Source organism: Ochotona curzoniae, unplaced genomic scaffold, assembly GCF_017591425.1.
Source record: "Ochotona curzoniae isolate NIBS_2020 unplaced genomic scaffold, NIBS_Ocur_1.0 contig_3255, whole genome shotgun sequence".
Lineage (NCBI taxonomy): Eukaryota > Metazoa > Chordata > Mammalia > Lagomorpha > Ochotonidae > Ochotona > Ochotona curzoniae.
Window position 1 is genome coordinate 5502419 of NW_024465777.1, and position 60395 is coordinate 5562813.

At 45.7% G+C, this 60395-nt stretch overlaps 2 protein-coding genes and 1 non-coding gene across 4 annotated transcripts in view; all 3 read left to right on the plus strand.

The window, feature by feature from the left end:
* The first annotated feature begins 8715 nt into the window (after window positions 1–8715).
* On the plus strand, window positions 8716–45755 carry STX12 (syntaxin 12). The gene is made up of 9 exons (XM_040979682.1): window positions 8716–8958; window positions 22243–22312; window positions 25558–25657; window positions 30617–30754; window positions 32862–32905; window positions 35044–35149; window positions 42274–42346; window positions 43019–43101; window positions 44246–45755. Exons 1-9 carry the CDS (start codon window positions 8841–8843, stop codon window positions 44339–44341), a joined length of 828 nt encoding a protein of 275 aa, XP_040835616.1. The 5' UTR covers window positions 8716–8840; the 3' UTR covers window positions 44342–45755.
* A 7733-nt stretch (window positions 45756–53488) lies between these two features.
* PPP1R8 (protein phosphatase 1 regulatory subunit 8) overlaps window positions 53489–60395 on the plus strand; it is an 18603-nt gene continuing 11696 nt past the window's right edge. The window contains exons 1-2 of one of the 2 annotated variants that reach the window (XM_040979686.1): window positions 53489–53599; window positions 55423–55483. In XM_040979686.1, coding sequence (XP_040835620.1) covers window positions 53544–53599; window positions 55423–55483 — 117 coding nt within the window. In that variant the 5' untranslated portion in view covers window positions 53489–53543. The remainder of the gene's footprint in view (window positions 53600–55422; window positions 55484–60395) is intronic. The other variant, XM_040979685.1, reaches the window with a different exon arrangement.
* On the plus strand, window positions 57768–57933 carry LOC121156172. Its single transcript, XR_005883814.1, has one exon.

Sequence of the window (60395 nt, forward strand, 5' to 3'; positions counted from 1 at the left end):
TCCAGGTCTCCCACACAGGGTCCTAAGGCTTTAGGCCGTCCTCGATTGTTTTCCCAGGCCACAAGCAAGGAGCTGGATGGGAAGTGGGATTAGAACCAGCGACCATATAGGATCCCAGCACATACAAGACAAGGACTTTAGCCACTAGGCCACCACGTCGGTCCCTAAATTTTTATTTTTAATATAGTTTACATATTTGAGAGGGATGCATGCCAGTGTGAGCCTCTGATTAGGTTGGAAAAATAAGAGGGAGATGGGTGGGACACATTTCAGTCTTTTTTTTTTTCCTCTTCTGTCCAGAGGAGAGGTGGGGAAGAGGGCAGCTCCTTGCCATCAAACTACATTAGCACCTGGGGATGGGGAGCAGTCCTTTGATGACACACTAGAGAACCTGGTGAAGGGAAGTGTATTCTGAAGGAAAATTAGATATACACGGAGAAGGAGAGACGGATCTTGAATTCATTGCTTCACTCCCCAAGTGGCCGCAATGGCTGGAGCTCAGCTGATCCAAAGGCAGGAGCTTCTTCTGGGTCTCCCACACAGGTGCCAGCCAAACGCCCAAGGCTTTGGGCTGTCCTCTACCGTCTTCCCAGGGCAAAGCAGGGAGCTGGATGGAAAGTACAACAGCTGGGATATGAATGGATGCTCATATTGAAACCTAGCACATGCAAGGCGAAGGATTTTAGCCATTAGGCTACCATGCTGGCCTGGAGTGATTTTGATAGTTCTGAGGTGTCCATTTCATTGCTCTAGGGTTGAGAAAAATCTTTCCAAGGTCAGTTGGTTGGGAAGGTCTGCTCTAGTACATCCACAGACTCAGAAACATGCTGCAAAGCTTGGCCAGAATTGTCCAGCCTGTTTTGCTTTCCATCCTCTGACGAAGCAAGTGGACATCCTGAGCTGGCCATCAGGTCCCTCATGTGCATCTGGACATGCTGTCCACTGTCAGCCACTGTGGAGGCTCAGCCTGGATACGTGCACTCCAAGGTTGGACCATACCTTCTATTTATCCGGTTTAAATGTTTGCTTTATGATAGACTTGGCATTTGCAGGTACAGCAATGACAAAAGCCACCAAGTGACTCCTCATGGACACCACAGCATAGCACCATCGCTCCTGGGCTTTGACAGTAATGATTATTATTCCAAGAAGAACAAAGGCTGTCTTCAAAAGGAGTGAGTGAAAGCTTTTGGAGGGGCTGGCTCAGAAGGAGGAGAGGAATATTTCTGAAACCACGATGTGCCTACTAGTAAGTTTTAACACTGACAACAGATGTCTCTCAAGCACTGTCAGTGTCACATCTTGGTCATTTTCGTCTGTAAACCCAAAGCCAGTGTGCTTTCTCTAAATCAATGGGAATTTAGTCTTGTAGACTATTTCTTCCCACCTTTTATTGTGTACATTATTTTGATTTATCCACTCAGCCTTGAAAACCACTATAGGGGAAGCGTATAAGCAGGAAAAGGTGTCATCCAGCCCCCCTCAGGAAGGTCTTAAAACACTCTAGCCCTCTAAGTCACTCAGAAGCCTTAGGCTCTATTCCTTGCAGTGTAGGACCACATGTTACCTGCAGTCCAGCTGTCCTCACCAGATGGCCAGCTGAAGGGCCAGGCAGAAGAGCCATTCTCAGGAAGGTCAAAACTCAAGCGTTCGGGCCTGGCACAATAGCGTAGCAGTTAAAGTCCTTGCCTTGAATGCGCCAGGATCCCATACGGGCACCAGTTCTAATTCTGGCGGTCCCCCTTCCTATCCAACCCCCTGCATGTGGACTGGGAAAGCAGTCGAGGACGGCCCAAAGCTTTGGGACTCTGCAACCACAGCAGACGCCTGGAAGAGGATCTGGGCTCCTGGCTTCGGATCAGCTCAGCCCTGGCCATTGCTGCCATTTGGGAAGTGAACTAGCAAATGGGATCTCTTTCTCCCTGTTTCTCTTTCTCTTTGTAAACCTATCTTTCCAATAAAAATGAAATAAATCTTAAAAAAAAACCTCAAGCATTCCTGGACACTGGCTGACTACTGCTACATGACATTACTTCCATAGCCTCATGCCTTAAAACAACCATTCTAACCTATATCCTGTTGATCAAGAACTTGGCAGGGCATTTGGGTGACGTGTGTTTCCCTAACACCTGGATCCTCACAGCTGGGAAAATTCAAAATCTGAGGGACACTGACTGAGGCTGGGTTCATCTAAGTGGCTCTGTACTATATCTAGTACACACACAGCTGGCATCACTAGAAATCTCATAGTGCTGACCAGAGCGCCTACGTGATCTCTCCAGGTGGCTTTTGGCCTCAAAGCTCCCTCATTGGTACCTGATGATTCCAAGCACAGCTGTTAAAAGCGGAAGTTACACTAGAAATTCTGACATGTCCTCATGATCACATAACCTCACCTCAGAAGACCAGACTCAAGAAGATCCCCTTTCTTGATAGACAAAGCAGAGCCTAGCATGGTGGCCTAGCTGCTGAAGTCCTCATCTTAAATGCACTGGGATCCCATATGGGTACCAGTTCTAATCCTGGCAGTCCGCTTACCATCCAGTTCCTGCTTGTGGCCTGGGAGGGCAATCAAGGACAGCCCAAAGCTTTGGGACCCTGCACCCATGAGGGAGACTTGGAACAGGCTACAGGCTCCTGGCATTGAATCACATCAGCTCAATCAGAGTGAATCATTGGATAGAAAATCTTCTCTGTATCTCCTCCTCTCTGTGCAGCTAAACTTAAAAAAAAAAAAAGACAAAAACAGAAGAGTATGTGGGGTAGGGGTCCATTGTAGTGGCCATTTTATTAAACACAGATTTGCCCCTGTTCTTGGTTTTAGTAAATTCCCATGATAATATATTTTTAAATATATATGTTAGGGCCCGGCGGCATGGCCTAGCGGCTAAAGTCCTTGTCTTGACACGCCTGGATCCCATATGGGCGCTGGTTCTGTGGTCCCTGCAGCTCCCCTTCCCATCCAGCTCCCTGCTTGTGGTCTGGGAAGGCAGTTGAGGACGGCCCAAAGCCTTGGGACCCTGCACCCGTGTGGGAGACCCGGAAGAAGTTCCTGGATCCTGGCTTTGGAACAGCATAGCATCTGCTGTTGCGGCCACTTAGGGAGTGAATCATTGGATGGAAGATCTTCCTCTCTGTCTCTTCTCCTCTCTGTATATCTGACTTTCCAAAAAATAATCAATCTTAAAAAATATATATATATGTTAAATAATGTATACATATATGTTTTACTTGAGAGAGTGCACACACTTCTATCCACTGGCTCACTCCCCAAATACCCACACTGATTCTGACTGGCTTAGGCTAGCATAAAAAATTTGGAAATTAATCTCTGTCTCCCATGTGGGTGGCAGGAACCCTACTACTTGAGTCATCACCACTGCCTCCCAGGGTCTACATTGACAGGAAGCTGGAGTTGGGAGCTACAGCTGGGAATTGAACACAGACACTATGGTGTGTGTTGCAGGCATCAAACTAGTATCTTCACCACTAGGACTAAATGACTATCATTTGTTTTAATGTGTGCTTATTTGTATTTACTTGAAAAGGAGACTGACAAATATCTTCTGGTTCACTCCCCAGAACCCACAACAGCCAGAACTAGTCTAAGCCAAAGCCAAGAGCACAGACCTCCATCTAGGTCTCCCTAATGAGTGGCAGGGACCTGAATATTTGAGCCATCATCTGCTTCCCAGGGTGTGCATTAGCAGGAAGCTGGATTGGAAGCGGAGGTGGGATTCAGTTCCAGGCACTCTGATACAGGATGTATGCAACTCAAGCAGTGGTTTAGCCTGAAGAACCACAATGCCTGCCCTCCCCACACCCATCCTTACTTTTATGATTTAATTTAATATGGTTTAATTTTTGCCAACCATGAACTTGATAAAAATGAAATAATGTAGGCTTTACTCATTTTGTGCCTGGCTTCTTTAGTTCCACATAATGTTTGGAGGAGGTCACTATTGTTGTTCACTCGGCTGTAGGTCATTTTTTTGTTTTTAAGATTTATTTATTTGAAAGAATTAGAGAGCAAAGTGGAGTGAGCTTTCATTGTCTGGTTCCAAATGGCTAGAATGCTGGAGCTGGCACAAGCCAAAGCAAGACTCCTGGAACTCCATCCAGGACTCCCATATGGGTGCAGCAGCCCAAGCAAGGGCCATCTTTCACTGCTTTCCCAGGCACGTTAGCAAGGAACTGGACTGGAAGTGAGGCAGCTGGGACTCGAACAGGAGCCCATGTGGGATGCCAGTATTGCTAGGGGCAGCTTAGCTCACTGTATCACAACCAGGACCCTCTGGTTGCTGAATTTTTGCACCCTATAATGTCAAAGTTTATTTCTAATTTGAAATTAGTAAAAACAAATACTGCTACGGTCTTCATCATGCAGTTTTACAATGTAGTTTCCAAACTGGAAAACATCCAAATGTCCACCAGAAGTAAACAGTCAAGCCTATGGAATTGTATAATAAAATAAAAACATAAAAAAATAAAAAAAGAATAGTCAAATTGAAGTACATTCATATAATGAACTACCACTTAGTAATACAAAAGATCAAATTACTAACGTACAACAGCATGAACACATCTCGAAAGCATTGTGTAATTGAAATAAGAATACATAAAGTGTGGGTCTAAGAATAGACAAAACTGACCTATAGTGATTAGAAAAATCAGAAAGTGATCTTCGGAAAATTGATGGGAAAGGGGCATACGTCAAGAGAGTTTTGTGAGGTGCTAATGAGAGCGTCCTACTCTTAGGTGGTAGCTACCAAGGTGTATAAAAGCACCAAAATCCATGGAGCTAATGGAGTTTAATCCATCCAATTAAAACTCAGTAACAATTTAGGAAAAGTACTGTTTAGTTCTAAAATTTGTGATCCTAAACTATGCATGTTTTATGGAAAACACGTGGGTGGATATGTGCTGGGAGTGTAGCTGGCTGTGGAATGCTGTCTCTGTACCTTGACAGCTGTGTGACACTGGGGGATTGGGGAATCCCCTGGAGTCCCTTGGGAACACCAGCTTCCTTCTCTGTACCAGTGAACTAATTCTGCTTTGATGGGTGCCAGCCTCAGAAGATGCTTTTCATCGGCTGACAGACCTTTGCTCTTAAAATCACAGATGTTTGGGCCCGAGGCAATAGTGTACTGGCTAAAGTCCTCACCTTGAACTTGCCAGGATTCCATATGGACATCAGTTCTTTTTTTTTTTAAAGATGTATTTTTATTATTTTTTTATTGGAAAGGCGGATATACAGAGAGGAGAGACAGACAGGAAGATCTTCCGTCTGATGATTCACTCCCCAAGTGAGCACAATGGCCAATGCTATGCCGATCTGAAGCCAGGAGCCTCTTCCAGGTCTCCCATGCGGGTGCAGGGTCCCAAAGCCTTGGGCCGTCCTTGACTGCTTTCCCGGGCCACAGGCAGGGAGTTGGAAGGGAAGCGGGGCTGCCGGGATAGAACCGGCGCCCATATGGGATCCAGGCGTGCAAGGCAAGGACCTTAACCACTGCGCCATCATGCCAGCCCTGGACATCAGTTCTAATCCCAGCAGCTCCACTTCCCATCCAGTTCCCTGCCTGTGGCCTGGGAAAGCAGTCGAGGACGGCCCAAGGCTTTGGGACCCTGCACCTGCGTGGGAGACCTGGAGGAGATTCCTGGCTCCTGGTTTCAGATTGGCTCAGCTCCAGCCATTGCGCTCACTTGGGGAGTGAATCATTGGGTGGAAGATCTTCCTCTCTGTCTCCCCTCCTCTCTGTGTATCTGCCTTTCCAATAAAAATAAATCTTTTAAAAAAATCACAGATGTTCAGAAAATGTCACCTTTGAGATGTCAGTGAAGATGGACTACTGTGAGTTATTGTGGCACATAGAGTGAGCTTGAGTTTCTAACCCAGATGCAGAGTTTCAGGGAAAGGGTTTCCAGCCACAACCTTCCCCACGTGTCCTCATGTGGTAGTTTACAAGTGAACAGACCCTGAGTCCTCTCCACAGACTGGGTCTCAGGATGACTGCTTTTACACACAACCCCTGAGGGGCTCCCACTGTTCCATTTGCATTTCATCTACACTTGTCTTGTCCCCAAATCCTACACTCTGACCATGTTTGGGGACAAGTCATTTTTTTTTTTTACCTTTGTTTTTTTTACCTTCACCTTTGTTTTTTTTTTTATTGCAAAGTCAGATATACAGAAAGGAGGAGAGACAGAGAGACTGCTTTCCCAGGCCTCAAGCAGGGAGTTGAATGAGAAGTGGAGCTGCTGGGATTAGAACCAGCACCCATATGGGATCCCAGCACATTCAAGGCAAGGACTTAAGCTGCTAGGCCACCGCGCCGGCCGGACACGTAATTTTTCTTAGCAGTAGCAGTTAAGTAAACTCAACTTGGTCATGCAACGAGTGGTCTTTATCAGATGAGTTTTATTTGGGGGATTACTGATAATATATGTAAAATGGTTTCACACTGCCCGGTACGTAATAGGTATTTATAAGAATTGATCATTTTTAATTGTTCATGTTAGTACAATAACTAGTTATTGACAATCTAGTATTTGCAATGCACAGATATACTATTCTGAAAGATTGCAGATAGAAAACCACTTCTAATTGACATAAAGAAAACAACAATATGCCTGGCGTGGTGGCCTAACGGCTGAAGTCCTCACCTTGAAAGCGCTGGGATCCCATATGGGTGCCAGTTCTAATCCTGGAGGCTCTGTGAACATCCAGGTCCCTGCTTGTGGCCTGGGAAAGCAGTCAAGGACGGCCCAAAGCCTTGGGACCCTGTACCCACATGGGAGACCTGGAGGAGGTTCCTGACTCCTGGCTTTGGGTTGGCTCAGCTCCAGCTGTTGCAGTCACTTGGGGAGCGAATCATCGGATGGAAGATCTTCCTCTCCGTTTCTCCTCCTCTCTATATGTGCCTGACTTTACAATAAAATACATAATAAATAAAAAGAAAACAACTGTATTTTCCATTTCTAGGAGAAAAGTATCTTCAATGAAATTCACCTTAAATAGTGTCAGATGTAAATGAAATATCCTGAACACTTTAATTAGTTAAAAAGGATAGTCTACATGATGTGTTGTAAGATTTAATACAAAATGATGGGCTTTAAGAAACAGATTTTTAGGGCTTGGTACAATGGCTTGATTGGCTAATCCTCTCCTTGCAAAGTGCCAGGATTCCATATAGGCTTCAGTTCGTAGTCTGGCTGCACCACTTCCTATCCAGCTCCCTGCTTGTGACCTGGGAAAGCAGAAAAGGATGGGCCAAAGCATTGGGGCCCTGCACATGCGTGAGACCTAGAAGATCCTGGGTTCAGATCAGCTCAGCTCTGGCCATTATGTTCATTTAAGAAATCAACCGTAAATGGAAAATCTTTCTGTCTCTCCTTCTCTCTGTAAATCTGTCTTTTCAATAAAAATATATAAATATTTATTTTTACAGGTTTTACTAATCCTAACAAGAGCCTTCAATGATTTTTTTTTCTACAGATAAAAAAAATGCAAAAAAAAAAATGCTCTCATGAATGCATGAATGAAAAACAGAAGTCTGTTCTGAAAAGTACCACGGCTGAGGGCGCATGTTCAGAGTCCCTCCCACACAGGCAAGCTGCCTGCTTCCTCCGCATTCCCCAGAGATTGCAAAGCGGGCGTGAGCAGGGTGAGGCTGGCTACACAGGAAGCCTGGCCACTTCCTCTGCAAGACTCATCATGGGATCTCCTCGCAGACCAAGATCCTCTCCATAGCTTTCCTTTCATCATACACTCACACAGTGCACTCTGCAGGGGAACATAATGACCTTCACTCCCAATTATCTAAGGAAATGATTTTTAAATTTTAGGAGTTAAAAATAAAAATGGACCACTGTCTGTGTGCTGCTATGGTGTAAGGGTAATGTCAACAGCCCACAGGGGAGCTGGTTCTTGTACTAGCTGCTCCACTTCCCTTCCAGCTCCCTGCTTGTGGCTTGGGAAAGCAGCAGAGATGGGACAAGTGTTTGGGCCCCTGCACTCAAGTGGGAAATCTGGAAGAACAGCCTTGCTTTGGCATGGCCGGGTGCTGACAGCTGTCCCTCTTTGGAGAGGCGGTGAACCAGCAGACAGAAGATTTTCTCTTTCTCTCTCCCTCTCTCTATTGTTCAAATAAATATACCTTTTTAAAAAAAGACAGTTATGTGTCTTAAAGACATGGATGGAGCACTGTCATACGCTGTGGCACAGCTTGTGAACAAGTAAGTTGCAATGAGGATTCATACATAGTATGTTTTCACCCAAATACTATTTATTATTTAGGAGAGGGGTGAACTGGAAACCATAAAGTCCTTCACAAATTCTACCAAAGTCTTAGGGGACGAAAGTAGAGTGAGGAATTTCGGGTTACACTTCGGTTACAAACCTGAGTTTGTTGGTTGTTGGATTTTCCCCTGGTTGGGCTTCTCAGAGGGGCTGAGATCATCTGGTACAAATTTTATGGGAATGAAAAATCCTTTTCTCCTGTCTCAATTTGCCACTCAAGCATCATCAACCTGAGTCCCCGCCTCCAATGATATGACGTCATCGTCCTGCCCCGCACCCATAAGCCCCAACGGTTGACGTCATTGCCCCGCCCCGCAGCCCTAGGCCTGGCGGACGCGGGCACCCCTCCCAGCTGCGCCTGCGCACTGTGGGGCGGGGCGTGACAGACGCGTGCGCAAGGCGTGGAGGCGGGGACGGTGCGCACGCAACCTCAGCCCCTTCCCCGCCCTTTCTCTTCCCGGTTTTCCAGCCTGCGGGTTCTTTCTGACGGCAGCCTCCGGTCGCGGCTCGGTGCTGGGCGAGCCGGTGTCAGCTCGGTGTCATGTCCTACGGACCTTTAGACATGTACCGGAACCCGGGGCCTTCAGGGCCCCCGGTCCGGGACTTCAACAGCATCATCCAGACGTGCAGCGGCAACATCCAGCGGATCAGCCAAGCCAGTGAGCCGGGGCTCGGAGCTGGGGGGCGGCGGCCGGGAGGGCGTCCTGGAGAAGGGCCTGGACTGAGGCCCTCCGGGACGCAGGCCGGGGCCACGCCGGAGCCCCGAAGGGCTTTCCAGTCCGGGGTGGGCGGTGGCGGCGGCTGCCACTCCGAGACTGTCAGGCCCCGGCTCCCCGAGGGTCCCGAGCCCCGGGGCTGAAGCTCGGGTTCCTCTCAGGAGTCCAGCCCGCTCGGGGTCGGGGTCGAAACTGGGGTCCTGGCCGCCCGAGGGTGCGATGGGGTGTGTGTCACCCCGACAGCGGCGAGCACCGTGACCTGCGCCCGAGTGGCCAGCCGAGTTTTTCCTGTCGTGGCCTCCCCCGCCGCCCACCTCGCCTTCTTCCGGGGGCCAGTTGAGGGCCGCGGTTGTTTACTGTTGGGGGCTTTAGGTTTTACGTTCGGCCCAGCCTTTGCCTCCTCGGAAATCAGCAACTTTGAATTCAGGGAAGTGGAGGGAGGGGTGCGTGTGTTGTTTGGGTGACTGTACACAGTTCTTCCTGTAATGACTGGGAACATCAGACCCCGTGACTGTTGTTGGAGAGGTGGGATGGTTGTGTGTTCGTAAAGACAATTCCCTGAGAACCTTCCCATCTACAGGATTGTGTCTTCCTCAGTGAGGAAGGAGGGTGTGTTTTGGGTGCTTGAAGCGGATGGAGCTTCCCTAGTTAGCTACTCTGGGACTAAGCTGATAAACACGGTAGCCTGCACCACCAGGGCAGAGTTGGTGGAACTCCTGACCTCCCTCCTCGCCTCTCGGGTCTGAGTGAGACTATGTAAATGAGTCTGATTCTGGCCGTTTTCCATCGTTGAAAATCAGCTCAGAGCTTTAGAGACCCTGGGGCGGCTGCAGCAATTTTCCCTGATCCCCACCCTGGGGGTTTATTATCGTATTTTTGTGAGAGTTTGGCTGCCCTCTGTTCGTAGGTAGAACTGGTTGTTCCTGGATTACAATTATGTTGTCTATTTTAAGGCATAATCGATCACTTTGATTTTTGGATGTAAATGGACATGGTTGAATTTGAGACTGAGAACATTGCTGATGGGAAGGCATTGAGACCAGGAATCTGGGTGATTGGAAGTGGCAAGAATATGTGATCTGTTAAATCCAGACTTGTATGCTCACTGTAATTGGAGGATGGATCAGCATTCTGGTCCAGATTGAGATTTTCTGCTGAGGCCAAATCTCATTTGAATGTGCACTTTTAAAGTATTCATTTAGCACATATTTGCTTGAGTGTCAGGCTGTGTAGTAAGTGTAGCAAGTGGTGTGGGTTCCTTGTTGAGCATGTGGAGTACATAAACAACTAAGAAATGTAAAGTGTGTTAGGGCTATGGCAGTACAGATCACAAGTAGGCGTTCGGGAGAGGGAGAAACCATTTAGAGAAGGCCTGTGGCATTTGAACTAGTTCTGCAAAGGTAGCGGAAAAGATTTCAGCTTTGTAGGCAAAGAGCATTTGGGGAGGGAGCGAATACTGTGCTGGTGGGCAAGCTGAAGGTGTCACAGAGGCTAGGTGGTTGACTCTAGAAGGTCGTGGAGGATAGTGTTGGAAAGGTGAGGTGGGCCTAGCTGTGAAAGGCGTTACGTGCTGAGCTAAGGGAGTTGGGTTTAATTCTTTAGGAGTGTGCCAATTACAGGGAAGAGAGACTGGAATCACACAGTCTTGGAGAAGGGCCTGACTGAGGCCCTCCCTGACGCAGGCCCGGACCACACAGGAGCCCGGGAGGGCTTTCCACTCCGGGGTCGGCGGTGGTGGCTGCCACACCGAGACTGTCAGGCTGAGTTGGGGACTGTGAAATGAAAAGGAAGGAGAAGCTAGGAGAATTTTCCATGGTGATAGAATTGGTAAGATTTAGTTGTTGGTTGGACATCGGGTTGAAGGGGAAATTTAGAGTCACTTCTCAATAATTTGAATAGCTAAATTTGAGTACATGTTGTATGTCAGGCAGGATAAAAAGTGATGTGCATTTATTATTTAATTTTGAAAGAGCTTGTGAAGTAATTGCCAGTATTAGTTCCATTTTAGGGATTGAGAAACTGACTGGTTGTTGCCCAGCCAACAAATGTCAATGCCAGATCTGTCTCTTATGATTAGAAATTTGCTTTTTTATAATTTTAAATTAATACTAAAGGCCTGTAGCAGTTAACACTTCCAGTATGTAAGTGACTTCAGCTTTCACTCTAGAGGGACATTGTGAGGGGGTGTGCCTCATCTGTGGATCGTTTCTGTATGTACACACACACACACACACACACACACACACACACACAGAGCAAGTAATAGTGAGTGCTCTGAAGAGAAAGAAAGAGTAAGAGGATAAGCAGGTGAGGAAGAGGGAGGGTAAGTTGATCAAAAAAGACCTCTCTGAGGAGGTGGCGCTGGAAGCTGGGGAAGGTATCCTAGGCAGAGGACAGGAGCGAAGTGTGTGCAGCAAGGTCCGGGAGGCCAGCAGGGCCGGCCTGCAGTTGGAGAAGGGATGAGAAGATCGGAGCGGTGTAACCAGGGATCGGGTCAGGTGGGCTCTTCAAGACTCAGGAGTGTATGTTCTGTTGCTGAATGAGTGAGGGAGGTTTTCAGTTTGGCAACCCTTCCTGCCTCTCTCACCCTGTACTGGGAGCCTGGGTAGTGTGAATTGGAATTCTTCCCTTGGGATTGCTTAGTGAGGAACTGGGAATTTGGAATTAGTAGGACCTACATTGTGTTTCCCAGTTATCAGGCTGGTACGGATCCCTGAAGCCTCTCCTGAGACATGGCTGGCTAGTGGAGCCAGTGTGCCCTCAGAATGTGGGCTTGTGGACAGCAGCTCAGACCTGTGCCCACTGAATGCTTGAGAGAATAGGTCATTTTTCCCCCTCAGTGGTCAAGCACAGACGTGGGTTTGGGAGCGCTGAGCATGGCCACCTGAAGGACACGTAGTACCCGGTGTGTGTTGTTCCAGGTACAGCCAAGGCTGACTGCCTGGTACACACATTTGTTACCAGTCTGGGGAGGGTGTGCAGAGGAGAAGCACTTGACTCCAGCTATTGTGGAATGAAGGGGCTGGGCAAGTGTTGCTGAGACAGAAACAGGGGGAAAAAAACCCCAATAGTCTCCTTGTTAACTCTGAAGAGATTAAAGAAAAGCAGTTCTGTTCTTCCTGTGGCTGATTTATTGATATTTACTGAGAATAAGAAACAGTTGAACCTCATGATAGTTTTATCATGAGATTCTGTGGGTGGTTCTTTCAGATGGATTTTCCTATTCGCCCTTTTTATGTTGTCATCCCCTAACACCTGTTATTCCAGCAATTTACTTGTGGTCGTGCCATTCTAGTTCTGGTTGATAACACTGTCAGCAGTGTGTCCAAAGTCTTGTTGTCATTGTGTTACTCATCTCCTTGAGAGCTTCTGCTGGCTCTCTGTTGTCTGCTGTGGCACATCTTAACATTCCACCTGCTTTCACTCTTTCTGATTTTAATCCCAATTAGCCATGTGTCCTGCTTCTCATTCTTTGCTAAGATAGGACATTTTTCTTTCTTTCTTTCTTTCTTTCTTTCTTTCTTTCTTTCTTTCTTTCTTTCTTTCTTGCTTGCTTGCTTGCTTGCTTTCTTTTCTTTTCTTTTCTTTTTTTATTTATTTGTTTATTGGAAAGTCAGATATACAGAGAGGAGGAGAGACAGAGAGGAAGATCTTCCGTCCGATGATTCACTCCCCAAGTGAGCGCAACAGCTGATGCTATGCCGATCTGAAGCCAGGATCCAGGAACTTCTTCCGGGTCTCCCACACGGGTGCAGGGTCCCAAAGCTTTGGGCTGTCCTCAACTTTCCCAGGCCACAAGCAGGGAGCTGGATGGGAAGTAGAGCTGCCGGGACCAGAACCAGCGCCCATATGGGATCCCAGTGTGTTCAAGGCGAGGACTTTAGCTGCTAGGCCACGGTGCCGGGCCCCAGGACATTTTTCTTAAAGTTCATGAACTCTGATTTTTTGCTTATTCTGTTTCTCCTTTCTTTAGCACCTGTCTTCTCCCTGCCTCACTGGCTGTCTAAATTATAGAAATCCTAAAGGCATCCGTAGATGCCAGCTCCAGGTCCATCTTCCTGCTAATACAGGGAGACAGTGGTGATGGTTCACTTGATTGGAGTCCTGCCACCCATGTGGGAGGCCTGGATTGAGTTCCTGATTACTGGTTTCAGCTGGTGCTAGCCTGACCTAGCCCTGGCTGTTGCATGATTTGGAGAGTGAACCAGTGATTAGGAACGCATGTTCTCTGCTCCGCATTGGGGACCTGTTCCACAATTTCAGATACTGGTGTGGTTAAGCTTCTGGGAGCGGCACTCTTTCCTCTTCCTCCAGAAACAGGAAGTATAGAAAGGAAGATTGGAAGCAGTTGTCTCATCCACTTTCTCCCATTCCTTGACCCTTCCTATCCTAATCAGTGGTTCACGTGGGTAAGCATCCTTCTCAACTGTGTAAATATCATCAAAAATAAATAAATCTATTATGCAGGAAAAAAATCAAAGGAGTGCATGTTCTCTGTCTTGCTTTCTCTTTGGGACATCATTTCCTGTCTTCCTAGGGACACTGTCAGGAAGCTAGAGCAGAAGCAGAGTAGCCAGAATTCAAACCAACACTGTAATGTGGAATGGCTGTTGTGCCCAGCAGCAGCCCCATTAAGCCCACTTTGAAAGATCAAGGACTCATGGGACAGCAGATCTGTGGCTGAGTGCTGCTCCGCTGTATGCTAGTAACCTTGAACAGGTTCTTTCTTTTTTTTTTTTTTTAAGTTTGCTTCTTCTTTTTATTAATATTATCATTTTGTGATACAGTCCATAAGCCCTGGGATTTCCAGTAAGGGGAAGGGGACTTCGGGGGGTGGGGTAAAGAAAATCCCAGGTTATTTCTTTTTTTAAATCTGTTACCCTATCTGAAGTATGGTTGGAATTGTTAAAAGGCAGTGTCATTTGAAAGTGTCTAGTATATTGCCTGACACATGATTGACATTCAGTAAATGATATTTGTTTATTAGCAAGGCTTAGGAGTCACACTGTCTGGCTTTTGATTTGAATTGTAGATCATCTTCTTACTAACTGTAAATGTATTGCTGTGCCTCTCTTTCTCAATTTACTCATCCATAAAATGGGCTTAATATTAATCCCTTGTGAGGATTAAATGAGATAATTTATGTAAGGTGAGGATTGCATGGGATAATTTATAGGATTGTGAGGATAAAATAAAATAATTTATGTGAAGTACTGAAAACAGTGCCTATTATATAGTAAATGCTTAAGAAATGTTAGGTACCATGTTTTTAAAAGTTTCTGAGCACTTTTTTCTTTAGCACTTGCTTATAATCTATATTATTTGATCAGTGATTTTTGGTCTTGTCACTCGCTAGACCTAGAGAGGTTACTATGAGTTTTTTGAGGGTGCTGGAATTATGCAGTCTGTATTTCTTAGTTGCAGTGCCTGGCACAGCAGTAGTAGATGTGTAGCTGGCATTTGTTATATACTTAATTGGTTTTGTTATTGCTGAGGGCATTTTTCTGGGTCTTGAGTTTGATAACAATAATGATTGCTATTCTTAAGTGAGTACCTTTATATGCCAGATATTGTTCTAAACTTAGCTGCATGTTACTTCATTTCATTCTCATAACAGCTGTATGAGGAGTCTCTTGTTATTCTCATTTTTTTAGGCAAGAAAACTGAGACCCAGAGGAATGGAGCCTTTCGCTCCAGGTCGCTCCCCTAGGAGGTGATGGAACCAGGACGCAAGCGTAGGCAGGTGTAACTCAGAGCCCATTCTGTTCATCAATATGTATTTGGTCACTGGCAGTGGTAAAGGGAGGAGTGTATCTTTGATGTCTAGCACTCATTCTGAGTGTAGAGTTTTCCTGAAACTACATTTTCATCAGAAGTGCAAGAATGTAAAATAAAATATGAACCCAATCATCAGTTTGAAACACTAATATACTGAATGAGAGTATCAGATTATGTCCAGTGAAGAGGGAAAGAAATTCCCACCTGAAATGGCAGTTGTTTTCAATGTGATTACACTTTGATTCATTTGGGGTTTCAAATTCTACTATCATTTAAAAGCACAGGAGGAGTGTGTTCAATTTAGAATAGTCCTGAATGTGGATGTTAGCTGTAATATATGACACATCAATTTTTTTAAGATTTATTTTTATTTTGACGTGAAAGGCAGAGTTACAGAGAGAAGGAGAAACAGAGAAGAGAAAGAAAGAGCAAGAGAGATCTTCCATCTGCTGGTTTACTCATCAAATAGCTGCAACAGCTGGAGCTGAGCCAATCCAATGTTTGGAGCTTCCTGCCTGTCTCCTTTAGAGGTGCAGGGGCCCAAAGACTTGGACCATCCTCCACTGCTTTCCTAGGCTATAAGCAGGGAACTGGATTGAAGTGGAGCAGCCAGGGCTAGAACCATATGGGATGCTGGTGCCACAGGTGGATGCTTACTATGCCACATTGCTGGCTCCAGTTATTTAATTTCCTTCATGCTTTTTTACATGTTTTAGCCAAGACTTGTTTTTTAAGATGACAGGTGAGGCATAGATGTTTGGCTTGGTGATTAAGAACCCACTTATGATGCTTGCATCCTATATCGCAGTGCTGGGGTTTCTATCCTGGCTTATCCTGATTCCTGCATTCCTGCTAACGCTCACTCTAGGAGGCAGCAGGTGAGGATTCAAGTGCTTGGGTCCCTACCAGTCACATGGGAGAGCTGGATTGGATTCCTGGCCAGTGCCCTCTGCAGCATAGGATCAGCCCAATTCCATTTGTGAAGTCACAGGTGGAGACTACAACTTCTTTTTTTAAAGAGGTTTTTTTTTAAAAAAAAAATTTTTTTTTTTATTGCAAAGTCAGATATACAGAGAGGAGGAGATCTTCTGTCCAGTGATTCACTCCCCAAGTGACTGCAACGGCTGGTTCTGCACTGAATCTGAAGCCAGGAGCCAGGAACCTCCTCCAGGTCTCCCACGCCAAGGCTTTGGGCTGCTTTCCCAGGCCACAAGCAGAGAGCTGGATGGGAAGTGGAGCTGTGCCGAGATTAGAACCAGCACCCATATGGGATCCTGGCACGTTCAAGGTGAGGACTTTAGCCGCTAGGCCACAACGCCCGGCCCAGGTGGAGACTTCTAAGCCAGACTTTTAGGGTGCAGAAAAAAACATCATTGCACACACCATCCCAGGTGGGACTACAGCTGTTTCGTTATTACTGAATTTTATGATTGAACAGTGGTGACTACCTGGAGACCATTTAGTGCTCACATAGTAGTAACGATTTAATAAGAAAAAATAAAGACCTCACCCAAATAGTAGGTATTCACTAAATGTTGGTTGTATCTGCATATAATCTACAAGTGGTGGGAAAGAAACCCAGCAAAATGGTGAGACTTGTGGAGCAGCATTCATCTGGTTAGTCAGTCTGGCTTAGGGTTCAGATCTCACCAGGCCTAGTTGCCCTGCACTCTCCTCTTCTACCTTAAAGAGAGTCCATGTAAAAGGGAGACGGATTCAATTAATCAGTAATTGCTTCTACCCACTTGGTGCCTGGCACCCTGCTGAGTAGTGAGTACAGAGGCTGTTTCCCCAAGTAGGAGGGAGTTGGGGAAGGGAGCAGGTTAGAGCAAGGACATCAGCCTATCTGGAACAGAGAGCTGTAAAGTTAGGGAGCTTTCAGATAAATAGGGTGGAGCAAACTGGGGAATCCAGGCCTGCCCTGGGTGACTACATTCTGTTTCCTTGATTGGCAGCCTTTTGAAAGAGGGTAATGTGGCAAGAATTCAGCTATTGGAATTAGCTGTGGGTTTGACCTCTGGTCAACCTAAACCCACCAATAGCTTGATATCTCATTAAAATTCACAGAGCTTAGGATTGTTTGCAAAGCTCCCCACCTTTTTGGCATCTCTCTTGTTCACTTTACCTCCCTTGTCTTTTTGCCATGGTTCCTCTTCACACCAAGCACTCTTGCACTGGTAACTTTGTGCTAGTTACTCTCCTCTGGAATGCGCCAGCCCCCGTGTGGCTGCATTGCCTGATCTTTCACATCTCTCCTGTCTTGTTGCCCTCCTCTGTCATTTTCAACCTTCGCCTGAGTTGATTTTTCCTTTATGCCACTTCTCATCACCTTATATATGCTTGTTATCTTTCTCCCCCTCTCCCCGCCCCCTTAGAATGTAAGCTTGAAAGCAGGTGTCTTGAAGGGCATAGAGCAGTGTAGAGGAACTGTTGTTGTGGCATATCAGGTTAAGCTGCTGCTTGCAGCACAGCATCCCATATGGGCACTGGTTCCTGTCCTGGCTGCTCCACTTTCAAAACAGTTCCGTGCTAATGTGTCTGGGAAAGCAACAGATGTTAACTCAAGTACTTGTGTCCCTGCATCCACATAGGAGACCCAGATGGACCTTCTGGCTCCCTGCTCAGGTCTGAGCCAGCCCTGGCCATTGTGGTTATTTGGACAATTAACCAGTAAATGGAAGAATGATCTCTCTTGGGCCTGGTGCTGTTGCCTAGAGGCTAAAGTCCTGTCCTTGAATGCACCGGGATCCCATATGGCCCCAGTTCTAATCCCAGCAGCTCCACTTCCATCTAGCTCCCTGCTTGTGGCCTGAGAAAGCAGTCGAAGATGGCCCAAAACCTTGAGACCCTGCACCCACGTGGGAGACCTGGAGGAGGTTCCTGGCTCCTGGCTTTGGATTGAGCACAGAACCAGCTGTTGCAGCCACTTGTGGAGTGAATCACTGGACAGAAGATCTCCTCGTCCCTGTCTCTCCTCTCTGTATATCTGACTTTGCAATAAAAAAAAAATAAATAAATCTTTAAAAAAAGATCTCTCTCTGTGTAACTTTGTCTTTGAAATAGATATATAACACAGACACAACACACACAACAGTATTAAGTAGATACTTTTGAATGAATGAATGAGTTGTAACTCTTGTGAATTTCAGCCTGGGCATATACATTATTGGGTGATAATGCTCTTTGAAGAATTCTTCGAGTCAAATAAGGTAATGTTTTACTAAATTCCTAGCTTAGTACCTGGTACATAGTCAATGCTTGGCTCGTGCTAACTCCTGCCCTCTTTTGTATATTATTGTTATTACTGTCAAGCTGATAGCTTTAGTAGCGTACTGATTCCCATTTGAGTTAGAAGGAAGGACATACTACTTGTTAGTGGAAAAAAAAATAGTAATTTATATCTTACAGAAAGAGCACTGTAATTATAATGCTGGTCCTAAGCTTATTGAAACATTAAGCTATAATCATCCTCACTAAATAGAGTAGGTACATTTTAGGGAAGTTTGTCAAAAGGCACAGTGTTAAGTGAATCTGGTGTTTCCATTGTAATATTGGAGTTGGACTAGGAAATGTGGCTTTCAAATAAGATCATAATCTGAGGTATTGTCAACCTATATATTCTTGACATTGAAAATTTTTGCATTTAGTACCCCTAGTTCACTGGTTTTTGGCTAGGGGAAAGTAACTTGTATATGTTACTAAAAATATACCAGATTGTTCAATTTCTGGTTAAGAATAGGGTCTTAGCAGGCCCGCCACAATGGCGCAGTGGTTAAGGTCCTCGCCTTGCACGCCCGGGAACCCAAATGGGCTCACTTGGGGAGTGAATCATCAGATGGAAGATCTTCCTCTCTGTCTCTCCTCTCTGTATATCCGCCTTTCCAATAAACAATAATAAAAAATAAATCTTTAAAAAAAAAAGAATAGGGTCTTAGCAACCATTGTTGCCTAATCATTGCTTCTTATCAGGCTTGGCAGCTATTAACAGTGTTGTAAGTATCTTGTGCTTTTTTTCTTTCTTTTTTTTTTTTTTTTTAAGATTTAAAGGTACAGTGGGAGAGGGAAAGAGATCTTCCATCCACTGGTTCACTCCCCAGGGCTGCCAGGGCTGATCCAGACAGAAGCCAGGAGCTGGGCGCTTCATCCGGGTCTGCCTCATGGGTGTTAGGGACCAGGCACTTTTGGCTTTTGCTGCTTTCCCAGGCATGTTATAAGGGAGTTGGAGTGGAAGTAGAGTAGCTTGAACTTGTGCCTATGAGGGATGCCAGCTCCAAGTAATTGGCTCCTAATGAACTTCAACTTGTATTTCCTCGCTCTATGTTATTTATTTTTAAAAAATTAGATATTCAGGGCCCGGCGTTGTGGCCTAGTGGTTAAAGTCCTTGCCTTGAACACGACAGGATCCCTTATGGGCGCCAATTCTAATCCCAGCAGCTCCACTTCCCATCCAACTCCCTGCTTGTGGCCTGGGAAGGCAGTCAAGGATGGCCCAATGCTTTGGGACCCTACACCTGCATGGGAGACCCAGAGGAAGTTTCCTGGCTCTTGGCTTCAGATTGGCACAGCACTGGCTGTTGCGGTCACTTGGGGAGTGAATCATCAGACAAAAGATCTTCCTCTCTATCCTCCTCTCTGTATCTTTAGAAGAAAAAAAAATTAGATATTAATGATTTATTTATCTGAAGGAGAGACACAGAGAGCTTCCATCTCCTAGTTCACTCTCCAAATGCCTACAGCAGCCAGAACTGGGCTAGACCTAAGGCAGGGCCCTGAAATTCCATCCTGGGTGACCACGTGCTGCTTCCTAGGGTACAGACTCGCCAGAAGCTGGATTGGGAAGCAGAGGAGCCAGTCCTGAAACCAGGCGCCCCACGCCCCAAGTTGTGCTTTGACCATTTCACTTAAAGGCATGTTTCCTTAGCTTGCTTTTTAAGTCCTGTTGGTTCCCACATTAGGGATAAGGTTGTATAACTGTGACCCCAGAATTTTAATTTTAAAGAGCACCATTACTATAAAGTGACTTTAGAACAATTAACTTTTTAAAAAAAAAGATTTATTTTTATTATTATTTTTTTTATTGGAAAGGCGGATATACAGAGAGGAGAGACAGAGAGGAAGATCTTCCATCCGATGATTCACTCCCCAAGTGAGCGCAACGGCCAATGCTATGCCGATCCGAAGCCAGGAGCCTCTTCTGTGTCTCCCACGCAGGTGCAGGGTCCCAAAGCTTTGGGCCATCCTCGACTGCCTTCCCGGGCCACAGGCAGGGAGCTGGAAGGGAAGCAGGGCTGCTGGGATTAGAACCGGCGCCCACATGGGATCCCGGGCGTGCAAGGCGAGGACCTTAACCACTGCGCCACCGCGCCGGGCCCTAGAACAATTAACTTTTTTTTTTTTAAGATTTATTTATTTTTATTGGAAAGTCAGATATACAGAGAGGAAGAGAGACAGAGAGGAAGGTCTTGCATCCGATGGTTCATTCCTCAGTGGCCGTAACTGCTGGAGCTGAGCCAGTCTGAAGCCAGGAGGTCTTCTGGGTCTCCCACATGGGTGCAGGGTCCCAAGGCTTTGGGCCATCCTCGACTGCTTTCTGAGGCCACAAGCAGGGAGCTGGATGGGAAATGGGGCCTCCAGGATTAGAACTGGCGACCATATGGGATCCCAATGTGTGTGAAGCAAGGACTTTAGCTGCTAGGTACTGTACTGGACCCAGAACAGTTAACATTTAAATTTCACAATTTGTATTGGTCATGGAAGCATTGTATTTACATTGTCACAGATTACACAGCATGCACTGGTTTCCTTATTTTCTCACTAAGCCAGACATTGGGTAGGGTGGTGTTTTACAGGTGGCACTTTGACATTCTCTGGAGGGTGGGGAGGGCATTCAGAAGCACTTTAACTCTTTAACTTAGGTGCTGTGTTACTTGTGAGGTTCTGTTGAAATGGAGGAAGGTCAGTGTATTTCCTCTGGGCATAGAATATTCTGTTAATGTGTTCTGCGCTTGAGCTACTTGTATAGAAGACAGCGCTTTTAAAAAGCAAGCAGGCTAACCAGAAATCACACAGATGGCACCAGGGCTGTGGCATAGGGGTTAGCTGTCGTGGCCATCTGGGGAGTGTACCAGCGGATGGAAGATGTCTCTGCCTCAACTGATTCTGTAACTCTGCCTTTCAAATAAATCAATTAAAAACAAAAAAAAAAAAAAAAAAAAAGGAAAGGAATCCTGGAGGTAACTTCCAACCTGTGATTGCTGATATCCCCTCCAGCCTCCAAAGCAAAAGTAGAAATAGAAGGCAAGGTGCAGGAGTTCATGGGTCCTGCTGCTGCTGTAGCAACCAGTGAGGGCCCGGGGCCTGGCTGCTGGGCTGCTGGGTTACTGGGCTGCTGAGCTGCTGGGCACGCTCCTTGTTATTGACAGGCCTCTGCTTTCCTGCGCTAGGCTAGGGCTTTAGACATCCAGGATTCAAACTTGACTATTCCTAGGCTTAGCAAAAATACCAACGAAAAGGTAGAAAGGGTTGAATAACTAGATTATTTGTTCATTTTATGGTATAGACAGCACAGTTGAAAGAACCTAGCCCTTGGAGTCTGATGTACCTGGGATTGACTTCTTGCCCTTACATGTGTGTAAGATATTGAACCTCCCTGAATGCATTATTTCCTTATTGTACAATATTTCAATATTTCATTGTACAATTTCATTGTACAATATTTCATTATTGTACAATGAAGGGCATATCTACTTGAGACTATTGCTATGAAATTTAATGAGAATGTTTGCAAAGCTCTTTTTGTTTATAAATAAACAGACAGAGACAAAAAGAGAGCTCCAACTATTGGTTAACTCCCCAGATGGTCATAATGTCCAGGGCCAGGCCAGGCAAAGCCGGGAGTCAGGAGTTCTCCTGGTCTGCCACCTGGAGACGGACAGGGCACAAGCACTTGAGCCATCTCCACTGCTTTCCCAGGCCGTTAGCTGGAACTCCAGCCGGCACTCATGAGATCTCAGGGTTGCAGGGAGACACATTACCCGCCATCCCACAGTGCCAGCTCCCAGAGCCCTTAGAGTAATAGAGATGCTCAGTCAGTGGTAGGTTGCTATTATTAACATTCATTGCCCGAGACAATTTACTATAGAAAAATTCTGGGTATTAGTGAGTGTAAACATTTTTGTTGATGTGAATTGGTATCAAGGCCATTCTAAAAATGATGAAATTTTTAACCAATACCATGGAGATCTATAAAAATCTGCAGGTCTTTGGAGATGATAAACAAAATATCATCTTTCAATTGTAACATATTATTCCATAGGGGAGAGAATTAGTTTTTGAAGATTTTGATCATCACACAGTTTCTGTTATTGGATGTATTTTTTCAAGATTGTAGAGCCCAATGATCTGAGAAATATGGTGTTGATGATGTGTTTTTCCCCTACTCTTCCCCAGCTGCTCAGATGAAGAATTTGATGAGCCAACTAGGAACTAAGCAGGACTCAAGCAAGCTACAGGAAAATCTGTGAGTAGCTTCTCATAAAGGCTGGGTTCGGGGAGGGCTCTCCGAAAAGTGCTTGACGTCTTGCTACACGGCGGCTGCGTTTCAGATCTGTGGGTCAGGAAGAGAGGAGTGGCTCCTGAAGGGATAGCTGGAGCCAGAGGAGGAGGAGGAGCCTCTGGTGGGGTGTAATTTCCGCTGTTCTGTTCCCTCCAGCAGTGGGGCAGAATCCAGGGAGGCGGAGAAAGGGACCCTACTGTTTGTAAACTGTCCTTTCCCCCACCATCTCAGTCAGTCTTCTGATTGGCATAGGGCTTCTGATGGGATAGTCTAGTTGGATTTCCAATTTTTTATAATATTAGAAAAATTAACTCAGAATAGCCTGTGGGAGAGGAAGAGACTGATAGTGGGAACTCCTGATTTCTTTTTATCCCATCCTTCTTGACCTCATTTCTCCTTTTAGAAGTTCTGTTCTTCATTTTTAAACTATTATTTGTTGGGCCATGCAAGATGGGTCAGTGCCCAAATTCTCACCTTATAAGTGCCAGGATCCCACTGGGCTCCAATTTGTGCCCCAGCTGCTCAGCTTTCCATCCAGCTCCCTGCTTGTGGCCTGGAAAAGCAGAGGAGGATGGGCCAAAGCCTAGGGATGCTGTATCCACGTGGGAGACCCGGAAGAGGCTCCTGGCTTAGGATCGGCTCAGCTCTAACCATTGCGGCCACTTGGGGAGTAAACTAGCAGATAAAAGATCTTTCTCTCTTTGTCCTCTGTAAATCTGATCTGCTTTTCCAAGAAAAATAAATAAATCTTAAATAACAAAACAAAACATTTGTTTTTTGTCCTAGACATTGTGAAGTTAAAGAAAGATAATTATTACTGTGGGCGTTTCTTTCTTTTTTTTTATAGGATTTATTTATTTTTAATGGAAAAACAGATCAGATTTACTGAGAGGAGAGATAGAACAATCTTCCATCCACTGTTTCACTCCCCAAGTAACTTCAACAACTGGAACTGAGCCCATCCGAAGCCAGGAGCCAGGAGCTTCCTCCATGTCGCCCATGTGGGTACAGGGTCCCAAGGACTTCAGTTATCCTCTGGTGCTTTCCCACACAGCTCCCACACAGACAGGGAGTTGGGTGGGAAGTGGAGCAGCCAGGACACAAAGCAGCACCCATATGGAATGCTGGCACTTGCAGGTGGAGGATTAGGCTGTCGAGCCATGGATCCAGTCACTACTGTGAGCATATTCTAGGGCAAAGTGAAATATCTGGATATTTTAGTAGTCTCTGGGATTTCAGGCCTGATGTTTTTGATTTTTGTGTATGTATTAGTAGGCTAGTTTCTTAAACTGTTCGAACTACTGTAACAGTGTTGTGAATTGGGAGGTTCATCCTCAAAGTGTTCTGTAGGTTGGAGTAAGCAAGGTAAAGACGGTGGTAAATACAGTGACCGGTGAGGGCCAGCTTTGTCATGGATGGTGCCTTCTTCCTATTACCTCATTTGGTAGAAGGGGCAAGGCAACTCTTAGACATTTCTTCTTCAAAAATTTTGTTTACTTATTTATTTGAGAGAGAGAGACAGGAAGAAAGTATTTCTGGTCCAGTCTTCAAATGTTTAAAACATTAGAATTAGGCAGGGGTGAACCTGGGAGCTAGTATCCCAATCCAGGTACTCCACATAGTGGCAAGGCCTCAAGTTACTTGAGCCTTCACAACTGCCTCGCAGAGACTGCATTAGCAGGAAGCTGGAGTCATTTTTCCAGTTGTTGGACCCAAGTACTTTGGTTTTGGATATGGGTATATTTGTTGTTGAGATTTGTTCATTTACTTGAAAAGTGACAGGAAAGGGGAAAAAGAGATCTTCCTATCTGCTGGAATATTCTCCAAATGCCTGCACCAGTGGAGGCTGGGTCGGGCAGAAGTCAGGAGACCAGAAATCCATCTGGGTCTGCCATATGAGTGGTAAGTGCCCAAGCATCTGGGCTGTCAGCGGCGGCTTTGCAGAAAGCTGGATCAAAAGTGGAGTAACCAGGACTCTTACTGACAGTCTGATAGGGGATGATGCATCCCAAGCACAGCTTAAGCTGCTCAATGTCTGCCCTGGGATACTGGCTTGTTAACCACTAGCTTGAACACCTGAAGACTTTAAAATGAGCCATTCAGGAAGGTTCCATCTTCATAATCTAATCAATTCCTGAAGGATTGCACCTCGTAGTACTGTTTCCTAGGGATTGGAATTTCAACATAGGAATTTTTGAGGAACACAGCATCCACTCTGCAGCATGGGGTTTCTCTGTCCTCCTTTAAAACCTGTGTAGAAAAAGCCTGAGAATAGAGACAACCATGAACAAAAAGGATTCTTTATAATTCCATTGCTTTGCAGCCCCACTTAGTGTATTACATAGTTCCTCTTTAATTTCTTTTCTCCTCTCTCTCTGTATGTATTTTAAAACTGCAAAGGGCTTCTTTGTTTCAGAGGGAATAGCCAGGAAGTCAAGCATAATGAGCAGGTAGGGAGCCATGGGTAAAGCTGAGAATGAACCAGCTTTAAGGAAGGACAGGGAGCATAGATCTTTGGAGATTGCCCCCTGGGTAGGCAGGAGGCAAGGAGGCAATGTTGTTTTTTTTTTTTTTTTTAAAGACATACTTACAGGGAGAAGGAGGGACAGAGAGAATTTTCTGCCTGCTGGTTCACTCCTCAAGTGGCCACAATGGCCAGAACTAAGCTGATCCGAAGCCACGAGTCAGGAACTTCTAGACCTCTCATGCGAGTGAAGGGTCCCAAGGAATTGGGCCATCCTCCACTGCTTTCCCAGGCCACAAGCAGGGAGCTGGATGGGAAGTGGAGCAGCTGGGACGCAAACCAACACCTTTATGGGATCCTGGCACATGAAAGGGTAGGATTTAGCCACTAAGCTATCATGCTGGACCTGAGGCAATGCTTTTAATGACCTTTTCATTCTGCCCCAGTGCCTGGATTCTGATCAGTGGCCTGTGACAAACACTGACCATGCGAAAGTCCTGGGAAGTTCAACTGGAGGGTTTTGTGAGAATTCAATGTTGAAAAGGTGAAATTTAGGTTAAGGTGGTGTTTACTCTCCTTACATTTCTTTTCTCCCCAAGAATGATGATGTCTGATCTGTGCCTCCCTCAGTCGGTGTCGCTGAGGCCGCTCAGTGATGTGAAGGGCCTGGAAGGGAGTGTGCAGGGCTGGTGTTGCTGAGCACCAAGAAGTGACAGCATCCTGAATCCTATCTTTTCTCTCTTAGACAACAGTTGCAACACTCCACAAATCAGCTGGCCAAGGAAACAAATGAATTGCTAAAAGAATTGGGGTCCTTGCCACTTCCCTTATCTGCTTCCGAACAGGTTGGTATTTTCTGTTTTATTCTGCTTATTCAGTAGGAAGACAGTGTGGAAAACAAACACAAGTTGATCCAGGTGCTGGTTGGCTCTCTTCTGTAAAGTGGTACATATGTGACCAGTGCGCCAGGACAGAGGATGTGCACCCAGTGTAGCCAAGTGCTTGGCACGTGTAGGTATTCCACAGGCCACGAGTCAGGAACTTCTGACTAGTGGCTGTTGCTGTCATTAATAGCATGTTCTCAATGTTTTACTCTATTATGATTTACTCTATTGAGTAAATCTCAATGATTTACTCTATTTGTTTGAAACAGTGAGGGAGAAAGAGGGAAATGGAGGGAAAGAGATCTTCCATCTACTGTTTTACCCCCAAAATGACTACAAAAGCAGGGATTGGATCAGGCCAAAGCCAGGAGCTTGGAACTCCCTTGGAGTCCCCAACATGAACATGGAAGGAAGGGGCCCAAGTATTTGGGTTATCTGAGCTGGATTGCCAACATCATAAACAGTGGCTTCCCTGTTACGCCACAACCCTGACCCCAAGATTTCCACTTTATTCAGTGGCCATTCAGTCATTTAAAAACACAATCTGAATAATGCAGTGATTTTGTGCATAGTTTCCTAAAGTTATGTGTGGCCCACCCTTCACAGTGGCTGCCTCATTTACCTGTAAAATGGCCTCCCTCAAGTCCTTCCTCAGGAAGACAGCCTCCATCTATGCTCGCCTGTTGTGATTCTGTTTTGCTTTTAGCTTCCAGGATATTCACTAGGGGCACTTAACTTGCACTGCTTTTCATTATTGGACATTGTAAATGTTGATACCCTGTCCCTAATGACTCTGAAAACAAAGCTTTCTGAGTTGTTTTTCAGACCATGAATCATAGATATTAGAATAGGGAATCATTTTAGTGTGTTGTGAACAGCATTTAAAAAAATGTAATGAGTAGAAAAGCTAGAATGTGTACCATGTGTTAAGGGCAGATGCTATTACAGGCAACATCTATTTCATATGTTTGTGTGAGCCTGATCCCAGGTTGTAATGTCAAATTCTTACTGGAGATCTGTTTATCAGGCAGGAGTTTTGGTTCCCACTTGCTTGAAAGAGGAGCCAAGACTGCATGCTTCATCATCGCACCACAAAGTTGTAAAAAAGGGCAGATATGTGACCTTGTGGTTAAGACACCACTTGGGGCCTGCACACCTTACCAATCCCACTGCTTTCGAGTTTCAAGTCTGGGCTGTGGCGCCTGCTGAAGGACACACTCTGGGAGACAGCCCTGTGATGGCTCAGTTATGTCCCTTCTGCCTTTGTGGGCTACCTGGATTGAGTGTCTGATTCTGAGCTTTGCCATAACCAAGCCAGCCCTGGTGTTGTGGCATTTGAGGGGCATGGACCAGAAGGAGCCTTATCCTCTCTCTCTCTCTCTCTCTACCTCCACTTCTACCTCCCTACCCTTTCATTCTCTCTTGTCTCTACCTGTCATATTAACTCTTAACTAATTAATTAGAAATATGAAAAGTATAAAATCCTAATTGGTCTTGCTCTAAAAAAAAGTCATCTTGCTATAATCACCCTTTTGTTATCAATCTGTGGGTTGTTTATTTTAATTGTTCTTCATGCTGACTTCAGTGTAAGCCAGTTCCCCCTTGCCATCCAGTATCTCCAGACAGTTCTCAAATTATCCCTTTCTTCCTCTCAGCTGCACAGCTAAGCAATATGTACTTTTTTTTTTTAATATAGTGATAGAAAGAAAGTCTACAGGTCTGCTTAAGACAGACTATTCTGAAGTGCTTCACGGTTAAGTGTAGCCTAAGCAAAATAAAAATAGAAAATTAAATCTGCTACCCCAAATTTTCTCATCTAATGTATTTGAGATGTAAGCAAAGGTTGTTTTTGGATCATGCATGCTGTTGTTCTTGTCCATTAGCTGGGGTCATTAAGCATGCAAAATAAATAAACTGCCCTCTCTGGTGAGACAACTCTGATTCCTTTCCTCCTGTTGTGCTGATTCCCTTCTTTCTTTCTTACTGTTTTGTTGTCTCATTAATTTTAGCGCCTTAGCCCATCTGTTCATGACAATCTTACACATTGTAACTCCTGCTTTCAATTTTTTGTTGTTGTTGTTGCATGCTGTCATCAGTGATCTAGTTGCCTAATCCAGTGGCCTTTTTCTGAGTGTTTACTCACTTTCCTTGTTTTCTTTGATCCTCTTGTCCATCCCATCTCCTTTATTCTTCCTGTTACTCTCTTTGGTGCGCGTACCCCGTCTGGTGACCCCCCAGGCTTCTTCTCAGCCCTCTGCCCGGGCCTTCCCCAGGCTCGGCCAATGCTCACTTTCTCTGCTGCTGTGCTGCTTCCCTCAGGAGTCCTGTCTTTTGCCAGATTCCCTGTCCCCTCAGTAATCATGACACCCACATCTTTTCCCTCCTCATCCCCTTAGCCCAAGTTTCCATCCACTTGGTCCAGGTCCTGCCCTGACATCTCCTCCTGAATATGCTGCCTTCATAAATAAATATGTGAAGTCTTGTACTGAGTTCCTCATGTCTCACCCTAAACCCTTAGATAAGCTAATTTGTAGTATTTATTATCATAAGAAGTTTGTGCTTTTTAAAAAAATCTTTATTTATTTAGAAGACACATTTTGCAGAAAGAAAAGGATAGAGTCTTCTGTCCGCTGCTTTACCCACCAATGGCCAGAACTGGGCTGATCCAAAGCTGGGAGCCAGGAGCTTGCTCTGTTTCTCCCATGTGGGTGCAGGGTCCCAAGACCTTGGACCATTCTCCACTGATTTTTCAGGCTATAAACAAGGAGCTGGATGGATGAAAATGTTTACACTAAAATATTTAAAAGAATTTGGGGATGGAGAGGTTGGGGGATGATGTCTTCATTCTCCTTATTGCTGTAATGTTTATTTAAAAATTGAAATTCCAGAATGAGGAGAAGAAGTTATTCTCCCAAGTTTGCTTTCAATATTATTGTTTTTTTCTGGTTTGGAATTTGAGTCATTCTTTTTTTTTTTTTAAGATTTATTTTATTTATTGGAAAGGCAGATATACAGAGAGGAGAGACAGAGAGGAAGATTTTCCGTCCAATGATTCACTCCCCAAGTGAGCGCAACGGCCGATGCTATGCCGATCCGAAGCCAGGAGCCTCTTCCGGGTCTCCCACGCGGGTGCAGGGTCCCAAAGCTTTGGGCTGTCCTCGACTGCCTTCCCGGGCCACAGGCAGGGAGTTGGAAGGGAAGCGGGGCTGCCGGGATTAGAACCGGCACCCGTATGGGTTCCTGGGTGTGCAAGGCGAGGACCTTAACCACTGCGCCACCGCGCCGGTCCCAGAGTCATTCTTGACTTTCATTTTCCCCTACCATAGTCACCATGTCTTAATAGTTCCTAAATTGATTCTTCATTTTTTTCCCTAAAGAGTTATTTATTTTTTATTTATTTGAAAGAGTGATAGAAAAATGATGTGACTGTTTGAAAGACTATACTATTGTTATAGAGGAAAACAGTAGGAGGGAGCGAGATGAGGAGGGTGGAAGGGGAAATCCCTGAGCCCCTGGAACTGTATCATGAAAAATAAAAGTTAAAAAAAAAAGAAAGAAAGAAAGAGTGACAGCAAGAGATGAAAAGAGAGAGAAACAGAGCGATGGATCCTCTTGTTTCCTTGCTTCCTAAATGGCTGCAGTGGCTGGAGCTGGGTCCAGGTCCTGATGAAGCCAGGAGCCTAGAATTCCATCTGCGTCTCTCACATGGGTGGTAGGGGCCTTGGTACTTGGGCCATCTTCCTCATCTTTTCCAGGCACTTTAGGAGGGCAGCTAGATGGGAAGTGAAGCAACTGGGACTTGAACTGGCACTCTGATATGGGATACCTTTATTTTGTTACCTTGAGGACCCCTCCTAAGTCCTTCTTTCTGAACCCATTACCGTGTTAAAAATCCTAAAACTATTGAAATAATCTTTGCAGTGTGTTCCCTTTTTCTATTCTACTTTATATATCATCACCAACCAGTGTTTCTAAATTATCATGTTCCCTGCTTAGCAATCTTCATTGCCCTGCAAATCTACTCCTGTCAGCACCTCCCTTGCTTTTCTAGTGTTACCTTTTAGCTGTGCTCATGAATAAACCTTTGGTTCCAGCCACACGGCCTCCTGTGAACCCTTTTTAAGATTTCTGCTGTTCTGCCTTTGTTCATGCTCTCCCCATACTTGCACAGCCTTACCCCTTCCGTTTTTTCCTGCCTTACTCCACCATCAGTGTCTGTCTCTTAAGGCTTTTTTTTTTCTACTTAATTTCTTACTGATTATTCTTGCCCCTGAACTCCTTTGATACTTACTGGATATAGCAATTATTCATAATGAGTTTACTTGTCTGTCTACAACCTTTAGCTAAAAATAGGTGATAAGCTATTTGAGGTAAAGGGTGAGTTTCTACTTCTGTATTCTCAGCAGCTGGCTAGTGCTCTGTGTGTATTTTTTGAGACATTGAAGTAGCAGATTTGATAAGGTAACCTGCATGGGACAGTCATTGTGACTCAATAGGTTAAGCCACCCATTGGTACACAAATATCCAACCTTAGAGTGTCAGTCTGATCGCAGCTGCTCTTCTGATTGGGTTTCCTGCTCCTGTGCCTGTGATGTTGTGGATGAAGCCCTCAAAAGCTTGGGTTCCTTCTACACATGTGGGAGACCCAGATGGAGGTCCTTACACCTGGCGCCAGCCTGGCTCAACCCTGCCTGTTGTTACCATTTGGAGAGTGAATCAGTGGATGAAAGATCTCTGTTTGTCTCTTCTCTCTATATAAAACTGCTTTGAAAATAAATAAATCTTAAGAAAAAATCCTGTCCTATAATTTTTTTTCTTTATTTTAAAATCTTAATGGGGAATGCTGTTGCTTTTAATGGAAATGAAAACAAGTGATACTGGGTTAACAGGAAATTTTATGTTGTTGCTGAATTTCCTCAGCGCCAGCAGAAACTTCAGAAGGAACGCCTCATGAATGACTTCTCCGCAGCCTTAAACAACTTCCAAGCCGTGCAGAGAAGGGTGTCGGAGAAAGAAAAGGAGAGCATTGCCAGGGCTAGAGCTGGGTCTCGGCTTTCAGTAAGTGGGTTCCCCAGGGGGCGTTGTTACCCTTCCTGGATGCAATGTCACAACTTGAGCGAAGTTAGTCACCTTGTGGAATCTAAAACCCTATCCATGACTTTCTCATACTGTTATGTAAACCTTGCTGGTTTATCTTATAGTTTGGATAATTGATTATTGCATGATTTCTAAAACATGTATCTGTCATTTTGAAAAGAGTGGTTCCCAGATATGTAAGTCTTAGATGTGACACACCTCATTATACAACAGAAAAAGGAAAAACATGTTACTATGGGTTTCAACAGACAACTTTTCAAACACTGGGAAGCTCTTCACAGTGTTAGATGTGGGTTTCAGAAATTCTCGATCTTTGTTTTGTTTTGCTTTTTACTTGAAATTTACATTTTTATCATTGGCAACCAATACTGTTGAGCCCCTTGAAGGGTAGACTTGGTGATTTTCAAGAAGTCTGCTATCTGAAAAGTTTCTGTGTATATCCCAAAAAGCTTATGAAAGTTTTGTAGATAAGCAAAAATGCTGTTCCCCAAAGTTGCTAGTTCAGCCTGCAACTGTAGGTCAGTTACACAGATGCTTTCCTTGGAAGCAAACATACTGCTGTACGTAGCTGAGGGAGTTCGTATGTACTACCCATTTCATTATACTGACTATTAAAATGATGTGCTTTGAGAGATCAAAATTTAATTAATCGTTTCTGTAGAAGGCTTCATCAAGGACAGCTCGGATTTTCTTTTCTCCCTGTGAGTACGTGGCAATGAGTAATACTAGTCCAGTCTGATGCCATGACTCAGCCATTTTATCCACCAGTGCTTTTGCTCCATGAGTGCAAATGTCAACACAGGAAAAAGGCGAGTAAGCATGAGTGTAATTTTAAATAATGATAAAGCAAATGAAAGGGTACACAGCTTCTTCAGTAATCCTGGAATCTCAGGTTGAAACAGTGAGATTGTATGAAACGCAGCGAGGGTGTTGGTTGAGGATGTGATGCACCGGGAACCTTCCTGCCTGTCCAGTACGGGTAGTACAAATCGAAACAACCCTTTGGAAGACATTTTGGCTGTATCTGTAGAACACTTGTACACCTTGTGACCCAGCACTTCCATCCTGGGGAACCCGTACATGTGTCTGCCGGAGTGTATGTAGGAGAATGTTCCCTGCAGTAGCACTTACAGCAGCCATTCACAAATTGAAAACATGCAGATGTCCATCAAAGGTAGAATGGATGAGCATGCTATGGTGTTCATGTACCGAGTTATTCCAGAAAGAAAATGAACAAACCACGGTTGCATTCAGCATCAGGGACACATTTGGTGTTCTCTGGAATGTGATACAAGCAAAGCATTTAAGAATGTAAGCAGTATAATTCCATTATGTAAAGTTCAGACACAGCAAATTGATATGTAACAGATGTATGTCACTGTCTTTAAACTGCAAGTCAGCGTCGTGGGTACTTAGTGGGGAAGGAGGTCTACTGGAGAGAGCATGTGGGTGGGTTTCCAGGACACTGTCAGTGTTCTTGATCTGGGGAGAAAGGAAAAACAAACAACAACAAAAAACTCACAATATTATTCTCAGTTGGCAAATTTGTAAAATTCCCTTCATTTTTGATTGTCCTCTATTGCTATCATAGGACGTTTAAGACTCTTAAATTGAAAATAGGTTTGTCTTTAGCAGTTACAGAGTAATATGTACATTAGTCAGATTTTTGAAGTGAATTTTCCACTATAATACTTAATATGCTATATTCTTGGAGAAATATTTACATTTTCTTAACCTTGCAAGAAATCAACCCTTTCCTTACCTTCCCCTATCTTCAAAAAGACTGTGGTTGTGTTTATTATTATCCTTGCTTCATACTATTTAATACAATTTCTGGTCTGGGTCCAGAGGGAAAGGACAGGCTTGCTTTCAGTCCATTTCTTGGTTAAGATAGTTTCCCAGAATCCTGTGTCATCTTCCAGATCCTGTCAAAGCCAAGAGATGTCACTTCTTTATACTGTAGCTAAGGAAACCCTTGTGTGTATGTGTGTATTTGTGTGTGCACACATATGTGTGTGTGTCTGGGATGTATTTCTGAATAACAGCAATAATACCATCTGTTTTGCAGGCGGAAGAGAGGCAAAGAGAGGAGCAGCTTGTCTCATTTGACAGGTAAAAGAGTTATTCATAGAACCAACTGGATAGTTATGATGGGAGTATATATCTTTTAAAATGATTTTTGATTTAAAAAAAAAAATCACTAGGGCTGCTGTGGCACAATGTTAAGCCACCTCTGGGGATGCTTATATTTCATTGTCAGTGTGCCGGTTCTAGTCCTGGCTTCTCATCCAGCTTCAGATTAGTGTGCTGGGAAGGCAGTGGAAGATGGCCCAAGTGCTTGGGTCCCTGCCATCAACATGGGAGACTGGGAATTCTGGTCTCCTGGCTTCAGCCATCTGGGACATAAACAAGTAGATGGAAGATCTTTGTCACTTTGCCTTTCAAAGAAATAAGTAAATCTTTTAAAAAGAAATTAATTAAAAGGAAAGTATAACAAAAGGTAGGTCTTTGGTAGGTAATAGAAAATCTACATAATAAAAATTAAAAACCATCGACTCTGTTAGGACTGTCTTAATATCTTTGGATTAGGGAAGGAGTCATTGCAGATAACATACAGATTTTTTTTTAAAGATTTATTTTTATTATTTTTTTTATTGGAAAGGCAGATATACAGAGGAGAGACAGAGAGGAAGATCCTCCGTCCAATGATTCACTCCCCAAGTGAGCGCAACGGCCGATGCTATGCCGATCCGAAGACAGGAGCCTCTTCCGGGTCTCCCACGCAGGTGCAGGGTCCCAAAGCTTTGGGCCGTCCTCGACTGCTTCCCCGGGCCACAGGCAGGGAGTTGGAAGGGAAGCGTGGCCGCTGGGATCAGAACCGGTGCCCATATGGGATCCCGGGCGTGCAAGGCAAGGACCTTAACCACTTGTGCCACCACGCCAGGCCCAACATACAGATTTTTAAGAAGCCCTGATGTCTATATGTTTCAGGGAAGACCTTGAGTCTGCAGGAGTAAGCGTGACTTCACAGGGAAGTCTAAATCACTTGACCTCTAATTCAGAGCATGTTCTCCGAAGTGCTTGTGTATAGGCCTACTCACCTTTACAAAAGGACATCTCACTTTCCCCTCCCCTCCCCTCCCCCTCTCCTCCCCTCCCCTCCCCTCTCCTCCCCTGCCCTCCCCTCCCCTGCCCTCCCCTGCTCTCCCCTCCCCTCCCCTGCCCTCCCCTCCCCTGCCCTCCCCTCCCTCCTCCTCTCCTCTCTTTTTTTCTTTTGTTCTTTCTTACTTCCTTCCCTTTTTTGATTTTTTTAGATTTATTTATTTTTATTGCTAAGATTTACAGAGAGGAGAAAGATCTTCCATCTGTTGGTTCACTCCTCAAGTGCCTGCAATAGCCGGAGTTGAGCCAATCCAAAGTCAGGGCCAGGAGCTTCTTCCGGGTCTCTCGTGTAGGTACAGGGTCCCAAGCTTTGGGCCATCCTTGACTGCTTTCCCAGGCCACAGGCAGGGAGCTGGATGGGAAGTTAGAGCATCCGGGACAAGAACTGGTGCCCATATGGGATACTGGTGCATGCAAGGCGAGGACTTTAGCCACTAGACTACTACGTTGGGCCCTGATTTATTTTATATTATTTTAAAATCAGAATTAGAGAAGGAGAGATGGAGAGAGGCCTTCCATGTGCTGGTTTAATCCTCCAAAGGCTGCAGTGGCTGCGATGGTCAGAGCTGAGTCAATCTGAAACTTGGATCCAGGAACTGTATCTGGTTTTCACTTGCAGGTCCAGGGGCCCAAGTAGTTGGGCCATTTTCCACTTTTTTTTTCAGACACATTAGCAGGGAGCTTCAGCAATGGTCCTGGGATTCTGCCTTAGAAACTTCTGCCTTTCTAGCACTTGGAGATAAAGGATGGTTTATCCATACCCTTGGAAAAGCATACAACACTGGAGTTTCAGGGTTTTTGGGGTCCAGTGTAGTAAGAGATAGGCCTTCAGTGAGTTGGTTCATGTCACTGGCTGCTTTCTTTGTCTGGCATGTCCTTGCCACTCCTCGGTGGAACTGGTGAGGAATGCTTCCCTTATAATCCTCCTTTGTTTTAGTTTTGCCCGTGTCCCCCCTGATACCAGCTCTTTGCCTCTTGACAGAAAGTGTGTGACCCTCCAGGTCTTTGTGGCAGTAGCAGTGTGTCTATAGGAGGCTTTGTTGGCTTGTTGTAGAGTGCAGAGCATTAGTGTACCTGTCTTTCTGCAGCCATGAGGAGTGGAACCAGATGCAGAGCCAGGAGGACGAGGCAGCCATCACCGAGCAGGACCTGGAGCACATCAAAGAGCGGGAGACAGCCATTCGGCAGCTTGAGGTGAGGACCGGGCCATGATTCCTGTTTGACTCAGGAGCTGTGGCCATCTGGACTCCATCCACCTGAATTTCCTCTCAGTTACCATGAAGTGAGTCATGTGTGAGATTGGCATATTATCTCAGTGTTCACTGTTAGGAGATTGGCCTTGGTGCTCAAGAGTAGCCACGATTCTTTGCTCAGTCATGTGGTCTCCTGGAGAAACACACAGAACGGAGCAGGGGAGACAGGATGTTACTGCTCGCCTGGACTTTTTCCCCAACTCAGCACCAACTCCTAGGTTAGGCAGGGCTCTTCAAGGAGCCCCTTGCTGTCGTCTGGATGGTCCATGGCAAAGGCAAACCAGAAATCTTGCTTCATTTTTATACAACCTGAAGTCAATCCCATGTTGTGGATATTACAACTTATCAGAGAAATTGGAACAGTTTTGGGGGTAAAGTTGCAGTGGAAAGGTTGTAGGCCTTTCTTAGGTAACTTAGCTTCCAACTTTATGAAGTGATCAGTAAAATACCTTTAAATTGCAGTAGTTGTCTCCTCTCTGGAGTTAGAATTCTGCCACCTCTGTGGTAAGGAGGAAAGAAACTTTCCTCCCCCTTGACCTTCGTCTGTACCAGTGTTCAGAACCCTGGCTACCTCAGCTCTCTTCTTCCACCACAAACTATTAAGTTGGACTGTGAAATTCCTGCTCCCAGATTTCTGTGATGTGCAAGAGGGTAAGAATTACTGCCCAGGCCCTTAGTATCTGGTTTTAAATGAGACAATTTATCCTCAATTTATACTATATTTTATTACCTTCAAAGATGTCATATCTTTTCTTGACTTTTTGGTGGGGGAGGGGCTTTATTTAATTTTCCTTTACTTTTTTACACTTGCTACTTCTAATCATTTTCTTAGATCTCTAACATTAGAACTAGAATTGCTGCGGGCCCAATGCGTTAATGTAGCAGCAAAAGTCCTTGCCTTGAACACACCGAGATCTCCTTATGGGCACCAGTTCTAATCCCTGTGGCCCTGCTTCCCATCCAGCTCCCTGCTTGTGGCCTGGGAAAGCAGTCGAGGACGGCCCAAAGCCTTGGGACCCTGCACCTGCGTGGGAGACCTAGAAGAAACTCCTGGCTCCTGGCTTCGGATCGGCTCAGCTCTAGTTGTCGGGGCTGCTTAGGGACTGAATCATTGGACAGAAGATCTTCTCTGTCTCTCCTCCTCTCTATATATCTGACTTTTTTTTAAAGATTTATTTGTTTTTATTGGAAAGTGAGATAAACAGAAAGGAGGAGCGATAGAGAGGAAGATCTTTCATCCGATGATTCACTCCCGATTCCCACCCATCCCAGGTCCCTGGTGTGGGGCGTGCTCCGAGGGTCCTGCTCAACTGGTTTTGACAGTTCAACAATTCTGATTTTCTGCCAATCTCGCCACTCTGAGCATGATGAGGTCATTGAAGAATCCACTAATTGAAATAGTCCATCTTAGAGTCTCCGTTTGCCCAGTTTTTCATTGCCAACATATAAGGTGGTTGATTGACTTGTTCTGTCTGCTGTCTTTTCATGGTTAGGGTTCTGGGTCTGGCAATTTGATTGGGGAGATGCCCAAAGAAACTTTGTCTGAGGTGTTCCCAGACCAGATTCTTGTATGTACTGGCAAATACAGGGCCCGCCACAGATCATCACCCCAATCAGCTGGTGGTTGCAATTGCTGGGTCAGTTCTGTTTCCATTTCTGTCTTCCACTGGAACCAATGGGTGTTACAGTCCAGTCTGGTTCTGCCCCACACACACTCAGCCCTCACATAAACCAGCGGGAGCTGCAGCCCAGTCAGAGCGACCCACAATAACCCCCCTAGGCCCACCCCCTATCCTTGTTTGCCAATATATGCAGCAGACTAGTCCAGTTTGTCCCACATCCCATTCAGCTCTCATACATGTCAATGGGTATTGAAGCCTAGTTCCATCTAAACAGCTCCACTATCCAGCCCTCATGGATGTTGTTGAGTGCCTTTCTGTCTAGCCACCCAAGACCCTGTCCTGGTTTTTGTGCCCTCCCATGGAAGTGGTAACCCAAGAGGGAGGAGCCCACTATTTCCCTCCCAGGCCACTCCCACTTCTGGATTATGCACTCTCCAGGTGGTTCTGTGATTTAACTTGACAGAATTAGCCCCCAGTGCCAGCTTCTGCCAGCTGATGCTGTGGCTAAGCCCAAACAACCCTCACCCACTCTAATTTTAGTTTGCACTAGGAGGAACAATCAGCCCAGCCTGGCTTTTCCCTGATCTAGTCCACCTGAGGCGTACAGGTGTTGTAGCCCTGCTTAGTCTGGTCTGCCCCCATCCCAGCTCATGCTCTCCAATGGGAGTAGCCGTCCAGCAGGGGAGCACCTTCATGTTCCCCACGCCGGCTCCACCCCGTCCCTTCCTGGTTCTCACGTGTGCTGGTTGGGCACTGCAGTCATCCGGTACAGGTCACCTCACCTTGGCCTTCCGTAATGTGCACTGTTTTTTTGTCGCGACAGAACCTGGTTCGACCCACACTCTGTTCTGGTACTTGGTTTTGCCAGTTGATGATGTGAACTTCAGCCTGGTCTGCCCCCGACCCATGCCAAATGTATGCCAGTGGGAAACTGTCCATGGCCTGTTCTGGGCTGTTTCCTATCATGTTTCTTGTACTTACCTGCCAGGTCTGTGTCCTGCCAGAGGAGTTGCCCAGGCTCCTCCATCAGAACCTCTCCCAATGCCAGATTTTGCGCATACCAGGGAGTCCATGAGCCAGCCCTACTCAGTTCACCTCCTGTCTTAGCAGGAACAGTGGTTTTTCCTGACTGGCCTTCAGCCCAATCTGGTTCTTACTGTAGGATGTTTCAGCTCAGCCAAGGCTTGTCCATACACACATACTGAGCTCACACATGGCTCAGTAGGAGCTGAGACCTAGCCTAGCCTGTCCTGGTCCTCCAGAGCACCAGACAGTGTTGGGGTTTAGCCCGGTTTGGTGCATCCAGTCCCAGTCCACACTTGTGTTAAGTGAGACTACAACTGTATCCTGATCAGAACACAACCCCCATTTCAGCCCATGTGCTCCTTGGTAGGAACCTCAACCCAGCTAGGGTATCCCCCTAGACCCCAACCAGGCCTGTTCCCAGCCATAGATTTTGCACATGCTGGTGGTTTGTCTGACTCAGCTTGGCACAGCCCCTCACCTGTCCTAGCCCTTGCCTTACAAATTGTGGCTTAGCGTCCCTGGCTCACGCAGACCAGTAGGTGCAAGAGCTTAGCTCAGCATGACCTGTGCTCTATCCTGATTTCTAATTTTGCTTGTGGGCTAGGTTTGCTCTGTCCTGCCTGGCCCACCCCATTCCATTACCAATCCACACATTAGCCAGTCTTTGGAGCTACTTTGCCCAGCTTGTCTGACCCCCCAGGTCTGGACCATGTGTTCACCAGCGGGAGCTATGACCCGCCAGGGGAGTTTCCCAAGTTCCTCCACTTGACCCACTCCCGGACTCAGTTCTCATACATGCCATTGGGTTTTAGGCCAGTATCCGGTATAGTCTGGCCTTCCAATTAGCCTTATATGAGCTGGTGAATGTTGCAGCCCGGCCCACTCCACACCCTATTCAGGATGCACATTCAGGTGCTGCTGCCTTGACCAGTCCAGACTGTTGTGGGTTTCTTTACCTGTGAGTGATGGCAGGCTCCTTGGTCATACCTAGTTTAGGCCTTCACCCTTTCAACTCTTGAGCTAACCAGTGGGGCTAGTATTTCCGTGGGGTTTGGCCCACACATCCCTCACAGAATCTACCCCCGAATATGGTTTTCTCGTGTGCTCCTTAATATTGGCCCTGCCTAATATTACCCGTTTCTTAATCTTTCATCATGTCAGGTAATAGGATATGATTCTGCTAGACAAGCCCCAAGCCTTAGCTTTTGCATGGACTGGTATTCGGTGGTCATCATTGTCCAGTGATTTACAAGTACTACACAGGATTTAAAGGAGTTTGATATATCAGTCTTATCCATAAAGATTGACATCCCAGAAGTACAGTGGGCTTGACATGAGATACCTAAGCAGCAATTCAAAGAACCAAAACCTGAGAGCTCCCTGGCCGGGTGGCCAGCAGGTGGAGCCTGGAGCCAAATGGCACACTGGCCACCCAGGGATAGGTCACCACGTGGATGGAGTGGCTGGAATTGGGGCTCCAAGCATGGAGACAATCCTGGCCTGGCACCCACCAGCAGCCAGCATGCTGCTGGAAGTTTAAATCCCCAGGTCCCACGTTCGCCCCCTCCCCAATCCTATCCACCACGCCATGATGACGGCGGGTGGGGCCCAGGCCCACCCAGCCTTCCAAACTTCCCCCTTCGATGTACTCACCATGAAGGGAGCTGTCTCTCCTTCCTTTAAATCTTAATAAAGGTGGATCATGTAGTTAAAGCCCTGTTGGCCAAGGATCAACTGTATTCAGCTGTGCTGTTCTGCTGGGAAGGACAGTGAGATAAGTGGAGCTAAGGAGAGGACTGTAGTGTGAAAGATGTCAGGAAAATAATCGATCACTTCACATTCAAAAGAATGAGATCCAGTTCCTTCGCTGGGGCTTGATTTTTAAATCTCATCATTTCTTACCTCTACCCAACAAACTCTGTTATACCCATGTTGGGATCTTTGCTCACTTGCTCTTTTATTTCTCTTTTTTTTAAGATTAATTAATTTATTTGAAAGTCAGATTTACAAACAGAAGGAAGAGAGAGAGAGAGAGAGAGAGAGAGAAATATCTTCCATCTCTTGATTTACAAGCAGCCATAGTGGATAGGGCTGGGCCAGGTTGAAACCAGGTGTCTGGAGCTGCTTCTAGATCTGTCAGGGTGCAGAAATCCGAACACTTTGGCCATCTTCCACTGTTTTTCCAGGAGCATTATCAGGGAATTAGAGCTGAAGTGGAGCAGCCTGATCACCAACTGCCATCCATATAGGATTCAAGTGCCATAGATAACAGATTTACATGCTGCACCTAGCACCAGCCCCATTCTTTTTAGAAACAAAATTTAAAAGAAACAGAAATTTGTTTTTCTATGTATGTTGCCTCTCCTTTGCTTTAAGACAGTTTAAGGTCCTACCTCTCCTATATGCCTTTCTATATACCATTCGTTAGTCACTTTCTGTGTAACACCCTTTCTTTCTTTCTCTTACTCATACTGTATATTTGTCACATACACATACACACCATGTCCCAGTTAGCTATGTGTACCTACAGCAGCTTGTAGACCGCCCCACTGTCATAGAACCTTGGCACATGTTTGAAATGCTACTTAATATCCCAGTCGCCCTCTGAGTCTAAGGGTTCTGATGGACCTCAGTATGTTCTCAAATGCTCCTCTCAAAATGCTGTAAGGCAATGCCCTTCTGTTAATAACCCAGGTTTCCATTGTCCTTCTGCCTGACCTTGTGGTCACACCATTAACCACTGCCCCTGAGTCAGCAAAAGCCCAAACACAGGGCATTTTACTGCTATTTGATTCTTCCATCACTGCTGGGAAAACAGCATATAATGCAGCCCTCTGAACTAATTTGTTTTTACCTTTCTCTGTCAATGTGGAAGGTTTTCAAGTAATGTGTTGTACTTTCATCCTAGAACTGCCATGTGCCAACCAAACATTTCTTTGTTGTTTAGTTGTCAGTTGATCCAAGTGACGATAGAGTCTGGTAGCTCCTCAGTCAGTTCTACAGTCAGCTGAAGGGGCAGAGAGGTTTTCTGCTTATGAGTGTCTCCTCCTTGCATTTCCCAGGCTGCACAATCCTCTCTAGACCATTTAAATTCTCTGGTGCAAAGCACCAGTAGTTGTTGCTGGGAGGCAATCACAGACTGTCATAAGACCCAGTTTAGGCTCGACTCAGAGGTAGTGCGTGTAAAACCTGTCCTTACCAACACACCAGCTTCTCTCCTTTGCTGTTTGGGCTTGGCTGATCTTACTGCTCCCCAGGTAGCATGTTTAGTATTAATTGCTTGAAGGACAGGTTTATATCCTTCTTTTATTTATTTATTTATTTCAGTATTTCTGTGGAAAAATTATGCAGTACAGAATAAAAACACAGAGCAGTTGCATGGATGGGTCGAGCCCTGCTTGCAATTGCTGTGTCCCATGTAAGAGTGATCAAGTTTTACCTCCAATTTTTTTTTTAAGATTTCTTTATTTTTATTGGAAAGTCAGATGTAGAGAGCAGGAGAGACAAGAGAAGAAAACCTTTCATTGACTGATTCGCTCCCCAAGTGGCCACAATGGCCAGAGCTGAGCTGATCTGAAGCCAGGAGCCTTCTCCTGGTGTCCCACGTGAGTGCAGGACCTTGGTCCCTCTCACCCGCTTTTCCAGGTGACAAGCAGGGAGCTGGATGGGAAGTGGGGCCATCAGGACATGAACCGGCACCTGTATGGGATCCTGGCATGTGTAAGGCAAGGACTTTAACCACTGGGCTATTGCGCCGGGCCGACTATCTAATTTTCATTTACTTCCTGCTGATACACATCCTGGGAGATGGTGAAGATGCCTCATATGGTGGACCTGGATAGCATTCCTGGTTCCTGTCGTGGCCTGGCCCAGTGCTGGCCAGGGGGTCTGAACCAGCAGATAAAAACCAGTCTCAGGCCTGGTGCCATGGCCTAGCAGCTAAAGTTCTCACCTTGACTACTCCGGGATCCCCTGTGGGCGCTGATTCTAATCCTGGTGGCCCCGCTTCCCATCCAGCTCCCTGCTTGTGGCCTGGGAGAGCAGTTGAGGATGCCCAAAGCCTTGGGACCCTACACCTGCGTGGGAGACCCAGAGGAGCTCCTGGCTCCTGGCTTTGGATCGGCTCAACTCTGACCATTGCGGTCACTTGGGGAGTGAATCATCGGATGGAAGATCTTCCCCTCTGTTTCTCCTCCTTTCTCTATATATGTCTGACTTTGCAATAAAAATAAATAAATCTTAAAAAACATTAATCTTTCTCTTACTCTTTCTCTCTTTCTCTTGCTCTGCATTTCAAATTTTAAAAAAGCAACAAAACACATTGTATTAGCCAAAACTTTCAGATAAGTAGAGGAAATGAGTCTGCTAACATGTTGCTTAGTAGTAGTTAATTTTTTTTTTTTTTGGTCTTTCTTAGGCAGACATTTTGGATGTCAACCAGATATTTAAAGATTTGGCCATGATGATCCATGATCAGGGCGATTTGATTGGTATGTATTTCTGTTACTTTTAACCTCAAGGTGAGTTGTTAGCATTTGTTGCAGTAAGACATGTCAGCTATGTAGTTAAACTTTAAGACGATTGTTTAAAGATGGTAAAATTTACTTTATTAGCACTTTTCTTAGATTATCAGTGTAAAAAAACTAAACTGAGGTTTCCATGAATACGCAGTCCCATCCATTGGTAAGTCTCTGTGTAACAGCTGTTAGCTTCCCAACTTGATTTCCAACAACTTGCACCGTTATGGGAATAGTACTTCTTTTTTTTAAAAGCTTTTTATATGGAAATAATTTCAAGTATATAAAACATAAAGATACTGCAAGGAACTCCTTTTAACCTCTACCTAGGTTTACTTTTTGTTAATATTCTACGCATTTGCTTTTTGATGTGCTCTTGTGTATATAAGAAGGAGAGCATGTATAGTTACACATTAATTTTTTTCTGAGCCATTTATAAGTGGGTTGCAGGCATCACAGCTCCTTGTCCCTAGATATTCCAGTGCTTATTTCTAAAGAATAGTGCTATTCTCTTCTCCATGCAGTAAATTCTGTTGTCTTAATTCGGGTGGGAGTAAAACAGGATCCTATAACAACAGAAATCTTCAGATCGCAGTCTTGAAACATCTGAGTGTGCCAAAGCATCCACCATCCTTCTCTTTGCAGACAGTATAGAAGCCAATGTGGAAAGCTCAGAGGTGCACGTCGAAAGAGCAACTGATCAGTTACAGCGAGCTGCTTACTACCAGGTAAAAACAAGTGCCAGAGGAAGTCACTGTGTGCTGTGGACTTCATGGCTGTCATGGTCACTGACACGTGGAGGACAGGGCAGCCTCTGGCTTAGGCTGCAGCTGAAGGCAAGCAGTCAGACTTGGAGGCCCAGTTCCACTTTATTATCTGCCTTCACTGGGAGAGCCATAAAATGTCATGAAATCATGAATAAACATATATAGAAGCCTCTGAGTTGCAAAGCTACTAACCCCATAAGCAGCATGATAGCTCAAGTATAAACGGTGGAAGGCTAATCTTGCATCCTAAATAGCTGAAATGTGCTTCCATTGAGACAGTAAGAAATACAGTTAAAGTAGCATTTAGGAGAGACAGAGAACCAACTTCAAGTGTCAGCTGTGAAGTTCTTCCACTTAGTAGTTGAAGCTCTGGCTTGACTATTCATCTGGATCTTTTATCTCAATGTGCAAATACTGTGAATGAGGTTCTTCTTGTTTCCCTTCATTTTGGTTTTGAGGGCTTTTGAGAAATAAATATCATTTTAGTGATTTTCCACGTTTCTGGAATGCCTGTGTTTTACCTGGGAATGTTCCTTAAAAATTGTGTTTAATAATAGTTTTTCTTTTAAAAACTGCATAATGACTTTGATGTCTATATACGGCTACTTGGTATTGTATGATGTTAGAATTCAGAGATGCTTATGAAGCATTGATAATAACAAAGAAGTTTATACTAAACATTAAATGAGAAAAAAGTCAAACATTATATAGTATGGTCCCTTCTATGTCCAGTAACAATATACATAGAAAAAGATCAGAAGGTGTTATAATCAAAGCATCATTACATCTGTAATTACTTCTCTGCCTGTTTTTTTCCCGATATATATTAAGTTTTATAATAGGTATCAACTTACAACATACAAAAAACAAATATTTTTGTAAATAATGCCTAATATAATAGGCTCTTTTGGAGACTAGAATTAGAGCTTGTCGTGCTGTCTAGTTCTGGTGAGAATGAGGTATGGGGAATGGGCTCTGGCTATGTGTGCATGCATAGAGTTAGTTTTGAATTATCAGGCAGTGGATTTATGAAGCATTCTTGGAGTCTTAGATGTTAAGACTTACTTATTTCATGAGTATCTTCTTCATACGTTTCTTTCCTCAGAAAAAATCTCGCAAGAAGATCTGTATCCTGGTGCTTGTCCTGGCGGTGATTATTACCGTCTTGATCATTGTTTTCGTGGTACTATATGGCAAATGAAGTGTGCTGGCTTCAAAGCCTTCCCCCACTCAGCTGTTTCCAAGGGCAAGTGTTTGTTGGAGTCTTGCCAGAACAAACTGATCACAAGAGGAGCGCCCACGCCAGATCGTCCTGTAATAACTTAGAAGCTAACTACTAACTAGTCCTTGGAATTAGTGACTTCTGGAGACAGTGTTTATCAGCTGCAGTATACATTTTATTGGTTTCACCAATTAGGAATTCATTTATGTGGATTTTGCTTTCTCTTGTATTCTGATTTCCCAGTAGTTTCCTGAAAAGGCCATTCTAAATACTCCTTTTTTTTTTGACAGATGACACTACAGACTTATAATATTGCCTTTTTATGTGTATACAAAATGTACCTTTTTACTAGTAACGAAGCTGAATTGCTTTCTGGCATGCAACATATTGGAGTTTGTCAGAAACTGTATAGTGGGCCAGGGTTTTTTATTATCTAACATTTTAATTTGGATTTCTAGAAAGCCTGTTCTCTATCAGTTTTGCAAGATTTTGGCACTGTATTTAACTGGAAAGTAAAAATTGCACATGAGATGAAGATGAAATGAGAAGGGTCCACTTAAGCTGATCAGTTGCTGGGGTACCTGTTATTAATCTGGGTTTAAAGTTGACTTCATGTTTTGCTAGCATCATCCACAAGTGATTTATCTTCTTAAACACTTCATTCATTTTGCTCTCTTTTTCAAGAAGTTAGTTTAATGAACAGTACTGTAGTCTGTGGGGTCCCTCTCCCACCCGGCCACGTTGAAAGGGAGAATTAGACTTAGCATGCTTTGGGAAAAGCAAACAGAACTTGTTTGGAATGAACCAATCTTTTTGTTGTTACGCACTTGTGGTTCTACATTCCTGGTGAATGAGGAATGTCACTGTCAAAAAGCTGCCCTCTTCCCTATAAGGAGTCCTGGGCTCTTGCAGCTGGAAGATTTTGAAGGCTGTTCTCAAGTTAGTTTAAAACTTAGTCCTGTGAACCTGTGATAAAGTAAAACAAAGGTTCATTTTTTGTAAATAATACTAGTTTGGAATAGTGATGTTAGACTTACCCTAATTTATGAACAAGATTAATCAATCTCTCCTTGCATAGTTTAGACAAAAACTGTTTGAATAAAAGATTGCTGTCTTGTAATATAAGTGTTGTTCACTTCCCTCTTTCATAGGCCTAGAACAGTTAAAGGGAACATAATCTGTCCATATTCTCACATAAATATGAGCAGGGCCCGCAATTTCAGCTCACTGTTGACGCAATTAGAAGATTTGACCTCCCTGGGTGTATTTCTATTCCTTTTAACCATTCCTCTCATCACGTCATCTTCTTGTACTAAGCAAATGTGAACGGTGGGAAACGGGCCCAGTCCTGCACCATTCCACCTACTAAATACAAATAAACTGTTTAAAACCTTTTGTAGTTAAGTTTTTATGAGTCAACACCCTAACAAGGTAAGTAGCAGACAATGTGCTGCCATGAAAAAAAAAACAAAGAAAATTCGGACTTGCAAGGAGCCTGGAGCCTGGAACCCAGAGCTCAGGGGAGGGTTTTTCCGGGTGTGTGATAGGCGTCGTCCCTTGAAATGACAGGACGGAGCTGGTGGGGTGGACCAGAGTCCAGGCAGCAGCTACAAGAAGACTCAGTGACCCAGTTCTCTGGTCACTGCCTGTATGGATCCAAATTGCAGTTGGACTTGGATACATCATTTGTAATTCACAAAAGAAAAAAAAATGTGAAAAACGATTTGAATTCGGGTAAAATAAAGTGCTTAATGTTCTGTTCTGTAATACTGTTGGTCCAGTGGTGATTGTAACATGGCCTTGGGGAGCAAATGGGAGCTGGGTCTAGAATTTATGGTCCTTGCTAAAGATATGCCAGGTGGTGCCAACAGCCTGTTCACAGAAGCCTGTTCTGGACCTTGATGACCTTTGGAAGCACCAAGTATGGTCCAAGAGAGTGGATCCTAACTATGGCTTCAACTTTAGAATTCTTTTTTTTTTTTTTACAATTTATTTATTTTGCTTGAAAGTCAATTACAGAGAGACAGAAAGGACTTTCATCTGCTAGTTTACTCCTCAATTACTCTGCTATTGCCAGAGCTGGGCCAATCCGAAGCTGGGAACCAAGATCTTCTTCAGGGTAACCCACATGGGTATAGTGCCCCAAGGCCTTGGGCCATCCTCTGATGCTACCTAGGCCATTGGTAGGAAGCTGCATCAGAGGTGGAGCCACTGTGACTTTTTAAAAAAGATTTATTTATTTTTATTGCAAAGTCAGATATATAGAGAAGAGAGAGGAAGATCTGCCTGAAGATTCACTCCCTAAGTGACCACAATGGCTGGTGCTGTGCTGATCCAAACCCAGGAGCCAGGAACTTCCTCCAGGTCTCCCACGCAGGTGCAGGGTCACAGTGCTTTGGGCTGTCCTCCACTGCTTTCCCAGGCCACTGGCAGGGAGCTGGATGGGAAGTGGAGCTACCAGGATTAGAACCAGTGACCATATGGGATCCCGGAGTGTTCAAGGTAAGGACTTTAGCTGCTAGGCCACTGCACCAGGCCCACTACTGTTTTTGATCATTAGGTGCAGACCAGACCCAATATGAGTCTTGAGTTCAAACTTAAGTTTCAGATTTAACTGCTTCTCCCCTTTTTTTTCCATTCACATTTTTGTTTGTCTCTAGCCTTCAAAGGATTTTTTTTCTTTCTTTTTTTCTTTAAGATTTATTTATTTTTACTGGGAAGTCAGGTTTATTCCACAAATAGCCACAACAGCTGGAGCTCAGCTCATCTGAAGCCAGGAGCTTTTGGATGTCCCATGTGGGTTCAGGATCCCTATGCTTTGGGCCGTCCTTGACCGCTTTCCCAGGTCATAAGCAGGGAGCTAGATGGGAAGTAGATCAGCCAGGATACGAACCGCCACCCATATGGGCTCCCAGCATAGGACTTTAACCACTATGCTACCGTGCCAGGCACAAGATTGATTTACTTTTATTTGAAAGGGTTTTTTTTGAAAGATATACAGTGAGGAGGAGACAAAGGAAGATCTTCCGTCTGCTGAGCCACTTCCCAAGTGGCTGCAATACCCAGAGCTGAGCCGATCTGAAGCCAGGATCCCAGAACCTCTCCTCCCACGCAGGTGCAGGGTCCCAAAGCTTTGGGCCGTCCTCCACTGCTCTCCCAGGCCACAAGCAGGGAGCTGGATGGGAAGCAGGGCCACCTGAACACAAACCAGTGCCCATATGTGATTCTGGCATGTGCAAGATGAGGACCTTTCCACTAGGCTACTGCCCCAGGGCCTATTTGAAAGATTTTACAGAGAGGAGATAGAGAAGGTTATCAGCTGTGTTGCCAGCCATATCTGTATGTACTGGCTACATGCCGTACCCAAAATGGCGCCGGCCGGAAAAGCCACATCTTGGTGTTTGGTGCAGAGTCACGTAGCATTCACTGTACTGCGCAGGCGCCTAGCGCATGCGCAGTGAGCTGCGGCGCGGCAGGCACGTAAACACTGGGACTGACGAATCCAGTCGCCCAGAACCCTGCGTAATCATGACGCCGACCTATCATCGGCGGAGGCGGGGCCAGACAGCACATAAGAGCAGAAAACCTGCCGGGATCCGAGCCTCTTTCCGCTTCATGTTGCTGTGCACAATAAATTTTACCGCAGAAGGCTTCACTCGCGTCTGCGTCTTATTGCTGGGCGGTAAGACACGTGGGCGCGACACAGCTGATTTTTCCACAAGGATCACAACAGCCAAAGCTGAACTGCTCCAGAGCCAGGAGCTTCCTTCTGGTCTCCCAAGCAGGGAGAGGGATGTAGGAATCCAAAGACTCAAATCCTCTGCTGCTTACCCAGACCATAAACAGGGAGCTGGATCAGAAAAGCAGCAGCCAAGACACAAATCAGTGCCCACTGGGATGGCCAGCGCCACAGGGCAGAGGATTAACTCACTGCACCAGCCCCTGAACACACTTTCTCAACACTTTGGGAACTTTTCATTGTCACCAAGCAAAATGAAGCCTCCTGCTTGTATTTTGTATACACTCACAGTTCATTGTCTCTTCATGATTACTGGTAAGTCATGCCAAAGTTATTTTAAGAAGATTTTCTGACTGATCGCTTAGTTGATATCCAGGTTTTATTCTAAAGAAGCCTACACACGGTGTCTCTCTCCTTTCAAGAGGCACCCACTTCCCCGCTTTGTCTTGGCAGGTGCTTTCCCCTCCTCAGTTCTCTCCCTGCTCACCTGGCCCCTTGGCAATTAAGACGTCTCTGCAAACAAACAAAGATCCAAAGACAGCCCCTTTGCCCCTTGCATTTCAGAAGGTTTGGAAGGTTGAAAGCCTACATTGCTGCCTCTAGTTGGGTGGAGAGGCCAACTGACCCCATTGGTACCCAAACAAAGCAGTCTTTGATTTATACAGACCTAACTATACGGTACCACCACATCAGAGGCTAATGTCTGTATCAGCTATGCTATAAACAGGGCATGCAGCTAAGGAGGAAGGGATCTTACGGTTAAGGACATAGTTTTGATGTGTCTTGGCTGTTGGCCTCAGATTGACCACACACCAAAGCTGAGGAATTCAAAGGCAAAGTTGACATGTTACCAGGTCACTTATCACCTCATGCCTGAAATAGACATGAAGATGGGGACCTCTACAACCTATGGGGAAAAAGTATTTTGTTTTCTTGTTAGACTTAAAACATTTCTGAAACTATTTAATTGCCCCTTTTGGGGGGACGGATTTTAACATCCCAAATGCATGTGTTTTATATCAAATATACTTTTAAGAAGTTTCCATTTTTCACGCCCGACACAATAACGTAGTGGTTAAAGCCCTTGCCTTGAATGCGCCAGGATCCCATATGGGTGCCAGTTCTAATCCCGGTGGCCCTGCTTCCTATCTAGCTCCCTGCTTGTGGCCTGGGAGAGCAGTGGAGGACAGCCCAAAGCATTGGGACCCTACACCTGTGTGGGAGACCTGGAGGAAGTTCCTGACTCCTGGGTTTGGATCAGCACAGCACCAGCCATTGCGCTCAGTGGGGAGTGAATCATTGGATGGAAGATCTTCCTCTCTGTCTCTCCTCCTCTCTATATATCTGACTTTGTAATAAAAATAAATAAGGGCTGGAGGTGTGGCCTCGCACCTAAAGTCCTCGCCTTGAACACGTCGGGATCCTATATGGGCGCCGGTTCTAATCCCAGCAGCTCCACTTCCCATCCAGCTCCCTGCTTATGGCCTGGGAAAGCAGTTGAGGACGGCCCAAAGCCTTGGGGCACTGCACCCGTGTGGGAGACCCAGAAGAGGTTCCAGGTTCCTGGCTTCGGATCAGCACAGCACCGACCATTGCACTCACTTGGGGAATGGATCATTGGACAGAGGATCTTCCTCTCTGTCTCTCCTCCTCTCTGTATATCTGACTTTGTAATAAAAATAAATAAATCTTTAAAAAAAAAGAAAGAAATTTAACTATGGGGCCAGGCATGGTGGCTGGTGGCTAAAATCCTCACCTTGTACATATCAGGATCCCATATGGGCACCGGTTCTAATTCTGGCGACCTCGCTTCCCATGCAACTCCCTGCTTGTGGCCTGGGAAAGTAGTCAAGGACAGCCCAAAGTGTTGGGCCCTGCACCTGTGTGGGAGACCCAGAAGAGGCTCCTGGCTTCGGTTCAGTGCAGCTTCGGCTACTGAGGTCACTTGGGGAGTGAATCATCGGATGGAAGATCTTCCTATGTGTCTTTCCTCCTTTCTGTATATCTGACTTTCCAATAAAAACAAATACATCTTTAAAAATTTTTAAATATGTACTGCAGTTGGAAAGAAAAGATGGTGACCTGCCCAAAGCACTCAGGACCAATGTAGAGGGAGCAGTGTGGAGTACACAGGCAACCAAATCACATGAGCACCTGGGGGGAGGCAGTCATTTGATGATATCTTAAAGACCCTGATGTGGGGAGGAATGTTCCACAGTGTTACTTTAGTGGTTTTGATAGTTCTGAGATGTCTTTAGCTTCCTTACACCAGGGTTGAGAAAATCTACCCAAAGTTTATTGGCTGACCAGATTTACTTCAGTGCATGCACATATTTGGAGTGTGCTGATGTGCTGCAGCCTAGCTGAGTCTGTCCCACATCCCATCGGGTTCTCATGCATACCCATCTGTGCTGCAGCTTAGCTCAGCCAGACCTAGCCCATATGTATGCCAGTGGGTGCTTCTTTGTAATTAAGATTTATTCATATTTATTGGAAAGTCAGATATACAGAGAAGAGGAGAGATAGGAAGATCTTTGTCCAATGATTTACTCCCCACGTTTTCACAACGGCTAAGTCGCATTGATCCAAAGCCAGGAGCCCAGAGCCTCTTCTGCATCTCCCACGTGGGTGCAAGGTCCCAAGTCTTCAGGCTGTCCTTGACTGCTTTCTCAGGCCACAAGCAGGGAGCTGGATGGGAAGCGGAGCCATTGGGATTAGAACTGGGCATGGTCTATATTCTGTCAGGGCTCCCCCGTGTGCCAGCAGTCTGACCCCACCCAGCCTGTCCTCAGACCTAGCTTACACAAATTTCTGATGAGTGCTACAGCCTTGCCTTGCCTGGGCCACTCCTAGCCCCAGCTCTTGTGCTCCCCAGCAGGAGGTACAGCCTAGTAGGGAAATTTCTTAAGTTCTCCCATGAGGCTTGCTCTCAGCCCTGGATCTCACACGTGCTGGCAGATATCGTGGCCCTACTTGGCGTGGTGTGCCAGCAATCCCAGCCTTAGCACATACCAGTGGGTGCTGCAGCCTGGCTCAGCCCGGCCTCCTCCCAGCCCCAGCTCCTGTGAGTGTCAGGTGGGTTCCTGTTAGGTGGGATTTGTGGTCCAGCATGGTTTAATCCATCACTGCCCCCAGCTCTCCACATAAACCAGTGGCAGTCTCCCAGGAGCAAGCCCACAAATCCCCTATAGAATCTGTTCTCAGATGGAATTCTCTTGCATTCTGTTGGGTGCTGAGGCGCACCCCGAGGTGGCTCACCCTCTGCCCCAACACTTGGAGGAAAGTGCTACCACTTAGCTCAAGCATGCATGTCCCGCCACCTCCCCATGCCCAGCTTTTGTGTACACTGGTGGGTGATGCTCAGGTCTTGGGTGGGTGCCTTGACCTGACCCAGACATGTCCTCCAGTCTCCCTCCTCCAAACCACTCCATAACAGCTCCCTTGCCTACCTTTGGACTGGGTGGTGTGTCTCAGCTTTGTCTTCTCTTCTCTTCCCCTTTTCTCCTCTCCCCTCCCTCCTACCCTTCCAGTCCCTTCTTTTTATAGGCTAATGTGCTGGTATAGTTAACACAGAGTTGGCATTGACTGGGCCCAGAATTCCTGCCAGCCTTTGGTTGCTTTCTTCCCAGCAGTATAACATTTGCCTGGGCACAAGGCACCTAGACTGCTGCCTTCAGCTGGGACAAGACATTTAATTCTTTCTCAGAATCATGTCTTTGTGATCAGAGGAGGGAGCCATTGTTGTTTGTTTTTTTAAATTTTATTTATATTGAAAAAGCAGATTTACAGAGAGAAGGAGAGACAGAACTTCCATCTGCTGGTTCACTCCACAAGCGGCTACAACTGTTGGAGCTGAGCCAGTCCAAAGCCAGGAATGCTTCTGGGTTGCCTGTGCAGGTGCAGGGTCCTAAGGTTTGGGCCATGCTCTACTGCTTTCCCAGGCCATAGGCAGGGAGCTGGATGGGAAGTGGCGCAGTCAGGATACATACCTGCACCCACATGGGATCCAGACAGTTGGCAAGATGAGGCTTTAGCCATTGAGCCAATGTGCCAAGCCTGAGAGATTCCTTAACCTGCCTAACAGTACCTGTTTTTGGGCAAACAATAATCTTGGTTTAAGTTGACTTATTTAAGAAGGAATAAAGTGTAAGTCAAATGATCCTCCCATTTTTACAAAAGTGAAAACAGGGCTTCTGTTGCATGCTAATAATAAATGATTGTTCTGACATTACAGTGTGGGAGACAGTAATTACTGAGCACAGCCCTTGGCCATGGGGTTTGACTCACCACTTGCAGGTGAAGACCAGGTGATCTTGGGTTCTCCCCTGAGGGAATCATAACAATACCTGTCTTAAGAATTTTGCAGCTCGGCGCGGTGGCCTAGCAGCTGAAATCCTTCCCCTTGAATGTACCAGGATCCCATATGGTCGCCGGTTCTAATCCCAGCAGCTCCACTTCCCATGTACCTCCCTGCTTATGGCCTGGGAAAGCAGTCATGGATGGCCCGAAGCCTTGGGATCCTGCACCTGTGTGGGAGACCCAAAAGAAGCACCTGGCTTCAAATTGACTCAGTTTCGGCCATTGCTGTCACTTGGGGAGTGAATCATCGGACGGAAGATCTTCCTGTCTCTCCTCCACTCTGTATATCTGACTAGGCAATAAAAATAAATCTTAAAAAAATTTTTTTGAGGCTTGAGATGATTCATAGAAAATGCCTACTGGCCTAGATACAGTTCCAGGTTGTCAGTAGACAGTCATTTAACAGCAGATGACCCTGCTGATGGGTCAGCCAGTCGGGGGTGGCATGGGTAAAGCAAGCAATCCCAGTGCTTCCTCTGCACTACGCTGTTATTTTGACCAAAGCCAAAACTCCAAAGGGGTCATAGCTGACGAACCATTTAAACTCTGCGCCGTGGAGCTTGGATCTACCCCCCGGATGCAGTTTTCACGGAGTAGATTAGCCTTAAGATTCCTGGACAGTCCACCGAAGCCGTCCAAGGTCCACTCAGAACCACGGAGTGAGTAGGGTGCAGTTCTCTCGATAAGGATCAGAAAAGAAGCACCCATGACGCCAACCTCTGCCTGGGCCATCTAGCTGTTCAGGTGCAAGTCCTGGGTGAGGATGGGGTCCCAAGGTTTGAGAACCTAGAAGAGTTTGCAGGAGTTCCTGGGGGAGAGACCGACAACTTTCCTCACTCGCCCCTTCTCTTCTCATGGATCCCGGCTAAGGAAGGACCGAGAGACTGCAAGATTCCAGAGAAAACCTAACCACTAACCTCGAGCCCCGACATCAGCAGAAGCTCCGCCCCCCGCGCCCTCCGTGCGTCCGTGCGTGCGTAAAGGCGCGTTCGCATAGGCTGCCGGGATGCCGCCTCGTCCCTCCTGGTCTTCCAGTTTCCCGGCGTGCTCCGGGCCCCGCCAAATGGGAGGGGGAGACGCAAGATGGCGGCAGCCGCGAACTCCGGCTCCAGCCTCCCGCTCTTCGACTGCCCGACCTGGTGAGTGGCGGCGGGGTGGCTGGGGCCGCTGCGGCCTGGCCTGAGCTAGCCTATCCTGGAAGGGCAGTGTGTGTGTGTTTTATTTATTTATTTGTTTTTCCCTCGCGACTCGAATGGCTCAGTAAACCTTGGAATGATTGAGGAAAAACTGTCCGCCGCGCCGGGCCGGGCGACGTGTGGAGGATCCCGGCGCCTGGAGCCGGGGCCCAGGAACTAAAGAAACTCGAGATTGGGAACTTAAAAAACAGCACCCTTTCTCCCGGTGGTCAGCTGGTCGCCTGGGTCCTTTGAGGCCTTAGCCCCCAAACTTGCCCTCAACTCCTGAGTGCCCGGTGCTCTTTGGGGAGCACGGTCCCCGACCCCCGGTGAAGTCCCGAGCGTGCACGAGCCGGCTCCCCGACCCTAACGCAGACCCCGAGGCTTGCGCATCCCCCGCCTCTGCTGTACATGCACATCTTCCGGCAAGCCAGGAGCTCTCTGAAGGCAAGGCGGGGGGGTGGGGGGTGGGGGAGCGCCGACCCATCCTGGGGTTCTCTAGAACCCCCATGTGCGCCCCGGCACGAGTGAGCATCAGTATGGGTTAGAATGAATCTTTCTCATCCTTGCGAAAGTACTTGGGAATAATGAGATAATTGAAGGCTCAGGTTCAGGCGTGAGATGAGCAGATGGGAATTGCTTTGGATGGCGCTGCACCCCCCCAAGAGCGTTTTCTCTCCGGCAGCTCCTGTCGGGGTGCTGCGGCTGCCGTTCCTGTCGGAGAGCTCAAGGGCAGGGACTGAGAGGGTCTTGGTGTTCTCAGCTCCGAGGTCTGAGACGAGCACATAACAGGAGTTCCAGAAAGGAAGCTCCAGGTATAGCATTCTTTCCGCTGGTTCCCGGACAAAATGGGTTTTTTGTACAGTGCCCGGTGCACACAGCGGCTGCCACGGAGGGGTTGGGGTCGGGGTCGGGGCAGGATTGTGAGATAATGGGTTTGCTGCTTCCTCTTTCTCAGACAAAAGATATATTTTTCATCTGCACATGGAAACAAGGCAGTGTGTGGCTTCTGGGTCATTTTACACTGTTGTAACCCCTCCAGTTGCTTCACTGCCAATTCTGTGTCCGTGTGGAATCGTCCCTCAGTGTATTGATTCTAAAATTTGGGCCAGAATGGCCAGTGATGTACCAGGAGAGTGAAATCCTCTACCATTTCCTCAGGGTCTGGTGTGTAAAAGGTGTGTTAGCTGCTTCAACATGATGAATGTGAATGTCTGCCTTGATTGGCACGGCTGTGGGAGTGTAAGTTCCTTTCATCGTGCCATTGTGGAGAGACTTGTTCAAGGGTAGCGTTTTCTTGGGTTCAAGTAGTGCTGATTTCGTAGCTATGATCTTGAATTTGCCCCAGTTTCTCAGACCCCCCACACAATATTCTCTATTCTGTGATGAGGTTGATCTCAATCAGTCCGAAAACAGCAACTGGTGCAGTCTACCTTTAAACAATGATAGATTCATTTAAGCAATGGATGGATTCCTGTTCCAGGCGACCAGACCGCCCCAGCTATAGCACTTGTATTATTCTTGCCAAGATGAATATCCAGTGATAAAATATAGATTCCTTTGGTGCTGCTCTACATACTGAGCTGCTAGAATCTCTTTTAGGGCAGTTGAATCACTGGGGAGAAGGTAGTGTCACATCGAAAGGAGCTGTAATAGCAGTGAAGTGAATGACATTTCTGCTTGAACGTGAGCTAATTATAGGCTGGTAGGAGAGTCACACTTTAGAATGGCACAGTGATGGTGATAGTGTTTACAAACTCATCCATTTCTTCACTCTTGCTTTTCAGGGCAGGTAAACCTCCACCTGGTTTGCATCTGGATGTAGTCAAAGGAGATAAGCTCATTGAGGTACGGAAGTCCTTGGCTGCCCTTCCCCGCCCCCTTACCCCATCTCGCCAGCCATCCCTGGCTGTGACTCAGTTTGTACCCTTTCGCCCATGCACTATTTTCCAGTACCGCTATTCTCATTCAGCATGCCTTCTTTTTTTTTTTTTTTTCCTATTAAAAGCATGTTGTCATTATAACACATTCAAAGTTCCTATCTCGCAGAGACTCTCAGGGTCTGTGACTACCTGCATCTTCTGGTTGGGGGAAATTTAATGGGTCGCAGGTCAGTAGGCCCCAGTCATACCGGAAGCCCTATTGCTGGACAATGTTTACAGTAACTGAAGAAGAAAGTGGGAGATGCAGATAGCCTTTGTGTTGCTTTTGTGGGTTTCAGACCCAGTTCTATCAAGTCTGGTAAATGAAGATACTTGCTCAAACAAACAAAAAGAATGGGATAGTAGTAAGATTCTTTCATTCAGTTCATCAATCTATTGATGTGTAACTGTGTGCCTAGGGACCACAGCAGTGAGCAAAGCATGTGGTTCCCTATCCATAAGTTCACCAGTAGAAAACACAGTTAAACAGATCCACCCGCAGAATCATGTAGTTATAATTTAAGTAAGTAGTCAAACGGAAAAGTGAGCAGGATTCCAGCTTTTTATTTTTAAGATTTATTCATTTTATTGGATAGACAGATATTCAGAGAGGGAAGAGGAGACAGAAAGGACTTTGCTGGTTCACTCCCCAGATGGCTGCAACAGCCAGAGCTAAGCTGATTTGAAACCAGGAGCCAGGAACTTCTTCCAAATTTTGTGCATGGATTCAGGGTCCCAAGGCTTTGGGTCATCCTCTACTGCTTTCCCAGGCTACAGGCAGGGAGCTGGATGGATATTGGATAAGAATTGGTGCCCATGTGTGATCCTGGCACATGCAAGACGAAGACTTTAGCCAATGGGTTGCTGTGCTGGACCCACAATTCCAGCTTTCATACAAGTGTGCACAACATGCCATATGTAAAATTTCAAGGGAACATGAATTTTGATTAGCCTTCAGTTGTGGGAGTTTTTAAAAATCATTATGGGGTCATTTATTTATCAAGAACTAGCGATTAAGTCCATGGAATTATGGATTCCCAGTGACCTAGACCAATTCTGCGTGTTTTTGCTAAGCTGAGGTTTGGGTTTCAGATCCTGTTATTTTTCATTGTTTTTCTTTGGCATATAGTACAAACATTGTAATTCCATGGTAGCTACCTGTAAATATGTTGCTGCCACTTAAAGGAAGCAGTGGAGATACTCAGATGTTTTGCCAAGTGGTAGGGCATGCAGCGACTTTTAAGTAACTTTTCTGTTTTTAATTCATTGTGCCCTCAACCAGTAACATTAAACACCTTTGTCCTGAATTTCCCTATGTTACAAGTTCAAAACATTAAGATGTTCAAGTAAAGGCCTGGCATGGTAGCCTGGTGGCTAAAGTTCTCACCTTGCACGCACTGGGATGCAGTGTGGGCGCCAGTTTGTGTCCTTGCTTATGTCCTGGGGAAGCAGTAGAGGATGGCCCAAAGACTTGGGACCCTGCACCCATATGAGGGATGCGCTTGGAAGCAGGGGGCGCTCCTGGCTCCTGGCTTCAGATTGGCTTAGCTCCAACCAGCTCTGGCCCATTGTGTCCATCTGGGGAGTGGGTCAGCGGCTGGAGGATCCTTCTCTCTGTCTCTCTTTCTCTCTGTGGACCTGCCTTTCCAATAAAATAAATAGGAAAAAACAAAACAAAAAATATTATTGAAGCAAATAACTTAGCTAAAATCTCTGTGGAAAGTTTTGTTATTGTTGTTGCAGACAAAGAAGTTTTATTCGCAAAGTGGTTGGGTGAACAGAAGAAAGGGGAAAGCACCTCCCAGGAGAGAGCCAGGAGATGGGGTGCATCTTGAAGAGAGAGGGAGAGACACCGGCAGAGAGCTTTTACTATAGCCCGTTCCGCAGACTCAAAATATTTGTCTCTAACATTATGAAGCCGCAAGAGATTCAGCTGTCTATTTTGTTACCAGAATTTGACAAGTCTTTAGTTTACGATGGAAGATGTCAGGAAATCTTAGTGATGATCACCTCATGTCACTTTGTGAAAGGCTTCGTGCACTTGAACACTCTGGCTGCTTGGTCATGGCTCCCGCTGACTGAGAAGGGTTTGCTTTGAGCCCTTAGGTGCTGTGTTGCCACACAGTTGTCCAGTTGCAATCCTTGGCCCTCAGTGTATTGTGGTGGACAAGAATAGGGGCCCAAGATGTACTTAAAAGTGTGAACCTGGCCAGCACTTGATACTAACCGAGCTATCTGTATCCTGGTCTTGTGACAAAGGCTTGTGATGTGTTGTGATAGCTGGGTTTAAAAAGTGCAATATTAAAACAGAAGCCATGAGTCTTTTAAGCCCAGAGTGTAAAGTCACACTCTGAGTTATAGCTCAGAGGCACAGCTGGACAGTGGGAAGAGCTGCAGCTAGTCAAAAAACCAGTGGGTTTCCTACTGTTGAAAGACTCATGGACTGTTCCGTGCACTGGGACAAAAGGAACATGTTGTCCAAGAATGAACACCTTTCTCTGGTTTGGATACACATGTTTTTCCATCAAAATTGCGTTTGTTTAGTTTGGGGCCCTTTTCTCCTTTTCTGCCCTCATACCTCCTGTTTGTCTTTGGCACTTAGAGTCACAGAAATGTGGACGTTGTTGTGTTAGCATCCAGGAGCTGGTGTTCTTTGAGACCGCCTGAGAGCAGTTTGCTTGACAGAGGAAACAGTGTTGGCATTCCCGGGCTCTCTTAATTGTCAAGTAACATCTTTTAACGCAAGTCTTAAAGCTTGTGTGGAACCAGTCCTGGGATGACTGACTGAATTGTCAGGCTGTGGTTAAGTCTCGGAGATCTGTGGTTCTGTGTCCTGGAAGGGATTGTACCAGCAGCAAATGGGCACTATTGAGCTGGGTATCCCAGAGGTGACCCATTTAACCAAGTTAACTTGAACCAATTGAACCTTGAGGCTAAACTTAAAAGAAGGTGGGTAAGTGATTAAAGAAAAATTAAAAGAGCTGGTGTGTGGTATAGCAGGTAAAGCTGCTGCTTGTACTGCTGGTATCTTACTTGGGTGCTGGTTTGAATTCTAGTTGCTATGTTTCTGATCCAGCTCCCTGCTAATGGCTTGAGAAAAATAGCAGAAGCAGTGCTTGGGGCCTGGCCACTCGTATGGGAGACCCAGAAGTTCCTGGCTTCAGCTTAACCCAGCTCCAGCTGCTGTAGCTGTCTGGAGAGTAAGCCAGTGGCTGGGTAGTCCTCTGTCTCTCTGTAACTCTGAATTTCAAATGAATAAATGAATCCTTAAAAACAAAATGAAAAAAAGTAGTGTGGCCCATAGTACTTACTCACTTCTTAAAATACTCCTTGCCATATGGTGCATCTTTTGATGAAAGTAGAATGAAGAAAACACCTAGTGTAGTGGCTAAAAAAGCTTAGCCCACAAATATCTGGTTTTGTGAACTTGAGTATTTTAATTTCTTTAGCCTCAGTTTTCCAATTTATAAAAAATAGGAGGGGCTGGCTTAGTGGTACAACAGGCTAATGTCCGCCTACTAGTGCCAGCGTTCCCTGTGGGCACCAGTTCAAGTTCCAGTGTTCCACTTCCCATCCAGCTCCCTGCTTGTGACGTGGGAAAGTAGTGGAGGATGGCCCAAAGCCTTGGGACCCTGTATCCAGGTGGGAGACCCTGAAGAAGCTCCTGGCTCCTGGCTTCTGACTTTGGATTGCCTCAATTCAACTGTTGCAGCTGTTTGGAGAGTAAATCAGTGAATGGAAGATCTCTCTTTCTCTCTCTTGTCACCCTGAAATCTGCCTTTCCAATAAAAAAGAAATAGGGCCCGGTGCGATGGCATAGTGGCTAAAGTCCTCTCCTTGAACACGTGGGGATCCCATATGAACGCCAGTTCTAATCCTGGAGGCCCGCCTCCCATCCAGCTCCCTGCTTGTGCCCTGAGAATGCAGTTGAGGATGGCCCAAAGCTTTGTGACCCTGCACCCGTGTAAGAGACCCAGAAGAAGCTCCTGGCTTCAAATTAGCTCAGCTCCGGCCATTGTGGTCACTTGGGGAGTAAATCATTGGACAGAAGATCTTCCTTTTTGTCTCTTCTCCTCTCAGTTTATCCGCCTTTCCAATAGAAATGAATAAATCTTTAAAAAAAAAAGGATCTTAAAAAAATAGGAAACACAGTTTCTACCCATATTGTAGAGTGACTGTGAGGATGAAGTGGCATAAGCAAACTCAGCCCCACGAGAAGCACAGACAGGCTTAGCAGGTGCTCCTGGCATCAGCGCTTCGATGAAGTTTGTGAGGTTATTTTTGTTGTTGTTTGTTTTGTTTTGTTTTGTTTTGAGGGGAATAATGAAGTTCAAAGACTTAGCCAGGAGTGAAATATAAGCCTCTTGATTGTTCTGAACATAATTTGCCTGCACCTCTGCTCAGCTTTGGCCTGCCTTTTTTCCGGGATTTGGAGTACAGCTTGAAATGTGAGCTAGAGTTTAATGAGGCTGTGGTTCAAGGAAAAGTAGCATATCCAGGACTGAGTTATCTTCGGATGCAGACTGGATAGATGACTAGATCACTGGCAGTGCCTAGGACACTGGAATTGGGAGCAGTATTAGTAATGAGTCCTAGAGCCCTTCTCCTGTGGCAGTCTGTGGCACAGCTGTAGTGATTCTGCTGTGAGTTTTCCTAAAGCTAAAATGTGGCTCACAGAATGGAATGGTTCTTTGCTTTTGATACTTATTTGCTGGTAAAATGACCTTTTATAAAATGATGATGATAGTTACACTAACTCAAGACAGTTTTTTTTTTTTTTTAAGATTTATTTCTGTTTGAAAGGAAGAATTAGAGAGAGGGGGACACACACATCATAC

What these genes read in the sequence shown, in the direction of transcription:
- STX12 (XM_040979682.1), top strand. Translation starts at nt 8,841, where the DNA reads ATGTCCTACGGACCTTTAGACATGTACCGGAACCCGGGGCCTTCAGGG. An exon ending in GAGCTGGGTCTCGGCTTTCA is followed by an intron (nt 30,755 to 32,861) that starts GTAAGTGGGTTC and finishes TCTGTTTTGCAG; the next exon opens with GCGGAAGAGAGGCAAAGAGA. An exon ending in CAGCTTGTCTCATTTGACAG is followed by an intron (nt 32,906 to 35,043) that starts GTAAAAGAGTTA and finishes GTCTTTCTGCAG; the next exon opens with CCATGAGGAGTGGAACCAGA.